This window comes from Ursus maritimus, unplaced genomic scaffold (genome assembly GCF_017311325.1).
Source record: "Ursus maritimus isolate PB19 unplaced genomic scaffold, ASM1731132v1 scaffold_23, whole genome shotgun sequence".
In the NCBI taxonomy this organism is placed as follows: Eukaryota; Metazoa; Chordata; class Mammalia; order Carnivora; family Ursidae; genus Ursus; species Ursus maritimus.
Window position 1 is genome coordinate 32,568,762 of NW_024424786.1, and position 72,089 is coordinate 32,640,850.

Consider the following 72,089-nt stretch of genomic DNA (forward strand, 5'->3'; position numbering starts at 1 on the left):
TTAGTTATAAGCAAAATTCCCATTTTGGGAGAGAAAAATAGTAGAGTTAGACAAAGCATATTTATGTAGGTAGTGAATTTCATTGTGACCACAAATCATGCTCACAGGCCTTACTGCATAGTTTTAAGAAACAGACCAGTGTGTACATGAAAATGTACAATAATAAAGACTTTCCCATCTTTCAAAACACCTGCCATCCTAAAATAGACTAGCTTCACCTGAGCCAACTAAGGTAAGTGTATAGCATCCTACGTTCTGTTACACTAGAGTTTTATATTCTGTTACAGTAAGAGTTTGTTACACTAAAAGTTTGGAATTGTGGTAGAAACTTTTATTTACATATAAGACCTTCAATTCCTTTGTGAACAGCATCATCCAAAATGTACACATAATTTGTATTCAATAATACCGTAGAATAAGGTAATTGTTTGAGTACCTTTTGTAGAGGAAAAAAAAATTGGTCCAGTAATAAGTATTAAGAAACAAGCTAAGATAACCAATTGATAATGACATTGAGTTTCAGCAACGGTTGATGATGGAATTTCCCATGATCATTTTATTAAATCCATGCTATGAATGTTCTTTTTTATTCCCTTCATTTTTCAATTGATCGTGTGTGTGCGTGCATGACAATCTGTGGCCCTAAACTAATCATCCAGAGAGGAAAGACTAAATTCTGAATTTATTTCATGATATCTTAGTTGCGAAAGGAGAAAGAGGAGGCCTAAAGAGATGAAGCCATTTGCTCAAGGATCACACTGGTCAGGTGATTTGAGATGCCTCAGGGTTTCTCCCCATTTCTGTGCTGCGACTATTTCAACCACTTCTCCAGTGGTTGCCTGAAGTTCTTTCTTTACCAACTGTGGCTTCAGTTTTTCCATGGGAGGGTCCTCGGTATCGCTGTATTGTTTGATGAGAGTAAATCTCTTCAGCTACTTTTCCTTTGCCAGTAGAACTGATCATAGGGAAAGTTTCCTCCGAATACAGGCTGGGGTTTTGAGCTACTGGAGATGAAATTCCAACGATCTAGAAAACAAGCAGGAATCCTGATGAGGAATTTGCATTTTTGTAAAACTGAAAGGAAATTATTTTAAATGTTTTAGAATCAACAAATTTTAGAATGCTTTTTTTATAGTAAATATTCCATAGCGCTTCAAGTACATAAACACTCAGAAAGACAGACGGGGTTTCTGTTAATCCATCATCTTGCATTTTCTTTTCTGCTCACGAGAGGATCAAGAGGGTTTTTCCAGATTGTCCTTCATGACCTCCCTCTTACTTCTCTCCCATGAAAGATAGTTCCAGATTGAGGAAGAAACAGGATTTCTGTCTTTTAATATTTACAGTGTATTGCTTTTCAATCCTGAGAAATTACTTAGATTTCTTGATATGCATCTTCTGTTTAGAATCAGAGATTTGTATTGGTCCAGTGATTTCTACATTTCTATTGTTCACATTCTACTTAGAGAAAAGTTGCCTGTAAATCAATTTGTTTTAGCAATTAGGTATATCTGAAAACTTAACACTGTTTCTGTCTCATAAACAAAGATTGGTATCAGTTGCAGTAAGTAGAAGAGAGGTCCATGATCTTCACCCTCTGAAGGCTTTTCAGGACTCCTTAGTAACTGTTAACTGCTGAGCACTCTGTGACATCATTAAACATATTGAAAATTTTAATGTTATGAGGTTAGAATTTTGAATAGGAATTAAAAATTGAATTGGTGTCTTCTGGTATGGACCCTTCTAACATGCCTCAGCTGTCATCTATTTGCCATGTAAAATCTTCTTGAAGACTCTCATTAACATAGATATTAAATTTGTGAGTCTCTACAGATGATGGTTGCTAAACAATAGTGCAAAAAAACTTTTGTATTGTTTTGATAGACATCTGGGGGCCCAGAAATGTCTGTCGCTTGAGATTCAGACTAAGGTAGAAGGTGCTAGCTTTGCAAACCCACTAGAATCAGATACTTCCTCATTAGTTGGTATAATAGCTCTTGGAAGTGCTTTCTCTTATTCTACACCCATTGCGCACTGATTAAATGGTATCTTAAGATATCCATTAGATACAAGATGCAAACTCCTGAATCTTTCATTTATTCATTATTGCAACAAATATCATTGAGTTCTACCTGCCCACAAAGTTTGTTTTCAAGTTACTTTGGTATTATCTCCTTTTATTGGCATTTGATCTTTAGATTGTATCTAAAATATGAAATTTTCAGCCAAAGTCATGCCAAGTGCATAATTCCAATATACTTGGGCAATTGAACAATCTTATCTTTCCTTTATCAAGTGTTATCACAAATTTAAATGGCAGCATTTATTTTTTAAATTTTATTTAACTCATGAAAAATATATATGACAGAAGAATGGGTTTCCTGAATATTTTTCAAGATTCTAGTCATTAATTGATATTCTTTCTTGTGATGTATTATTTTTAACCACTCTTTGATTTTTAATGTAAGAGAAATTCTACTGGTTTGACATGACTCATTGACAATGTTTGGCAATGTAGAAAAATACAGTATGTTCTACACAAATTATACTTCAGTAGTTCAAACAATGTGCATTTCAGGATTCATTCATTAAGGGAATTTTCTCAGATAATTTGAAAAGAAGGAAAGTTGACTTTATGTGTAAGTTATAAGAATTGGGAAATATGGAAAAAAGACTTCCCTTATTTTAGACTAAATAATATACTTAGTAGTCTTTTATCTAAATATATAATTAAGAGTAATAAAATATATTTTCCAAATAATATTTAAATATTTTAAATAATTACCAGTCATATTGATTAAATATGTAATTATTCTCATTATTGACATCATAAAATTATTTCATGATTGATTTATAAAAGGAAGCATTAAAAGAAAAAATAGCTTCATTCAATAATCCAAGAATAATTACTCTGTCAAAATACATTTTAATAAAGTTTGTTATTGTGTTCCTAAATTTAATTTTCACCTAGAGTTATCTTTTCTCTCTTTCAGAAACATAAGTCCTATGGAAACATACACGAAGGCCAATTATATGGAAAGCCAGAGAAATATCTCAGAATTCATACTTTTAGGACTTTCATATAACCAGAGCATACAAGTATTTTGTTTTCTCCTTTTCTTATACTGTTATGTTGCCCTGTTGGCAGGAAATCTGCTGATCCTTGTCTCCATCCGACTCAGTCCTCTTTATCACCAACCCATGTACTACTTCCTCAGCCACTTATCCTCCATGGACATCTGCTACACCTCTGTGGTTACACCCAAGTTAATTGCTGACCTGCTGGTGGAAAGAAAAATCATCTCGTATGAAAATTGCATGTTACAGCTCTTTACAATGCACTTCTTTGGAGGAGTTGAGATCTTCATTCTTACCGCCATGGCTTTTGATCGCTATGCTGCCATCTGCAAACCTCTCCACTATGTGATTATCATGAACAGGACTAGATGCAATCTCTTAGTCCTAGCTGCTTGGGCTGGTGCAGCCATCCATGCCTTTCCTCTATTTTCTGCTGCAATCAGTTTGCCTTTCTGTGGTCCTAATGAAATCGATCACTACTTTTGTGATATATTTCCTTTGCTAAAAGTGGCCTGTACTGATACCTACATCATTGGTGTCCTTCTGATTGCCTTTTCAGGTATGTTTGCTTTAGGAGTTTTTATTGTCTTATTTGTTTCTTATGGGATAATATTGTTCACTTTGAGAAATCTGTCAGCTGAGGGAAGACGCAAAGCCCTCTCCACCTGTTGGTCTCATATCACTGTGGTTGTCTTATTTTTTGGGCCTGCAATTTTTATCTACCTTAGACCACCTACTACTTTTCCTGAGGACAAAATATTTGCTCTATTTTATACCATCATTGCTCCTATGTTCAATCCCCTAATCTATACTTTGAGAAATTCAGAGATGAAAAAAGCCATGAGAAAGGTTTGGTGCCCATCATTATTTTCAAAGAAGCACACAATTAATTTGAAGAAATTTATGGGATAAGCAACTCTGAGAAAGAAAAGGGGGAGATGTGAATGAAAAAGGCAGGGACTATCTCATGGGGTTTGTGGACCATCATTGTCCTGAGAGGAGTGAATGGAAGCAATAGGACTAAGGTGTAAATTAACATTGAGCAAGTACTGATTCTTGGAAACCAAATTAATTGGAAACTAAGTTACTTTTATGGGGTATTAATATGGTATAAGTAGGGGAAACTTCATGAGAAACAATTGAGCCAGAAGAACAACAACAACAATAAAGCAATGTACATTATTTTGTGAATTATAAAGGAAAATATTTTAATGACACCTTTATTAAAATATTGGACTTAGAGTCCTGACCACAGAATGACAGATATCCTTCAGTAGTACAGAAATTGTATTCTAAAATCTAAAAAAAAAAAGAAAGAAAAAGAAAAAAAGAAGCTATATATAAAACTAAAAGAATTAAATTTCTGAGCATTGATATATATCTTGATATATATACCCTGTAGTTCGTACAGAAATCAGTTGTGCAGGGGTGCCTGGGTGGCACAGCGGTTAAGTGTCTGCCTTCGGCTCAGGGCGTGATCCCGGCGTTATGGGATCGAGCCCCACATCAGGCTCCTCCGCTATGAGCCTGCTTCTTCCTCTCCCACTCCCCCTGCTTGTGTTCCCTCTCTTGCTGGCTGTCTCTATCTCTGTCAAATAAATAAATAAAATCTTTAAAAAAAAAAAAAGAAATCAGTGTGCAAACAAATAAATATTTAGAGTAGATTCTCTTTTATTTATTTCTTATTTTGTTAAAGATTTTATTGATTTAGAGAGAGAGAGAGAGAGAGTGTGTGTGTGTGTGTATGAATAAGCCAGAGCAGGAGCCTGGAGTGGTGGCAGGGGGCAGATGGAGAGGGAGAAGCAGACCCCCCACTGAGCAGGGAGCCTGATGCAGGACTTGATCCCAGAACCCTGGCATCACAGCCTGAGCTGAAGGCAGTTGCTTAACTGACTGAGACACCCTGGTGCCCCAAGTAGAATCTGTTTTGAACTGGTTCCTGTGGGTTAACTCTCTAGATGTTCCATGGAAATCAATCATAATAAATAGTGAAGACAGAGTGAGAATCTACAATTCATAAATCTGAAACACACGTCCTGGCATTCCACCTATTGGACAGAGTTTAGTATCATTTCCCATAAAGTTAAAGAACCAGATATTAAAATATATGTGTTGCTCACCCCTTCCTGCCTAATATTAATAAACACATGGTTGGTAATTGGTTCCACAACCAAAGTGTTTTCCTACTGCAATGACAGAGAGGGAAAGAGGGAGAGAGAAAGAGAGAGAAAAAAAACTAACAAAGGAGAAATAAGATGTGATTTCACCACAAAGTAAATGAAAGCACTAATGCATTTTGGTTGCACATGGATATTTATGGCAGCTTTATTCATAATTACCAAGCCTTGGAAGCAACCAAGATCCTCTACAGTAGGTGAATAAATAAGTTAACTATTCACGTCTGGAGAATGGATATTAGTCAGCATTTGGAAGAACTAAGTTATTAAGGTAAGAAAATATATGCAGTAAACTTAGATGCATATTTCAGAGGAAAGAAGCGAATTTGAGGGGGCTCCCTTTTGTAAGATTTCAACCACAGGTCTTCTTTAACTTACAAGGGAGTTATGACCCAATAAAGCCATCATAAGTTGAAAATGTCTTAAGTAAAAAATTCATGAAATACTCCCAACATACCAAACCTCATTGCTTAACCTAGCACCTTAACAGTGCTCAGAACAGTTAAATTAATTAGCGTACAGTTGGGCAAAGTTTCTAGCCAACTCAATAAGACAAACAAACAAACAAAGGTGATAAGCATTGTATCAACAATGAATAGAATACTTTTTCTATACACCTACGGAAAGTATGAGTCATAAGAATATGTTGAACAACTCTATGCTAAATTAAAAAGACTGACAATGCCAATTTTTGGTGACATTGTGGGGAAACGGGAACTCTCATACATTGCCGGTGGGAATGTAACACAGCATCACCACTTTTGAAAACACATTGGCAGTTTCTTAAAATGCTAACACACACGTAACATACAACTCAGCAATTCCACTCTTAGGTATCCATCCAAGAGAAATGATAATCTGTGTCCACACGAAGGCTGGTCCATGAATGTTCACAGCAGCATCATTCACTCTGGCCCTTATATGGACACAATTCAAAGGTCCATCAGCTAGGGAATAAGTATACAAGATGTGGTAGAGCCGTAATGTGCAATACTATTCTTTCTAAAGAGGAACAAACTACCAATAATACAGTGTGATAAACCTCTCAAACACTCTGGTAAAGGAAGAAGATGATATTGTTTTTTAAAAGTATTGTTTTAAAAAGCCTGTTTCTCTCCTGGTTCTGCTATGTGGCTTCACAAATGAATCAAGGGAAAAACGGATGTGTCCTCGAGATTCCCTAGATCTCTGACCAAAGCTCTGCAGATTCCTTTATGTCCCCGCAGTAGCTGTCAGTGTGTGTAAAACTTGGATCCTCAGATCCATCCTGTACCCAGAAATGACAATTCTCACGGTAAATGTAGTTGTTGCTGCTGACCTCGGCTGAGTTTAGCCCCCATTCTTAATCCCATTCCTTCTACTTCTTCTTCCCTTAGTAGCTGTCCAGTCTCTTCAGAGATGATTCTCTGTTTTGCATCTTTGCTACCTTATCATGTGGGAGCACATGTCTTCTATGTCACTCCTTCCCACCCAGAAATCTGGCAGTCACATTTTTCTCCGAACTTAGAGTTTACTTGTAAAATGTGAGTTCTTAGGCCTGAAGAATGAAGGATGCGGCATTCTTTTTTTTTTTTTTTTAAGATTTTATTTATTTATTCGACAGAGATAGAGACAGCCAGCGAGAGAGGGAACACAAGCAGGGGGAGCGGGAGAGGAAGAAGCAGGCTCACAGCGGAGGAGCCTGATGTGGGGCACGATCCCGTTACGCCGGGATCACGCCCTGAGCCGAAGGCAGATGCTTAACTGCTGTGCCACCCAGGCACCCCAGGATACGGCATTCTAACAGATAATTCTGATTCCATTTTCATACCTCAGAAACAGTGGGTAATGGCCCATTGCCCTTGGAATAAAATCTAATTTTATGGAAGAACAGTGTCGTATTTAAATTCAGCATGAGTTGACCGAAGCACACTTTTTTGATCTTAGAGTTCACAATGATGGATGGAACTCAGTATGTTTACGTCAGGTCAAACATACATAGATTCTGAACCTGTCATATTTTAATTGTGAGGTTTGGGCCAATTGGCTTCAAGTCCATGAGCCTTCTTGAATTAATTATTGTACACATTTTGGATAAGCAAATGACTTATCAAAGGTGGTTTTACCACAATATACATATTAAGAAGGCCAAAATATGGGGCACCACCACCAACAAATGCTGGTGAGGATGTGGGGAAAGGAGCTCTTCTTTATTGCTGGTGCAAAAGCAAAATAGTGCAGCGTTTGGGAAGACAGTTTGTCACTTTCTTACAAAACTAAACATAGTCTTACTGTACAATCCAGCAATCTCACTCCTTGGTTTTACCCAAAGGAATCAAAGCTTATGTCCACTTAACACCCTTCACAGGAATGTTAAACAGCAGCTGTATTCATAATGTCCAAACAATTGGAAACAGCCAATATGTCCTCCAGTAGGTTAGGATAGATAAACAGTTGAGTATAAATCAGTGCCGAGGGAAATGAGCTGCAGGCCATGAAAAGATACGGAAGACCCTTTCAATGTGTTCCCCATGGTACCTGACATTCAGCTGTAACACAATTATGAGACTCTTCCTGATCTTCCCTGTCACTAACTTTCCAGTTTCATATCTTAGTAATTAGACTTTTAGGAGCTCAGTGTCCAGCTTATGACCCTACACACAGTAGGGGCTCAATAATTCATGATTGAATGAATACATGAGCCACCAGCCACAACACACTGAAACGATTAGGTTCACTGCATACTTTTTTTCACCCTCTGGCCTTTGTTATATGCATCCTCTACTAGGAATCCTCTCAGCCCAACAAGTGTCTATTCACTCTGATGATTCCCTTTCATCCTTTGTGCTCCATTATGGATGTGTTTTTATCTAGGAAGTCTTCCTGACCCCCAGGGGCTTTGTTGTGTTTCCCTCAAAAATGTTTTCATAACACCCCGTGCTGCCACAACCTTCTCGTTTATAACATGGTCTTATCATATTCTGCTCCCCTCTGGGTGTCTCTCAGTGGATAGGAAACTCTCTGAAGGCAAGACCCAGATTTGTCTCTATTCACCACAGAAGCCCCAGCAGCCATCAATGAACCTGGTATATTTTTGGGGGGCTCTAGAAATTTCTATAGATTAATGAGTGAGGGTTGGATGGCAAATGGACTATATTTATCCTGAGGTTGTTCTTTCTGTATGTAGATGGATCCACATATTTTTTTTTAAACACCTTTTCATAATGAAATGTTACCAAGATGTAAACTAACAGAGAAAAATGGCATGAACAGCTCACATTCATAAAATGATGAAATCTTGCTGAGAGCAGGGAAAATACCAAACTATTTGCAGGGCATGTTGGTGGCTCAGGGGGCCAATAGCTTAGAAAATGGTTTATTTATTTATTTATTTATTTATTTATTTATTTATTTGAGAAGGAGAGAGACAAAGAGAATGGATGGGTGGGGGAGGAACAGAGGGGAAGGGAGAGAAGCAGACTTTGTGCAGAGCAGAGCCTGATGGCGGGGCTTGATCCCAGAACCCTGAGAACATGACATCAGCTGAAACCAAGAGTGGGATGCTCAACTGACCGAACCACCCAGCCACCCCTAGAGAATAGCTTATTATTAGCTTGAATAGATATCATCAACCTGGATTCAAATTTTTGTACAAATGAACACTACTTTTTAGCAATGTATGAATTCCATTCCTCATATTGTTAATTTGTGGGATTTTTCTCTCTTTTCTCTTGATTGGTCTTGATGACATTTTATGAGTTTTATTCATTCTTTTGGAGAACTAACCTTTAGCTTTTTTGCTATTCTTTATTTAAGACTGCTAGTTATGTTAGTGATTTCTTTCCTTAGTTTATTATATCATTATCTTTATTTTGTTTGCATTTTAATTGGTTTTAGTTTCCTGGATCCTGATTCCTGAGATACTTATAAGTCATTGATTACTACTCACAGCTATTTTTAATAATAGAAGTGATATCACTACACATTATGCACATTTTTAAAATACTAAAAGATACAGGGTTCATAGTAAGGCCAATAAATTCAACACCTTAGAATGAAAAAGTTTTCAAATGATATAAATTACCAAAGCTCCTGAAATTTCAAGATACATATTCTCAATGGTTCTTTATTTACTCTTAAAGAAATTTAATGTATTACATTGTCTTCACACCTCCAATCTGGATAACTTTGGTTGTGAATTCTACCCAACATTAGAGAAAAATAATTTCTATTCTGCACAAATGTTCGTAAAAATAAAACAAAAGCAAATACATTTAAACTCATTTCATCTGTCCGACATTTCTCCGATATATCTAAATCATACTAGGTTTTCTACACATTTCTTAGAATTTTCTATACAGACAGTTCTGTCATGGTGACAAACTCTTGTTCAATATGATAGACTTTCTTTTTATAATGTGAGTTTAGCACGGTTGTGCCATATAAGATCAATATATAACATCAATTGCATAGTGTTTACTGGAAACTACCCATGAGAAATTGGATTTTTAAAATTCCATTTCCAATAGCATCAAATATACAATATACCTAAGGAAAAACATGACAAGACAGGAGCAAGACATATACTGCAAACTTTATAAAAACTCTCTTGAGAGTATATGAAGAACTTAATAAATAGAAATATTGTGCTCATGGGCCAGATGATTCAATACTCTTTGGATGTGAATTATCCCCAAATATGTGTTTAGATTCAAGCAATCCCACATAAAATATGAATGGGCACGTGTTCATTATTTTCCAGAGTGATCTAAAATGTATACAGCAATGTAAAGAAACTTAGTTAAGTCACACAACTTTAAAAAAAACAAAGCTGGAGAACTTACATTACTTCAGTTCAAGGTATATCATAAAGCTGCTGTATTCAAAACGGTGTGATATTTTCATGAAGCTAGACAAGCAGATAAATGGGCCAGACTAGAGAGTCCAGAAAGAGACCTGCTCGCATTGGTCAACTAGCTCTCAACAGGGGTCTGTAGACAATTTAGTGGAGAAAACACAGTCTTCATAATGAATGGCAGTAGAAGTGTTAGACATTCATAAGTACCAGCACCGACACCACCACAATAATCCATGCATCAGAGCTTGTACAAATTCAATTCCAAACGGAAGATAGACCAATACATAAAACGGAGATGCATAATACATTTAGAACAAAACATAAGGCAAGATCTTTGTGACCCTGGATTAGAAAAACAATTTTTAACGTGATACCAATGGTGTGGTCCATATTAAAAAAAAAAAAAGATAAAATTCACTTCATCAAAATTAGAACTTTTTCAGCAGAAAACATTTATGATGAGGGGCAAATTCAAGATTTGGCGATGTTAACGGAACACCTGTATGTCTCTAATGGGAGTCCTGGAGTGTGTCTGTCAGGGGAGGATACACAAGATATGACCAGCTATCTTCTCTGTGGATTGATACAGGCTAGGTGGAGTAAAGGTTGGTCAACATAGGGCACAGTGTCGAGATGGACAAGATGGAAAATCATCCAGCTTTGATATCCTCTGTGCTGAAAGGCTGCGTAGGGGAGGAAAGCTTTTGCCTTTTTCCCTTCTCTGTTCTTTGGGTGATCTAACAATGAAATTGACACAAGACAGATTAACAGGAGAAAAATAGACTTTAATTTCATATGTATGGGAACCCCAAAGCAATGAAACTCCCTGACAGTGAGACAACTCAGGTTTATATGCTATCCTGAGCTAGGAGAAGGGGGTAAGGATTCAATGGGCCACAGAAGGGAATTTGAACAAGCAAGCCCTGCAGAGTCCCCCATAGTTTACCATGCCTACCCCACACTCTTTGTAGGTATCTCTGGTGGTACCTCTCTTCCTAGACCAGGCCCCCTGTATAAATTCTTTCAGGCAGTTAGTGGGGAAGAAGAATACTCCTCTTGAATCCTTTGGGCCTGATTGTTTTCAGCTCAGAACAATCCACATGTCAAAGTGGCACACTGGGGCAGCCTTCCCTGAACCCCATCAGTTAGAATCCTTCATTTACTCAGGGTTACTAAACTTTCAAAGCCTGGAAGTAAGCATTACATTTAGAAATATCCATTTTTTTGCTTAATGACTATTTTTTTTATGGAGTCTAATTTAAATTTTATTTATTTATTTAATTTATATGTTCAAGTAGCCAACATATAGTAAATCATCATTTTTTGATGTAATGTTCAAAGATTTACTAGTTGCTTATAACATCCAGTGCTCATCACATCACCTGCCCTCCTTAATACCCATCACCGGGTTACCCCAACCCCTCACCCCCTTTCTTCTGTAATCCCTATTTGAACCAGTTATTGAAATACTAGGAACTTCTGTGATCTTATATCCGTAATAGACATAATAATACTTATGTCAAAATATGCATTGTGGCAAGTGTTAAATAATTTAATGAATTTAATTAAGATTTTATTTATTTATTCAAGAGAGAGAGAAAGAACTATTAGGGCAGAGGGGCAGAGGGAGAGGGAGAAGCAGACTCCCTGCTGATGCAGGGCTGGATCCCAGGACCCCAAGATCATCCCAGGACCCTGAGATCTGACATCGGACCCAAGTCAAAGTGAAATCTTTAACCACCTGAGCCACCTACGTTTCCCTCTTTCTCTGAATTTTTTTCATCTTTTTTACTTCCTTTACTTTCCAAGTTCATGGGGAAAGAAATGTCTATTGTTACATCATTCCTTTTCTTTGTCTCCTGTCCACCAACCACCCATTGCAGCAACGTTCGTCCCAAACACAGATAGGTTTGCTCCTGTTGTCCTATTGCAGGTCGTTGATTGTATTGACCTATCTAGTCTACAAACATAAGATCTTGATAATGGGTCATACTTGGACTATAAATGCTTGTGTGTAGTTCTCTTTGTTTTATCTCATCTCAAATTTTCCTGACAGCTAACCAAATACTATTACAGTCTACACTGGTTTCCCTCTGATTCATCACAATGCTGGATGAATACAGAATAGTCAGAATTTCCTGAATGGCTCTGACTTGGCCTTTTTGGGTCTCCAGAGAAACAGTGTGTGAGGCAAACTAATGCAAAGGTGGAAGGCAACAGCCAGAGCAACCAGGGACATCACTCTGGACAGCGGTTTAGCAACACTTGGCCAGGATCTCTCTGGAAATGCCTTTGGGAATGTAATTACTTACAGCTTTCAAAGAATTATTAAGTTCTCTATTGTCACTTACATTTATATTCGGTTGGTCCCAACCAAATTTTCTTCAGGAATAGGGAGAAAATCGATTATTTCCAGGACCTAAATACTCCTGTTACCTTTTTCAGGAATTAAAAAAATACTTTTATTTTTTCAGTGAGCTGGCATTGAGATCTTAAATCAGCATTTGAAATTCCTAGCAGACTTTCCTGGGGCATAACCACCCCTTTCTTCATCACTGACAAGTTTAGTAGATATTTGAAGTCCACTTCCCTTGTAAACCTGTAGAAGGTGTAAGTCACACTGAGATTTCCAAAATACTTGTGGGGAATTAATCTGGATGTATTTAAATAACTGATTTATAATTTTCTTCATTTTATTCCAGATTTTGACGCTGGGGATGATTTGGCACAGTGAGTATCTGGGGGATGGAATTCTACCTGATGTAGCCTAAAACTAACCTGGCAGCCACTCAGATCTTATGGTTAGTGAGTTGTCATTGTCACCTTGGTTTGGGAAGGGTTCCACCAACCATGAGCTTGATTAATAATATGCTCTTAGTCCATATAATTTCATTCTAAAGACTATAACATCTTTTGCAATGGTAGTTTTAATTGTGTATTATTTATAAGCAAAATTCCAGTAAATAACAATGAAATCAGAGCATTTTCTAGTTGGCAATGAATTTCATTGTGTAATTCTTGCACTTATGTACAACCTTCCACATTGCTATTAAGAAATAGCCCTGTTTATGCTTGAATCTGTACAACAATGAAAAATTTCCTATGTTTCAAAACACTTGCCATCCTAGTTTCACCTGAGTGAACTCAGGTAAGTTTACAGCATGCTATTCTGTTACACTAAGGGAAAATATGAACGTGTGATGGAAGTTTTATTTATTTATTTTTATTTATTTGAGAGAGAGAGAAAGAGAGCACACATGGTGGAGAAGTACAGGGAGGGAGAGAAGCAGAATCCCTGCTGAGCAGATAGCAGGATGCAGGGCTTGATTCCAGGACCCTGAGATCCTACCTGAGACAAGGACAGCCACTTACTGACTGAACCACCCGGTGGCCCATGATGGAAGCTTTAATTTAAACCTAAAAGCCTCTATTCTTATGCAGATAGCTTAACCAAAAGTGCATTCAGAATTTTTATTTAGTATTACCAAAGAAGTAATCATTTAACTATATTTTTATAGCGTAAATAAATTGGGCTAAGGATTAGGGATAAGCAATCCCTAAGAGGACTAATCTGCCATCCAATTTACCACAATGTTTTCCCCAACAGATTGTTTACCTGCTCAGTTATGAAATCCATGTTATGAATGGTCTTTTTCTTTATTTTTCCACTGGCCTTGGTTGTCTGTGGGTGCATGACACTTTCTGTGGTTCTAAACTAATCCATTTTGAACCACACATGTCATGGGCTATTTCATATTATCTCATGTATTCTTCATTAAAATTCTGAATTTTGTAATGCTATCTTAATTGTAAAAGGAGTAAGATGACGTTTGAAGAGATGAAGCAATTTGCTCAAGGATTGCCCTGGTCGGTTTCTTTAAGACGCCTCCATGTTTCTACCTCTTCCTGTGTTGCTACTGGTCTAACCAGTTGTTCACTGGTTGCCTGATGTTCTTTATACATCAACTGTAACTTCAGTTTTTACCTAAGAGGGGTCCATAATATCTCTGCAGTCAAAATGTTTTTACGACAATAATTCTCCTCTCCTTTTCCCTTTACAGCTGCTCTCTGCAGCGCTCATGTATAATGGTCCCTCAGGTTACAGGGTGAGATGGATGGGAAGCACTATTGTGGGTTCAATGCCAACAATGGTCTAGAAACAAGGAAGAATCCTGATTTCAGCAATTTACGTGTTGGTAAAACTGAAGGAAAACTATTTAAAATGTTTTAGAAAGAGAGACTTCCAGATGACATTTATGTTAAATAGCCCATATATCTTTATTTCCATAAATACTGGGAAAGACAAACTGGGTGTCTGTTCACGCATAGTCTTGCATATTCTTTTCGCATTTAGTTATGGACTCAGGATAGTCTTTTCATGCTTTTCTCATGACACCCTTCATCATTCCACACAGCTCTCTTCCATGAAATTTGCCCCACATTGAGGGACAATCAGGACTCCAGTCTCTCGGCATATAACAGAGTGTTATATCCCCATCTAGAGAAATGTTTAGATTCTCTTGATCTGAGTTTCTTCTTTTTAAAATCAGAGATTTGGATTAGTCAAGTGAATTCTGCTTTTAAATTGTTTGCAATCTTCTTGTATAATAATTCTTTTTTAAACCAAATTGTTTTAGGTAAATAACTGTGTTTGGAAAATTAGCATTATTTCCAACTCATTAACAAAGAATCAGTATCACTTGCCATGAGTAGAAAATAGGTCAATGAACTCTACCTCCCTAAAACTTTTCAATACTCTTCAGTTAAGGTTAACTGCTGAATACTCTGTAACTCATCATTTTTTTCCAAAAAAGTAGAAACACACTAAAAATTACTCCTTTATGAAGTTAGAATTCTGAATAATAATTTAAAGCAGAATTGCCATCCTACAGTATGGATCATTTTCTAAATGCCTCTCAGTTAACTCTCTCTCTCTCTCTATATATATATATATACTCCACAGGTATATATATACATATATTTATTTATATATAATAGTCTCTAGGACTTTAAACACATAGATATTAATTTTGAGTAGAGTTGATTGTTTCTATAGAACTTTGCTACAAAAGCATTCTGGTTTTTATTAACAATAAACATCTGGGGGCCTAGATATGACTGTCCCAGTAGATCCAGAGAAATATAGAAATACACTAGCTGTTCAAACCCATTGGGGACAGATAATTCCTCGTCAATGCGGAAAATAATTCCTTGAAGCACATTCTCTCTACTCTTAACTCATTTTGCACTGATTAAATAGTGTCTTAAAATTCCACTTCAGATACAAAAGATGCAAATACACGAGTGTTTCATTTATTTTGTTTCAACAAATATCACTGAGTGCTACCTGACCACTAAGTCTGACTAATGTTACCCTCTGTATCATCCCCTTTTATTGACTTTAGTTCCTTAGATTGTATATAAAACACATGAAAGTTTTGGCAAGAGCCATGTCATATGCAGGATTCAAACATACTTGAGGAATTTAATAATTTTACCTGTCCTTTAATGATTGCCATCACAAACTTCAATGACAGTATTTACATTTAAAAAATTCTCTTTAACACATGAAATGGCAGTAGGAGAAATGAATGAAATTGCTAATTTATTTCCCCAATTTCAGTCATGAATTGATATTGTTTATTTTGCTGAATACTTTTTCACCATTCTTTGCTTTTTTAAATAACAGCGATTCCATTGGTTTAGTATGACCCATTGGCAATGTTTGGTCACATAGCAAAAAAGAGTGTGCTTTACACAACTTAACCATTAGCAGTTCAGGCTGCCACATTTGCATTTCCTGAGGATTCAATCCCAGATAACTCATGGAATTTGATGAGAAAATGTTGAAAATAAGAAACTCGACCTCATGTACTAGTCACACACATTTAAGATATACACAACAAGGCATTTTTTGACTTGGGACAATTTTTTAAAAATCTTTTTCTTATCTAAATCATATAATTAATAATAATGATTAGTTTTTATTTTCAGAACATCAGTTAAATATTTAAAAATCATTACCAGTAAAATTGTGTAACATACATAATCATTCCCATTATTCCCATTATACAATTATTCCACAATACTTCTACAGAATAAAAGACAATAAAAATGGTAAAGAGCATTATTTAAGAAATCAAAAATAATTACCATGATATTCATGTCAATGAATAAAGCTTATATCATTGTGTTCATAAGTTTTCACCAAATTTCTGTTTATTTCCTTCAGATACATACTCATTTGTGTGTAACATACAGCAAGCTCAAGTATATGGAGAGGCAGAGAAACATCTCAGAATTCGTACTTCTAGGACTTTCGTATGACCAGAACGTTCAAATATTTTGTTTTGTGCTCTTCTTATTCTCGTACGTTGCCCTGTTGGCAGGAAACCTTCTGATCCTTGTCTCCATTCGATGCAGCCCTCTTTTTCACCAACCCATGTACTACTTCCTCATCCACTTATCCTCCATGGACATCTGCTACACCTCTACGGTTACGCCCAAGTTAATTGCTGACCTACTAGGGGGGACAAAAACCATTTCCTATGGTGATTGCATGCTACAAGTCTTTGCCATGCACTTCTTTGGCAGCATTGAGGTCTTTATTCTCACAGTCATGGCCTTTGATCGTTATGCGGCCATCTGCAAACCTCTCCACTACATGCTTACCATGAACAGGACAAGGTGCCATCTCCTAGTCTTAGCTGCTTGGGCTGGTGGCGTTCTCCATTCTCTTCCTCAATTAATGATGACAATCCAATTGCCATTTTGTGGTCCTAATGAACTTGATCACTACTTCTGTGATATCTTCCCTTTGCTGAAAGTTGCCTGCACTGATACCTACATCACTGGGGTCCTTGTGGTTGCCAATTCAGGTATGGTCGCCTTAGTTACCTTTGTTGTCTTGTTTGTTTCTTATGTCATTATATTGTTTAGTCTAAGACATCACTCAGCTGAGGGAAGACACAAAGCCCTCTCCACCTGTGGGTCTCATATCACTGTGGTCATCTTATTTTTTGGGCCATCAATCTTTGCCTACCTTCGACCTCCAACCACGTTCCCTGAGGACAAAGTATTTGCTCTATTTTATACCATCATTGCTCCTATGTTCAATCCCTTAATCTATACGCTGAGAAATACAGAGATGAAAAATGCCATGAGAAGAGTTTGGTGCCAAACATTATTTTCAAAGGCAGCACACAGTTAATTTGAGGAAACGTATAGCTAAGCAGCTTTATAAAAAAATATGGGCTTGATGGGACTAAAGGAGCTAAGAAATATTTCATAGACTTTATATTCATCACTATAATGAATGGGATGCATGAAAGAAAGAGCAATTAGAGAGAAATTTAAGGGGATAGCTAAATGAAACCTAATTCCCACATACCAGAATTAATTGAAAACTTAATTTTATGAAGTACTAAGGAGTGTGATAAGGATATCAGCAGAAGAAACTGTCTGGGCCAAATCAAACAAGGCAAAACTATTCAGTCAGTGAATTATAATGGCAAAACAATTTTAATAATAATTCTATTAAAATTCCCTGGGCTTATATGCCAGTCAGTGATATACATTCTGCGCAAGTGACCAAGTTGAAATCTAAAATTAAAATAATGACTTACAGCATCACGAATATCTTTATGATAGAACATTCACTTATACATCATTAGAGGCATTCAGAAATCACTTGTTCAACACAAAATCCGTACAGTAGAACTTGTTTTAAAGTGGCTCCTGGTGATCAATTCTCCTGCCTTGATGTTACGTATAATAGTAATACCAGGTTATCACAGAGTAAGAATTAATAACTCAGGACACTGAAAACATAATTACTTGTTACTACACCTATTGGCCAGAACATAAAACATTTTCCATAAAACCTAAGGGACTGAACAATAACATTGATAAAATAAAAATCGATAAGTGGGAAGTTATTCGATCCAGAACCAAGGACCTTGCTTGCTAAAAAGAGAATAATAAATAAATAAATAAATAAATAAATAAATAAATAAAAGCTTAGGAAAACACATCTTAAAACATGGTCTAACACCACAAAAAAAAAAAAACAAATTATGTTTTCCAAGCACATGTTGGCTGCATATGGATGTTTATACCTGTTTTATTCATACTTGCCAAACCTCAGAAGCAACCAAAATGTCCCTCCATATGTGAATAGATAAATACATTGTGTTTTATATGGACAATGGACTATTACTCAGCACTAAAAAAAATGAGCTATCAAGCCATAAGATGACATGCAGGAAACTTAACTGTATGTTAGTAAGTGAAAGAAGACAATCTGAAAAGTCTACCTGTCATGTGATTGGAACTCTATGAATCCTGGAAAAGGCAAAACAACGGACACACTGACAACATCAACGTTTGCCAAGGGTCAGTGTGAAGGGTAGAATGAATAGGCAGAACACAGAGGATTTTTAGAGCAGGAAGCACTTCTGCATGTTATTACCATTGTGGATACATGTCCTTATACATGTCAAAACCCATAAAATGTACTACATCAAGAGTGAAGTCTAATGAAAAGTATATTCGGGAGATAATGATGTGTGAGCACAGGTTCCTCTGACTGTAACAGATCTATCACTCTGGTGGGGGAGATTGTCTGTGTGTGGGGACAGGAGTATTACAGGGAATCTTTGTGTTTTCTGTTCAGTTTTGCTGTGAACCGAAAGCTGCTTTAAAAAATAAAGTTTATTGATTAAAAATATACATAATATATACATAAAATATATACATAAAAATATACATAAAATATACGGCATGGTAGATATATCAAAACATGCAAGTGGAATGAAGAAGAGACTCTGAAAAAAAATTTCTACAGAAAAATAATTAAAGAAAGATCTTTTTTGCATGCTTGATAGGATTTAAATAAAAGTCACTTAAGAAATAGCAAATATCATTATAAAGAAGATGCTAGATAACAGGATTTTATTAAAAGGAAGATGGTAAAAATACAGAAAGCATTTTAGAACATCTAAGTCAAATGCAAGAGTTACAGTCAGCCTGGAGGCACCATACAAACAGGTATAAAGAGCAGAAAGAATAACGAGGAAGGTGAAATTAACCAGAGCTGTTACAGCAGAGAGGAAGTGGACAGATTGTCTCAGTCCTTAGTCACAAAGAAACAATAGTGTTGCCAGGTTAAAACTTTTCTCCTGGGCATGTTCTATAATGTTTAATTACTTAACTGGAGCAAAGAAATGTGTCTCTAAAAATGAAAGAGAAGTTCAGATAAGTAAACGACATTCATTTTAAAGGCTTCTTTGATATAGTGGATATTATTTGTTTTCCTTACCATGCTTTCTTAATAACGTAAGTTTCTCTTTTAGAAGATGGTCAGTAATCAAAATTATCAAAATTCTTATTTGTAAACAGTATTGACCTAGGGCTAATGACGTTTTCTGCCACAAATGTAGACACATATTTCAAGGTAACGAGACTTTAGCATTCTAGCAAACCAATGACTTTCACAGAAATGACTTCAGACTCATTCTGGAGGCTTTCATGTTGAGTAAGTTGAAAGCGTTGTCTTTTTTTTTCATTGAGATATAAATGAGGTATAAAAAATTATATTATTTTCTTGTATGCAACATAATGTGTTGAGAAATAGTCACTGCAATGAGTCAAGCTAACATCCTTCACCACACATACTTACAAATGTTTACTTGTGACAAGAACTTTTTAGATGCCAAACTTTCTCAATCATTTTTATTAGACAAAATCCTGCCTGAGGATTTGAAGATGTAGATTCTAGAATTACTCCAATCACAATCTAAGACACATGTAGTTATTTTAATAGGAAAACCCAAGCATATTTTGATATTACTTGAGACTTAAACTATTTAAAAAATTATATCCACTTCTGTGTTTATTGATGTGAAAACGTTGACAAAGGTTGCATGTTATCAGAAAGGAAACATAAACGGGAAAGAAAAAGAGAAAAACATATCAACTTGAGTATTAAAGACTATCCTGTGAAATGCAGCTAACACTTTTTGCTGCAAATTCTCCATGACATGTAACAGCATTCAAATTCATGTTTCCACTTTACCTCAATGTTTGAAAAGTTACACACAAAAAATATAATATTTATTTTCATTAATAAGATTAGTATAGCATGCCAGCATAAATCGTAAAGGATTTTAGGTCATCAATATGTGGCTTAAACACATACTTATATAATAAATTTGTATAAAAAGTCAATAAAATATTATAAACACTGTAATGGCAGAATGTAATATTCTCATGGATATGTTTGTAAATAGATTTTATTTTTAAAAAGATTTAGCTTTGCAGAAACATTGCACAGAAAGTACAGTGATTTCCCATATACACTCTGCCCCTCACAATTTCTGTTTTCTAACATCTGCAGTGGGGTCATTTGTTACCACTGGTGAACCAATATTGGTATGGTATTCCTGAAGGCCATAGCTTACCCTAGAATTCACTCCTAGTGTTGTCAAGTTTTATAGATTTTGACATAGGCATTATGTCATGTATCCACCATTACAGTATCATACAGAATAGTTTCCCTTCCTTAAAAATGCCCCATATTCCACCTCTTCACCTCTTCTCCTTTATCCATGAGTCTCTGCCAACCACTGAATTTTTGTATGATCAGTTTTTCCTTATCCAGAAAAGAAATTCATGATTCATATTTGTGACATCAATATTTCTGTTTCAAAACCTAAATAATCTCTTTGGGATTATCTCATTTATTGTTTTAGTAATTAATATTTTAAAACTCAGTGTTACCTACTGCTTACACTCTCTACTTCTGCCACATAAATATATCATCCTTAATTTGGGTCATCTCTTCTATATTTATGACAACTAATATTACAGACAAATCATTGAAAAGACAGTCTCTTCAATAAATGGTGCTGGGAAAACTGGACAGCTAAATGCAAAAGAACGAAACTTGACCACTCCCTCACACCAGAGACAAAGATAAACTCCAAATGGATGAAAGACCTCGATGTGAGACAGGAATCCATCAAAATCCTAGAGAAGAGCATAGGCAGCAACCTCTACAACATCGGCCACAGCAACATTTTTCATGACACATTCCAAATGCAAGAGAAACAAAAGAAAAAATGAACCTGTGGGACTTCATCAAGATAAAAAGCTTCTGCACAGCCAAGTAAACAGTCAAAAAAATTAAGAGGCAGCCCACAGAATGGGAGAATATATTTGCAAATGACACTACAGATAAAAGACTGGTATCCAAGATCTACAAAGAGCTTCTCAAACTCAATACATGAGAAACAAATAATCAAACCAAGAAATGGGCAGAAGATATGAACAGACACTTTTCCAATGAAGACATACAAATGGCTAACAGACACATGAAAAATGTTCAACATCATTAGCCATCAGGGAAATTCAAATCAAAACCACACTAAGATACCACCTTATACCAGTTAGAATGGCAAAAATTGACAAGGCAAGAAACAACAAATGTTGGAGGGGATGTGGAGAAAGGAGATCCCTCTTACAGTGTTGGTGGGAATGCAAGCTGGTACAGCCACTTTGGAAAACAGTGTGGAGGTCCCTTAAAAAGTTAAAAATAGAGCTACCCTAAGATCCAGCCATTGCACTACTGAGTGTTTACCCCAAGGATAAAGACGTAGTGAAGAGAAGGGCCATATGCACCCCAATGTTCATAGCAGCATTGTCCACAATAGCTAAATTGTGGAAGGAGCCAAGATACCCTTCCACAGACGAATGGATTAAGAAGATGTGGTCCATATATACAATGGAATATTACTCAGCTATCAAAAAGAATGATTACCCAACATTTGCAGCAACATGGACGGGACTGGAGGAGATTATGCTAAGTGAAATAAGTCAAGCAGAGAAAGACAATTATCATATGGTTTTACTCATTTATGGAACATAAGAAATAGCAGGAAGATCAGTAGGAGAAGGAAGGGAAGAATGAAGGGGGGTAAACAGAAGGGGGAATGAACCATGAGAGACTATAGACTCTGAGAAACAAACTGAGGGCTTCAGAGGGGAGGGGAGTGGGCGACTGGGATAGGCTAGTGATGGGTATTAAGGAGGGCACATATTGCATGGGCACTGGATGTTATATACAACTAATGAATCATGGAATACTACATCGAACACTAAGGATACACTGTATGGTGACTAACATAACATAATAAATAATTATTATAAAAAATCATTATAATTGGTATGATTCAAGAGAAACCTAACTCCCCCGAAATTAGAAAGAATCAATATAAGAGCATAAAGTAGATTTTACCAAAGAATTCTAACAGGCACATAAACCCAACCACTAAAATCTTCGTAATATCAAAGAACTACCTCAGAAACATGAATTTTCTCACCATGTAGCATTTCTGATCTAGAAGGATGTAGGTAAACATATCAAAAATTTCAGAATATAGAGGTGCCTGGATGTCTCAGTCAGTTGAGTGACACTTGATTTCAGGTCAGGTCATGATCTCAGGGACTTGGAGTCCGCACCTTGGGCTCCATGATCAGTGGGAATCGGCTTGAGGGCTTGAGATTTTCCCTTTTCCCACCTCCCCCGCTCCACTCATGTGATCTCTATCAGTCTGCCAGTTTGTCTGTCTCTCTTTCACTTTCTTTGTCTCTCTAAAATAAATAAATAAGTCTTAAAAGAATGGATTTCAGAATATGACCCCAATAATTGGAAGGGAGATTATTAGATGGCATAGCGTCCTTTACAACATGAAGCTCCTATAATAATTTGAATCTGATACCTTCTACCAAGTCAGAAAGAACAACTAAATTGAAGGTTCATGGTCAGCAATGATGACAGGGAAGTGCCTAATAAAGGAAACTGGAGGAGGGAAAGCCTCCAGTCTGTGGATGCAAACACACAGGTGGGACAGAGCAGCGGAGCAGCAGAGGGCACCAGGAGTCCACATGAAGAGGGACAGGGCAAGCACTAGATCAAAGCCACAAGTGACTGGGCAGGCAAGACAGGCAGAGACAGAATGGTGAAGGACATCTAAGGCTATAGACCTTATGTGCCTGTTTGTACCTTTTGCTGTCGATTCCTCTACATAAAACCGACTTAAGACCAACCAGTGTGTGTGTTCCTATGGCTTATTTTCCTGAGGGAAGTAGTGCTCATGTCCAAAGACAGGATTGTATTAGCTCCACATTAAGAAGATGATATTCCTTATGGACTTCTAGGTAAATCCAATCTATGAAGAAAAATTTGAAACGTCCTTTCGTCTTTGATCATCTGAAATCCACTTCTTGCTGCATAATTTCCTATGGTACTTTCACTTCTGCATTCCTCAGAGTGTCATCAGAGGGTTGAGCAAAGGCGTTTCAAGTGTATAAAACACAGCTATCATCTTATCCACATGGCAGGTGGTTGCGGTTGCAGGGTGTGTGTATATAAATATGCAAGGACCAAGGAACAGGATGAGCACAATGATGTGGGGGAGGGCTTTTCTCCTCCCTTCAGCACCGTGGTGTTCAGAGAATGAAGATGATAACATAGGAGCACATCAGCAGGACAAAACTCAGTGTGCGAATAGCCCCACTTTTGGACACCAGGAGTAGGTTGATCACAGAGGTGTCTGCACAGGCAAGTTTCAGCAAGGGCTGCAAGTCACAAAAATAGTGATCGCTCACATTGGGACCACAGAAAGGTAAACTCAAGGCCAGAAACATCTGAGCTAACGAGTGCACACAGGACCCCACCCAGGCCACAGCCACCAGCACATCACAGATCTGTGGACTCATGATGGTTGTGTAGTGCAGGGGCTTACAGATGGCCACTTAGCTGTCAGTGGTCTTTAGGATAAAAGAGATAGTGATCTTCTTCAAAAGGGCATCCACAATCTTTCTAGGGGCTATGGAAGTGCAGACGCAGGTGTTAGATCAGGATAGGTGGAAAAGGAAGTAGTACATTGGACTCCCGAGTGCCTGGCTGGTCGTGACAGTAGTAATAATCAGAAAGTAACTGAACAACATCCCCAAATAGAAGTGCAAGAAAGTGACAAACACTATTTCTTCGTAACAGAATCCTGGATCAACCCAAGCAGAAGCATTTTCAACATAGGGGACTTTGGATGGCGAGTTGGGTTAAGCATCAGACTGTTGGTTTGGGTTTAGGGAGTGATCTAAGGGTCTTAAGATCGATCTCCCTTGCAGCGCTCAGCACTCAGTAAGGAGTCTGTTTGAGACTTTCTCTCCCTCTCTTTCTGCCCCTAAATCATGCTCTCCATCCCTTTCTCTCTTTCCCCTCTAAAATAAATAAATAAATCTAAATATAATTGTCCATAAAAATGATGAGTTGCACTTCACCAAAATTAAAACTATGCAGCAGAACTAGTATATAAAGAGGGATGAATTAAGCAGTTGAGGATGTGAATGCAACTTGTATCCTTCCCTAAGGGTTGTCCAAGTGTGTGCACAGGGAGAAGGGAAAGACATGACCCGCTGTCTCCTGCTGCAGATTGGTACAGGCCAGCTCTTGGGCACAGCTTGCTCAACACTGGGCATAACGGTCAAGTAGACAAGCTCCATATCACTGGGTTATAATGACCTTTAAGGTGAAGGGCTAGAATCCTTCAATTCCTCAGGGTAAGTAAGCATTTAAGGTTCTGAAGGAAGCACTACACTAGAATAAAGCATTTTCTCGCTTCAATTGCTTACTGGGTATTTGAGCTAGTTATTTAAACTCTAGAACCTTCTGTGTTTTTATCTACATTCTAAAGCTAATAACATTTGTGTCAAAATGCATTATTATGAGCATTGAATAATAGGATGGACGTAATCCACACATCAATCTCTCAGTAAAGTTTTGTTAATCTTTGGCTAAGTAGATTTTCTGAAACAGATTAAATATTATAAAATTTGATTTCTGGACTCTTCTTGCATGAGAAAACTTTACATGCATGGATTGGCACATGGTGGAGAGAGACTGCCTGGCTTCAGTGCCTGCAGATGAGACTGAGTCTAAATCACCTGTGACTAGTCAGTGAGCAGAGATAGAACCGGATACGAACACATTAAGGGGGCTCATGATGTGATGAGCACTTGGTGTTGCATGCAACTAATGAATCATGAACATTATATCAAGAACTAATGATGTACTATACCCTGGTTGAATTTCAAGTAAAAAAAAAGTCCTTAAATTACTGTGTGAGGGTAAACCACTGTAAACGACAATATATCATTCATTATATTGTCATTTATATTATGGAGACAAAAATGAAAGCAGAATATTTATCAACCTCTCTGAAAAACACTAAATGTTGAGCATAGGCTTCTGTATGATATATATAAACGATTGTTTTTAAGTAACCAAATACACTGATTACATTCTTCAAGTTCTTGAATAAATTGCACTTTTTAAACTTAAAAAAATCATAAAAATTATAAAATAAAGGCTTTGCAGTACTTTGCTTCCTTCCTCTGATTTTTCCATATCATTTTTGGTTTTCCTCCCTCCCAAGTTATGGGGGAGAGTCTTTATTCCATTCTTTTCTCATCTCCCATTTTCCAACAGCTCATCCTTCAATGATAATGTCATTCTAATTATGGCATCACAAGTCATTGATTTTATTTATCTACCTACCCTGAACACCAAAGACCTTGATAATTTCCAAAAACGGACCCTAGGTTGCTGTCTTTTGTTCTCCTTGTCCCACCTCATCTCAGATTTCCTGAAAGCTAACCTGATACTATTAGAGACTATGATTTCCCTCCTATTCTTCAGAAAGTTACAAGAGCACAGGGCAGTCAGACCATAGCCTTTTTGGGACTTCAGGGAAAAAGGGCCAATTTATTTTCCAGTTTGGCTAATGTCGAAAGCTTATACCCAAGAGCACCAAGAACATTACTGTGGTTGGTGGCTTTGCAACATGTGGGCCAAGACCTATCTAGAAATGCCTTTAGGAATACAGTTACGTAAAATTTCAAAGACCTATTGATTCCTGTTATTACCACTTAAGTTTTATTCTGTTCCTAGGAACCAAATTGTGTCAGTCAAGGCATAAAATAAATGGATGTTTCCTAGGACCTAAATACTTGTGTTAGCTTCTGCAGGAATATAAAAACCCATTTTGCTTATTTTTCTTCTGAGCTTTTATTAAGAAGCTAAATCAGCTTTCAAAATGTCCAGGCTGCTTTCCTGATGGATGAAGACCCGCTTCTTGCATCACTGAGTCTTAGTGAATATGCAAGGGCACTTGTGTTGTAAACTGTAGTAAGTTTAAGATGTGTTGAAATTTTCAGAATATTTGCAGAGAATTCATCAGGATGTGTTTCATTCTGGGTTTGTAACTCTCTGCATCTGATTCCAGGTTTTGCTACTAGAGACAAACTGGCAGAGTGAGTATCTGAGGAGGGAATCCTTCCTGATGTAGCCCCGAAACTAAGCAGACGGCCACTCAGATCTTATGGTTAGTGAGTTACCCTTGTCACCTTGGTTTGGGAAGCGTCCCAGCACACCTGCTGGGCTAAGTGTGTGTTCTGTATATCTATTCTGTGTAGTTTCATTCTAAAGCATATAACTTCTCTTGCAGCATATGACAATTTGATTGGTATAAAAAATGTCTTAGCATACTTAGGTTTTAATGTCATCTAATTTATAAGCAAAATTCTATTTTGGGGGAGAAAAACAGTAGAGTTAGATAAAACATATTTATATTGGCAGTGAATTTATTGTTTCCCCAACTCTTGAATACAGGCATTCCTCCATATTCCTATTAAGAAACAGATCGGTTTATGCATGAATATGTGCAATAACAAAAACTTTCTTATATTTCAAAACATCTGCCATCCTAAAATAGACTAGTTTCATCTCAGCCAACAGAGGTAAGTGTATAGCATCCTACGTTCTGTTACACTGAGTTTTTACTTTCTGTTACACTAAGAGTTTGTTACACTAAAAGTTTGAAATTGTGATAGAAACTTTTATTTACATGTAAGAGCTTCTTTCCTTTATGAACAGCATCATCCAAAATGTACACATAATTTGTATTCAATAATACCATAGAATAAGGTAATTGTTTGAGTACCTTTTGTAGAGGAAAAGAAAAAAATTCGTCCAGTAATAAGTATTAAGAAACAAGCTAAGATAACCAATTGATAATGACATTAATAGAGTTTCAGTAACAGTTGGTTGATGATGGAGCTTCCCGTGATCATACTTGCTAAATCCATGTTATGAATGTTCTTTTTTTATTTCCTTTATTTTTCCATTGATTGTGTGTGTGTGCACATGACAATCTGTGGTCCTAAACTAATCACTCAGAGAGGAAAGACTGTAAAAGAAAGATGACAGTTTTGAACCACACATGTCACTGGCTATTTCATGTTTCCTTGTGTATTCCTCATTAAAAGTCTGAATTTTGTAATGATATCTTAGTTGTGAAAGGAGAAAGAGGGGCCTAAAGAGATGAAGCCGTTTGCTCAAGGATCACACTGGTCAGGTGATTTGAGATGCCTCAGGTTTCTCCCCCTTTCTGTGTCGCTACTGTTTCAACCACTTGTCCACTGGTTGCCTGAAGTTCTTTATTTCCCAGTTGTGACTTCAGTTTTTCCATGGGAGGGGTCCTCGGTATCACTGTATTTTTTGATGAGAGTAAATCTCCTCAACTGACTTTTCCCTCTTCCCTTTTACCAACAGCTCTGATCATAGAGAAAGTTTCCTCCGAATACAGGCTGGAGTTTTGGGCTACTGGAGATGAAATTCCAAGGATCATGTAGAAAGCAAGCAGGAATCCTGATGAGGAATTTGCATTTTTGCAAAACTAAAGGCTAATTATTTCAAATGTCTTAGGAATCAGCTAATTACAGAATACTTTTATATTAAATATTCCGTACCTCTTCAACTACATAAACACTCAGAAAAACAGACAGGGTATCTGTTAACCCATCGTCTTGCACTTTCTTTTCCGCTCAGAGAAGGAATCAAAACAGTTTTCTCATACTGTCTTTCATGACATCCCTCTCAGATCTCTCCTGTGAAAGATAGCTCTAGATTGAGGAAGAAACAATTTTTGTCTTAACATTAACAATGTGTTGCTTTTTAATCTTGAGAAATTAAATAGATTCTCTTAATATATCTCTTCTGCTTAGAATCAGAGATTTGCGTTGGTCACGTGATTTCCACATTTCATGATAGATTTATAAAAGACAGAACAAAAAGAAAAGCAGCTTAATTAAATAAATCAAGAATAATTATTCTTAACTCTTTATTTCAATATGTATTATTATTCTGTTCATACAGTTAATTTTCACCTAGAATTATGTTTTCTTTCTTTCAGAAACATAAGTCCTTTGGAAGTTTATACCAACACCAAATACATGAAAAGCCAGAGAAATATCTCAGAATTCGTACTTCTAGGACTTTCGTATGACCAGAACATACAAATATTTTGCTTTGTGCTCTTCTCATTCTGTTACGTTGCCCTGTTGGCAGGAAACCTTCTGATCCTTGTCTCCACTCGATGCAGCCCTCTTTTTCACCAACCCATGTACTACTTCCTCAGCCACTTATCCTTAATAGACATCTGTTACACCTCTACGGTTACACCCAAGTTAATTGCTGACCTGCTAGTAGAAAGAAAAACCATCTCCTACAGTAACTGCATGTTACAGGTGTTTACAATGCACTTCTTTGGAGGCACTGAGATCTTCATTCTTACCGCCATGGCCTTTGATCGCTATGGTGCCATCTGCAAACCTCTCCACTATGTGATTATCATGAACAGGACAAGGTGCCATCTCCTAGTCCTAGCTGCTTGGGCTGGTGGGGCCGTCCATGCCTTTCCTCTATTTTCTACCGCAATTGGTTTTCCCTTCTGTGGTCCTAATGAAATCGATCACTACTATTGTGATGTTTTTCCTTTGCTAAAGGTGGCCTGTACTGATACCTACATCACTGGTATCCTTGTGATTGCCTTTTCAGGTATGTTTGGCTTAGGAGTTTTTATTGTCTTATTTGTTTCTTATGGGATAATATTGTTCAGTTTAAGAAATCTCTCAGCTGAGGGAAGACGCAAAGCCCTCTCCACCTGTTGGTCTCATATCACTGTGGTCATCTTATGTTTTGGGCCTGCAATTTTTATCTACCTTAGACCACCTACTACTTTTCCTCAGGACAAAATATTTGCTCTGTTTTATACCATCATTGCTCCTATGTTCAATCCCCTAATCTATACTTTGAGAAATTCAGAGATGAAAAAAGCCATAAGAAGGGTGTGGTGCCCCTTACTATTTTCAAAGAAGCACAGAGTTAATTTGAAGAAGTTTATGGGATAAGGGACTCTGAGAAAGAAAAGAAAGGAGATGTGAATGAAAAAGGCAGGGACTATCTCTTGGGGTTTGTGGACCATCACTGTCCTTGAGGCTCGGAGTGTTGGAAGCAATAGGACTACAAGTTTAAGTAACATTGAGCACATACTGATTCTTGCAAACCAAATTAATTCGAAACTAAGTTAATTCTGTGGGGTATTAGGATGGAATAGGTAGGGGAAACTTCATGAAAAACAATTGAACCAGAACATCAACAACAATAACAAAAAACCAATGTACATTATTTCGTGAATTATAAAGGAAAATATTTTAATGACACTGTTATGAAAATATTGGACATAGAGGCCAGACCACACAATGACAGACATCCTTTGATAGTTCAGAAGTTGTAATCTAAAAAAAAGCTATAATATAAAACTAAAAGATTTAATTTAAATTTCTTAGAAACATTTATATATATCCTCTAGTTCATATAGAAATCAGTTGTGCAAATAAATATTTAATGTGGATTCTGTTTTTTCAATATTTTAATTTTTTTAGAGATTTTATTTATTGATTTGAGAGAGAGATAGTGTGCCAGTGAGCATGAGCACAAGTCAGGGGTGGTGTTTGGGGCAGAGGGAGAGGGAGATGCAGACTCCTTGCTGAGCAGGGAGCCTGATGCAGACTCTATCCCAGGCCCCTGGTATCATGATCTGAGCCAAAGGCAGTCTGTTACCTGGGCCACCCTGGTGTGCCATGTAGAATCTGTTTTAAAGTGGTATCTGGGGGTCAACTCTCCTGGTGTCCCATTGAAATCAATAATAATAAATAGTGAAGGCAGAGTGAGTATCTACAATTCAGAAAGCTGAAACTCACTTCATGGCATCCCACCTATTGGCCAGAGTTTAGTATCATTTCCCATAAAGTTAAAGAACCAGATATTAAAATGTATGTGTTGCTCATCCCTACCTGCCTAAAACTGATCACCAAATGATTAGTCCTAGGATTCACAACCAAAGACTTTTTGTACTGCAAAGACGGGGGGGAGGGGGGAGAGAACGCTAGCAAAGGATAAATAAGATGTGATTTAACCACAAAATAAATGAAAAAATAATGCATTTCGGTTGCACATGGATGCTTATAGCAGATGTATTCAGATCAGCAATTCTTGGAAGCAACTACGATGTCCCCCAGTAGGGGAATAAATAAACTATTGTACATCTGGAGAATGGACTATTACTCAGCACTAAAAAGAACTGAGCTAGTAAGGTAAGAAACTACATGTAGCAAACTTAAATGCATATTTCAGAGAGGAAAAAAAAACAATGTGAAGGGGCTCCCTTTTCTATGATTTCAAATACAGGTCTTCTTTGACTTACCAGGGAGTTATGTCCCAATCAACCCATCATAAGTTGAAAATATCTTAGGTCATAATGCATGAAATACTCCCAACCTACCAAACCTCGTAGCTTAGCCTAGCCTACCTTAACTGTGCTCAGAACACTTACATTATTTAGCCTGGAGTTGGGCATAGTCATCGAATACAAGGCCTATTTGGTAAGAAAGCACTGAATATCTCATTAACTTATTAAATACTCTACTTCACGTGAAAAACAGAATTGCTATATGGGTACAGAATGGTTCTAAGTGTATTGATTGTTGATCCTTGTGATTGCTTGGCTGACTGGGAGCTGCACCTCTCTGCGCCTGCCCAGCATCACAAGAGGATTGTGCTGTGTATCAGTAGCCCAGGAAAGACTCGAATTCAAAATTCAAAGTATAGTTTCTACGGTACAAGTATCACTTTTATACCACTGTAAAGTTGGAAAAGTACAAGTCAAACCATTGTTAAGTTGGGGGTCATTTATACATAGGACATTCTAGAAAAGGCAAAACTATGAAAACAGCAAAAGATCAGTCCTTGGATGCCAAGGATTAGGGAGGGGAGGGAGGAAGAGGTGGAGCACAGAGGATTTTAGGGTCGGGAATCTGTTCTGTCTGTCCCTGGATTTTGGAGAGTGTTATCATACATGTCAGAACCCACAGAAGGTACAACACCAAGGGTGAGCCCTGATGTAAACTGAGTTTTAGGTGACCGTGATGTGTCCCTGTAGGCTCATTTGATTGTGACACAGGGAGCACTCTGGAGGGAGAGGTTGTCCCAGCGAGGGGGACAGGGGGTTTATGGGATCTCTGTAGCTTCTGCTCTATTTTATGGAGAAAGTAAAACTGCTCTAAAAAATAAAGTCTATTTATTTATTTTTAAAGGTTTCATTTATTTATTTGACAGAGAGAGAGAGAGACAGCAAGAGGGTGAACACAAGCGGGGGAGTGGGAGAGGGAGAAGTAAGCTTTCCTCTGAGCAGGGAGCCTGATGCGGGTCTTGATTCCAGGACCCGGGGATCATGACCTGAGCTGAAGGCAGACACTTAACAACTGAGCCACCCAGGCACCCCTAAAAAATAAAGTTTATTAATCACAAAATACACTGCAGCACAATACCTAAAGAAAGTCATCTTGTAACTAAAGGAAGAGTCTTCTGAAAAAGATTTTCTAGTGAAAACAGATAATACCTTAGAACCTTACAACTTTAATGGAGGTTCTTTTGCTCATACTTCATCGCACGTAAAATAAGAATTCTTAAGAATCACAGCAATTATGACAGAGAAGGGCCTGGATGGTGGAATGTTATGAAAAGGAAGATAGTTCTACATGAGGTAAATGCGATGCAGGAGGTGTAATCATTCCGGAGGCACTGTGCAAAGAAGCAGGGAGTGCAGGAAAAAATGGTGAGGAAGAAAAAATTAAGTAGAGTTTTTATAACCAAGAGAGATTGGACAAACCAACTTCTCAGCAGCTACTAATAAAGAAACAAAACTATTGCAAGAATTGATTTTACCTTTTGAAAGAACATCACAAAACATTTGTCAGTCTAAAGATTGAAATGGAATGTGCTTAGAATGACCAACTTCGTTACTAGAAGAAAGATCATCTTCATGTGTAGAATGGGAAGATCAATAAAAGGAGCAGCATCATGTGAGTTGGCAGGGACGAAATACAAAAAAGATATGGAATAATCAGAGGAAGGAAGCAAAGTACAGCCAAGTCTTTAATGTGTTTCCCATCCGGTTCTGTCTCTGCTCACTGACTAGTCACAGGTCGTTTAGACTCAGTCTCACCTGCATGGACTGAAGCCAGGCAGTCTCTCTCTACCATACGCCAATCCATGCATGTAAAGTTTTCTCATGAAATCAAATTTTATAATATTTAATCTCTTTCAGATTAATCACCTTAGCCATAGATTAACAAAAATGTACAGAGATTGTTGGATAGACTAAGTCCATCCTATTATTCAATGCTCATAATGCATCTTGACACAAATATTATTAGCTTTACTAGGTAGATAAAAACACAGAAGGTTCTAGAGTTTAAATTACTAGCTCAAGCACCCAGTAAGCAACTGAAGCAAGAAAATGCGTTATTCTAGTTTAGTGCTTCCTTTGGAACCTTAAATGCTTAATAACCCTGAGGAATTGAAGGATTCTAGCCCTTCACCTTAAAAGCCATTATAACCCAGGGATTTAGAGCTCGTCTACATGACCGTTATGCCCAGTGTTGACCAAGCTGTGCTCACGAGTTAGCCTGTACCAATCTACAGCAGGAGACAGCAGGTCATATCTCTCACCTTCTCCCTGTGCACACACTTGGACAACCCTTAGAGAAGGACACAAGGTGCATTCACATCCTCAGCTGTTTAATTCATCCCTCTTTATATACTAGTTCTCCTGCATAGTTATAATTTTGGTGTAGTGTAAATCATCATTTTTTATGGAGAATTTTGTTTAGATTGATTTATTTATTTTAGAGGGAGAGAGAAGGAGAGAACAATCACATGGATGAGGGCACAGAGTGAGAGAATGTCTCAAACAGAGTGCACTCAGTGCTGAGCCCTGCAAGGGCTTGACCTCAGGACCTTGAGATCACCACTGGAGCCAAAACAAAGAGTCCCATGCTGAACCAACTTCACCACCCAACACCTCTATTTGGACATTTTCATTCCACATATTTAGAAAATTTTTCCTATAATCCAAGGTCATGAAGATCTTCTTTTATATTTTACTCCAAATGTTTTTGCTGTTGTTGTTGTTGTTGGTTTTTTTTAGTTTGACATTTCACATATAGCTCTAAGATCCTTCTTAAATAAATCTGTACCAGTGTGATATATAGATAAAAGGTTTTTGCCTTTTTTGTTTGTTTGTTTGTGTGGTAGATAAAGATGCACAATATTTCCACTATCATTTGTCACAAAGACTATTTTTTCACCACTGAATTGTCTGCAGACGTTTGCTGAGATTAGTTGACCGTGTATGTGCAGGTCTACTACTGGGCTCTCTAGGCTGCTTTGTTGGTCGTCTGGGATAGCTTTATGAAAATACCACATCATTTTGAACACAGCAGTTTTGTAACATGGCTGGAAATCAGATTGTGTAAATTCTCCAACTTTGTCCTTTTTTAAAGTTGTAGGACCTAATTTAGGGGTCTCGTATTTCCATAGGAGTTCTAAATCCGTTTGGAATAGTTCTGAATATGTTCCTGTAATTTTGTTTGAGAAGGCTTGAATCTGGAGATTCCTTTGGCGAGAATTCACCTCTTAATACTACTGAGTCATGTGTCCATGAACACAGGATTTTTTTTTCTACTTATTAAGGTGTTTATATTCTCTTAAATATTTTACTTTCAGAGTACATGTTTTCCTTATATCTTGTTGCATTTTTCTTAATTACTTTATAGGTTTAAGACATTATAAATGGGATTTTTAAAATCCAATTTCTATTTCTTAGTTACAAGTACAAACTAAGCAATTGAATTATATATATTGATGTTATATCTTGAAATTATGCTAAACTCACATTACAGAGTAGGAGAACTAAAATTGTCTGTACTCACAGTGAAATGGTTGCCTATGTAAAAGTTCTGTGTGTGTGTGTGTGTGTGTGTGTGTGTGCTAATGTGATAGTGTTATATACACTTGCCTCCAAAGTAGTTAACAAAGCAATTATAATTATTATGATCATATCAAAAAGAGATCACTAGTTCAGTGTTGTTAAGTAGAGCAATATAGCGCATGGGTAAGAAATTGGAGGGAATCACGAACTAGTAGAATCTGAACTAATCTTGGTTCTGCCCTTAATTAGCATCTGGATCTTGGCAGGATCTTTAACTTCTCTATGTTTCTATTAAAAAATCATTAAAATAAGTATAAAAACAGTAGCGGGAATTATCTTACAGGTCTGTGGTGGGGATTAAATCAGCAATCATGTGCAGAAATAGAGCCACTAAACACTCAATTTTAGTAAATATTGTTGTTGTTATTATTACCATCAACCTAAGTCTCTGAGACACTTTCTTCATCTCAAAATGGATGGAATAACACCAAGCACATAGGAGGGTATCAGTATTCAATGGGGTCCTATGTACAGAGCCCTTGCCACTATTCCGTGAATATAGCAATAAGTTATATAAATATATATATACACACACACACATATCTATACCAATTAAAACATTATTGTATTTAGACAATAAACATTATGAATCAATTTTATAGTCTCTTGTGTATACTTTCTTTACATACCCACCATCAATGCCTTGTTACTCCTTTGTCAAGTATTATAAAGAAACTCCTAGCTGGGGTTTCTTTCTCTGGCTTCCATTCCCTTCCTGAACCTCACCCCACTTCATGCAAGACACATGTAGAACTGCATTCGTATTATATCTTCTTCATATTCCTCTTCACTTTTCCATCTATATTCTCAAATTCTGCCATTGTTCCCCGTTCCTAAGGATAGAGAGAAAATTCCTTAACCTCGCATTCATAGCCTTTACATCATAAACTACCGCCCTTTTCATACTTAGCGGCCACTATGTGTACGACTCACTAGTTCGTGTTAGGCTTGGTCACCTCAGACGATCTCTGTCTGTGTGTTCATCAAGTTCCCCACAGCGATACTCAACAGAAACTTCACCCGGGAGGTAACTGAAGTAATCTTCAAGAACTTATTTTCTACCTCAAAAAACTTCATGAGAATCCACAACTCATAGAATCTAGGTATTTATTATTTACTAGATGAAGAAGCAAAATAAATTCAAGGTCACATTATACAAAATGGATTTTTTTTTCAGGTAATGCAATTAAGCATAAGATGAACTAATGGAGAATAGGAACAATGTGACAGACTTTGTTCTACTGGGGCTCACAGAGAATCCAACGATGCAGGAAATCATATCTCTTCTGTTTTTGGTGATTTACATTGTGACTGTGGTAGGAAATGTGCTCACCATGCTCACTATCACTGCCAGCCCATTATTGGGGTTCCCCACGTACTTTTTCCCGACCTATCTCCTTCATTGATACCAACACTCTAGGGCCTTTTGTTGCTGCCAACAGAGGTTTCATCTCTCCGTTAAACTTCCTCCCCTTGGTCATCTCCTCTGTGGTCATTCTGCGTTCCCTAAGGAATCATAGCTTGGAGGCGAGACGCAAAGCCCTCTCCACCTGTGTCTCCCACATCACAGTGTTTGTCCTGTACTTTTTCCCCTGCATATTTGTGTACATGAGACTTGCGAATACCTTATCTATTGATAAAGCAGTTGCAGTGTTCTACACTATGATAACGCCATGTTAAACCCCTTGATCTATACCTTGAGAAATGACCAGATGAATTTCTGTTAGGAATTTGTGTAGTAGAAAAGTTATTTCAGATGAGAAATATGCCTGAAGGTCAACGTTGATGCAATGGAAACAAAGGTCAAAGGACATTTTAGATGATTTCAGCAAGGAATACTTAACAAATAAAATAGTTAACTGCTATGAATGACAGATCCTAGACTGAGTGGAGTAGAAATGTGAGGAGGAAAGAAAAAATCTAACCACACACTATGCTACAAGCTATATATATATCTATATATAGATATATAGATATATCTGCTCATTTTTATACACCAGGGTTGATAATAATATGTTGGCTATAAAATTATGGTATAAAGCTATTATAGGATTATAAAAGCAAAGAACCATTTAACCTCTGAGTGGTGACAAAGATTACCCCAAGTTTCCAAATTTCCTTGTAGACTTCAGGATCATTTTGTGTTGCTCATGGCACCCAGTAGGCTTCTAAACCATCAGAAAGAATGATGTCTCAAATAAATGAACATCTTATTATTTGAGAGGCATTTCTGTTTCTTAAATAAAGTCACACTTGGCTTTATTTAAGTACTTGACTACTTGTGAAAAATAGTTTCTGCAAGGCAGCTTAATGTTTGGGGCACAATAAATATTGAATGAGTGATAATGGTAAAGGAAGACAAGTAAAGTCAAAAAATAATGTAGACCAAAGAAAGTACTGGAAACACGGGACTTTTTCCCCTGCTTTTATCTGATTCAGGCTGTGGGAATTCTAGCTAGATCTCTTTGAGAAACCACAATTTGTTTTAACTCCTGCTTAAACTGTGTACTGAGAACGAAAAAGAAACTGGGATGTTCAGTGAAGTAGCAAACAACTTCCCTGGATATTCTTCCTCCTATCAGCAAGATTTCATCATTATATGAATGTGAGCTCTTCAAGCCATTTTCCCCTGTTAATTAGTTTACTTCTCGGTAACATTTCATTATGTAATCTGTTTTGACAAACACGTGGCTCAATCTACACAAAAAAACAATTTCGGGATAAATATATTTCATTTATTTATATTTGATAGTACATCTCTCATTCATTAATCAATTAAAATTTCTTCACCCATAAAATGAACTAGACAATATTGATTCTCTTGACATTGATTTTTACTCCATTGTCTGATGTTGCAACTTATCTAACCTAACCTACTGAAGGACATCTTGGCTGCTTCCAATTGTTTGGACTATTATGAATACAGCTGCTGTTAAATAACCATGTGCAGGTTTTTAAGTGGACATAAGCTTTCGATTCCAAAAGCCAAGGAGTGAGATTGCTGGATTGTATAGTAAGAATATGTTTAGTTTTGTAAGAAAGTGACAAACAGTCATCCCAAATGGCTTCACCATTTGGCTTTCCCACCAGCAATAGATGAGAGCCCCTCTTTTCCACATCCTCACCAATTGATGGTGTCCCATAGTTTGGCCATTCTAATGGATATATTGTGGTAAAACCTCCTTTGAGACATTGCTTAACCAAAATGTGCAGATTAATTAAATTCAAGAAGGCTCATGGACTTGAAGCCAATTGGTCCAAACCTCACAATTAAAATATGATAGGTTCAGAATCTATGCCATGTTTGACCTGACAAAGATGTTGAGTCTCATCCATCATTGTGAACTCTAAGATCAAAAGAGTGTGCTTTGGTCAACTCAGGTTGGATTCTACTGTTTTACCTAAAGTTAGATTTTTTTCCAAGGGCAATGGGCCATTACCCACTGTTTCTGAGGAGTGAACAATGAAATTAGAATTGTCTGTTAGAATGCTGTTTCCTGCATTCTTCAGGCCTAAGGACTCACATTTTACAAGGAGACCTTTAAGTTCAGAGAAAAATGTGACTGCCAGATTTCTGGGTGGGAAGGAGTGACATAGCAGACACGTGCTCCCACACGATAAGTTAGCAAAGATGCAAAACAGAGAATCATCTCTGAAGAGACTGGACAGCTACTAAGGGAAGAAGTAGAAGGAATGGGATTAAGAATGGGGGGTAAACTCAGCCGAGGTGAGCGGCAACAACTACATTTACCATGAGAATTGCCATTTCTGGGTTTGGGATGGATCTGAGGATCCAGTTTTACACACACTGACAGCTACTGCGGGGACATAAAGGAATCCGCAGAGCTTTGGTCAGAGATCTAGGGAATCTCGAGGACACATCTGTTTTTCCCTTGATTCATTTGTGAAACCACATAACATAACCAGGAGAGAAACAGACTTTTTAAAAACAATACTTTTCAAAGACAATATTATCTTCTTCCTTTACCAGACTGTTTGAGAGGTTTATCACATTGTATTATTGGTAGTTTGTTCCTCTTTAGTAAGAATAGTATTGCACAGTACGACTCTACCACATCTTGTATGCTTATTCCCTAGCTGATGGACATTTGAATTGTGTCCATGTAAGGGCCAGAGTGAATGATGCTACTGTGAACATTCACGGACCAGCCTTCGTGTGGACACAGATTATCATTTCTCTTGGGTGGATACCTAAGAGTGTTTGCTGAGTTATATGTTAAGTGTATGGTAGCATTTTAAGAAACTGCCAGTGTGTTTTCAAAAGTGGTGATGCTGTGTTACATTCCCACCAGCAATGATTGAGAGTTTCCCCACAATGTCACCAAAAATTGGCATTGTCAGTCTTTTTAAATTTATCATAGAGTTCAAAGTATGCATTTATGACTCATACATTCTGTAGGGTCCTCAGAAATAGTATTCTATTCATTTTTGATCAGTCCTTATTACTTTCCTCTTTGGTTTGTTTGCCCTATGAATTGGTTAGTACCTTCAGTATAATATTGAATAATGTTAATATGAACTGGTGATACTTAGTGTCAATTCCTCTTCCTGATTCTGAAGGAAAACATTTTAGTATTTTACAATTCAATATGTTGTTTGTTCTAAAATATTTACAGGTAATAATTTGAGGATTACAATTAGGGTTTTTTTCAAGTTTTTATTTAAATTCCAGTTACTTAGCACACAGTGTAATTAGCTTCAGGTGTAGAATTTATTTTTTTCTGTTTATTTATTAATTTTTGTTTGTTTGTTTCAATTTTTTTATTTAAATTCCAGTTAGTTAACATTCAGGGTAATGTTAGTTTCAGGTGTAGAGTTTCATGAACCAACACTGACATTCAACACCCAGTACTTGCCTAACATCAAGTAGTCACGATTAGGTGGTAACAAATCACCTGTTGATGTAATCATGTATTTTGTGTATTTACACATGCTGGAGATTTACCTCTAAGCATTGTTATACTTTTTTGATGAACAGCATTTTATTAATTTTATTTGTAATTATTCTATTATTGCTATTACAATTTATTTGCACTACTTTTTATTTAAAAACATTTCTAAATTACCATATATTTGAGATTGAAAGTTACCCTTTTATTATTGTTTCCTACTTCAAATGAATTATCATAAATAAGTTACTCTGATTGGTTCAGATAATTTAACACTTTTTGAGAATATATTTATGCCATCAGATAGGATGAATTATTTTAAATAACTCATATTCACTCAACAGCTGTGAAGTGTAGTGTTTTTTATAATCCATAGTGTGCTGCTTATTATTTTGTAATAAATCACTGTATCTTTCTATATGCATACACATTCAGATTTGTAAATGTTTCAGTGTTGTTAATTCTATCAATATTTAATGATTTTAAGAATTGATAATCATTGTTGCATTAAAACCTATTTTATATGTAATATATATGTAATTCTATGTGTATATATGATATATAATTATATGTATATATAATATATATGTAATTTTATGTATATATATTATATATATAGCTTTTTCAAATATGATATATTTATATCATATATATGATATAAATTTGTAGTATTTGTAGATATCATTTGTATATATCATATATATTATATATATATAATATATATATATAATATATATATATATAGCTTCTTCAAATACTACTGCATTTTGACCACCCTATATTTTTTATGCTTTTAGTTTCAATTTTTTTGTGCCCTAAGGAGCTAGGTGTATCTTTTATAAAAAGAACGCAACAATAGATGATATATATTCACCAAAAGACATGTTTCAAATGTTTGAAGCAGATCTACCCATAATATCCTTAAAAAGGAAATGGCTGCAAGTCTATCAACAAGAGAATGGATGGATTGTCACCTATCCATTCAGTGAGATCCTACAGATCAATGAAAATAATCAGAAAATAGAAAAATATGAAGAATGAATCTCACAAACATAATAACAGGGAAACAGACACTGAAGAGTATAATTTCCATACTGTTTTTCTGCAAAACCAAACACTATGTAAATTTAATCAGTTTTATAGATGAAGATAGTGATTCTTTTCCAAAGGTAGTAATTTTAAGGATGTATGAAGAGAACTCCGGGAGTGCTGGTAACTTGTGACTTTTAATCTGGTTGCTGATTACATGATACTGCTCCATTTATTGATCTTCCCATTCTACACATGAAGATGATCTTTCTTCTAGTAACGAAGTTGGTCATTCTAAGCACATTCCATTTCAATCTTTAGACTGACAAATGTTTTGTGATGTTCTTTCAAAAGGTAAGATCAATTCTTGCAATAGTTTTGTTTCTTTATTAGTAGCTGCTGAGAAGTCAGTTTGTCCAATCTCTCTTGGTTATAAAAACTCTACTTAATTTTTTCTTCCTCACCATTTTTTCCTGCACTCCCTGCTTCTTTGCACAGTGCCTCCGGAATGATTACACCTCCTGCATCGCATTTACCTCATGTAGAACTATCTTCCTTTTCATAACATTCCACCATCCAGGCCCTCCTCTGTCATAATTGCTGTGATTCTTAAGAATTCTTATTTTACGTGCTATGAAGTATGAGCAAAAGAACCTCCATTAAAGTTGTAAGGTTCTAAGGTATTATCTGTTTTCACTAGAAAATCTTTTTCAGAAGACTCTTCCTTTAGCTACAAGATGACTTTCTTTAGGTATTGTGCTGCAATGTATTTTGTGATTAATAACCTTGTTTTTTAGAGCAATATTACTTTCTCCACAAAATAGAGCAGACGCTACAGAGATCCCATAAACCCCCTGTTCCCCTCGCTGGGACAACCTCTCCCTCCAGAGTGCTCCCTGTGTCACAATCAAATGAGCCTACAGGGACACATCATGATCACCTAAAACTCAGTTTACATCAGGGCTCACCCTTGGTGTTGTACCTTCTTTGGGTTCTGACATGTATGATAACACTCTCCAACATCCAGGGACAGACAGAACAGATTCCCGACCCTAAAATCCTCTGTGCTCCACCTCTTCCTCCCTCCCCTCCCTAATCCTCGGCATCCAAGGACTGATCTTTTGCTGTTTTCATAGTTTTGCCTTTTCTAGAAAGCCCTATGTATAAATGGCCACCATCTTAACAATGGTTTGACTTGTACTTTTCCAACTTTACAGTGGTATAAAAGTGATACGTGTGCCATAGAAACTATACTTTGAATTTTTGAATTCGGGTCTTTCCTGGGCTACTGATACGCAGTACAATCCTCTCTTGTGATGCTGGGCAGGGGCAGAGAGGTGCAGCTCCCAGTCAGCCAAGCAATCACAAGGGTCAATGATCAATACACTTAGAACCGTTCTGTACCCATATAGCAATTTTGTTTTTCACGTGAAGTAGAGTATTTAATAAGTTAATGAGATATTCAGTGCTTTCTTACCAAATAGGCCTTGTATTCGATGACTTTGCCCAACTCCAGGCTAAATAATGTGTTTTGAGCACAGTTAAGGTAGGCTAAGCTAAGCTATGAAGTTTGGTAAGTTGGGAGTATTTCATGCATTATGACTTAAGATGTTTTCAACTTTTGATGGGTTTATTGGGACATAACTCCCTGATAAGTCAAGGAAGACCTATAGATGAAATCATACAAAAGGGAGCCCCTTCGCATTGGTTTTTTCCTCTCTGAAATATGCATTTTAGAGTGCTGAATATAGTTTCTTACTTTACTAGCTCAGTTCTTTTTTTTTTTTTTAAGATTTTATTTATTTATTCGACAGAGATAGAGACAGCCAGCGAGAGAGGGAACACAAGCAGGAGGAGTGGGAGAGGAAGAAGCAGGCTCATAGCGGAGGAGCCTGACGTGGGGCTCGATCCCATAACGCCGGGATCATGCCCCGAGCCGAAGGCAGATGCTTAACCGCTGTGCCACCCAGGCACCTCAACTAGCTCAGTTCTTTTTAGTGCTAAATAATATTCCATTCTCCAGATGTACAATAGTTTATTTATTCCCCTACTGGGGGACATCGTAGTTGCTTCCAAGAATTGTTGATCTGAATACATCTGCCATAAGCATCCATGTGCAACCAAAGTGCATTATTTTTTTTCACTTACTTTGTGGTTCAATCACACCTTATTTCTCTTTTGCTAGTTCCCTCTCTTTCTCTTCTCTCTCTCTGTCATTGCAGTAGGAAAAGTCTTTGGTTGTGGATCCTACGACTCACCATGGGTTATCAATTTTAGGCAGGTAGAGATGAGCAACACATACATTTTGATATATAGCTCCTTATGGAAATGATACTAAACTCCAGCCAATAGATGGGATGCCATGAAGTGTGTTTCAGCTTTTGAATTGTCGATGCTCATTCTGCCTTCACTATGTATTATTATTGACTTCAGTGGACATCAGGATAGTTGACCGCCAGGAACCACTTGAAAACTGATTCTACTTGGGGCACCGGGGTGACTCATTTGGTTAAGAGACAGCCTTTGGTTCAGGTTGTGATGCCAGGGTCCTGAGATGGAGCCCACACCCAGCTCCCTGCTCAGCGAGGAGTCTGCTTCTCCCTCTCCATGTATACCCCAGCACCCCTGCCCCCTTCTCCTGCTCACTCATGTGCTCTCTCTTTCTCAAAAAAATAAATAAAATCTTTTAAAAATTAAAAATAAATTACGGATTCTATTTTAAATACTTATTTGTTTGCACAACTGATGTCTGTATAAACTAGAGGATATATATATATGAATGTTTTATCAGAAAGTTAAATTGATTCAGTTTTAGATTACATCTTTTTTTTTTAAAGATTTTATTTATTTATTTGACAGACATAGAGACAGCCAGCAAGAGACGGAACACAAGCAGGGGGAATGGGAGAGGAAGAAGCAGTCTCCCAGCAGAGGAGCCTGATGTGGGGCTCGATCCCATAACGCCGGGATCATGCCCTGAGCCGAAGGCAGACGCTTAACCGCTGTGCCACCCAGGCACCCCTAGATTACATCTTTTTAAAAAATTTTTCATTACAACTTCTGAACTACCAAAAATATTCTGTCACTGTGTGGTCTGGTCTCTATGCCCAATGTTTTAATAAAAGTGCCATTAATATATTTCTCTTAAAAGTCACTAATGAGTATAACATTGCATTACTTGCTTAGGTTCAGTTGTTTTTCATGAAGGTTCCCCTACCTATACCCTCTTTATACCCCACAATATTAACTTTGTTTGCAATTAATTTTGGTTTGCAAGAATCAGTACTTGTTCAATGTTACTTTAAACCTGTAGTCCTATTGCTTTCATTTACTCCGCTCAGACAGTGATGGTCCACAAACCCCATGAGATAGTTCCTGCCTTTTTCATTCACATCTCCCTCTTTTCTTTCTCAGAGTTGCTTAACTAATAAACTTCTTCAAATTAACTGTGCGCTTCCTTTGGAAATAGTGATGGGCACCAAACCTTTTTCATGGCTTTTTTCATCTCTGAATTTCTCAGAGTATAGATTAGGGGATTGAACATAGGAGCAATGATGGTGTAAAATAGAGCAAATATTTTGTCCTCAGGAAAAGTAGTAGGTGGTCTAAGGTAGATGAAGATTACAGGCCCAAAAAATAAGACAACCACAGTGATATGAGACCAACAGGTGGAGAGGGCTTTGCGTCTTCCCTCAGCTGACAGATTTCTCAAAGTGAACAATATTATCCCATAAGAAACAAATAAGACAATAAAGGTTACTAAAGCAACCATACCTGAAAAGGCAATCACAAGGACACCAGTGATGTAGGTATCAGTACAGGCCACTTTTAGCAAAGGAAAAATATCACAAAAGTAGTGATCGATTTCATTAGGACCACAGAAGGGCAAACCAATTGCAGTAGAAAAAAGAGGAAAGGCATGGACGGCCCCACCAGCCCAAGCAGCTAGGACTAAGAGATTGCATCTAGTCCTGTTCATGATAATCACATAGTGGAGAGGTTTGCAGATGGCAGCATAGCGATCAAAGGCCATGGCGGTAAGAATGAAGATCTCAGTGCCTCCAAAGAAGTGCATTGTAAAGAGCTGTAACATGCAGTTACTGTAGGAGATGGTTTTTCTTTCCACCAGCAGGTCAGCAATTAACTTGGGCGTAACCGTAGAGGTGTAGCAGATGTCTATTAAGGATAAGTGGATGAGGAAGTAGTACATGGGTTGGTGATAAAGAGGGCTGCACCGAATGGAGACAAGGATCAGCAGGTTTCCTGCCAACAGTGCAATATAACAGAATAAGAAGAGCACAAAGCAAAATATTTGTATGTTCTGGTCATATGAAAGTCCTAGAAGTATGAATTCTGAGATGTTTCTCTGGCTTTTCATATATTTGGCTTTGCTGTCAATTTCCATAAGGAATTATGTTTCTGAAAGAAAGAAGACATAAGCCTAGGTGAAGATTAACTGTAGGAACACAATAACAAAATTTATTAAAATGAATATTGGCATAGAGTTAATTATTCTTGATTTATTGAATTAAGCTGCTTTTCTTTTTATTCTGTCTTTTATAAAACTATCATGAAATAATTTTATAATTATGTATTTACTCAACAATACTACTAATTATTTAAAATATTTAAATAATATCTTGAAAATATATACAATTTATATATTTAGATAAAGGACTGCTAATTAAGGAAGGATTTTTTTCCATCTTTCCTAATTCTTATGCATGAAATCAACTTTCCTTCCTTTAAAATGATTTGAGAAAATTCCCTGAATTTTCTGGGAATGAATATGAAGAAATGCACATTTGTTTAAACATCCAGTATGAACTACGGAACTTTAATTTGTGTAGAGCGTACTATACTTCCCAAGTGGTCAAACATTGTCAATGGGTCGGTCATGTTAAACCAACGGAATTGCTCTTACATTAAAAAGCAAAGAGCAGTTGAAAACAATACAGCAAAAGAGAGAATATTATTGAATCTTGAATAATATTCGGGAAACCCATTCATCTGTCGTAATAATATATCTCACGAGTTAAATACAATTTAAAAATATGTGCTGTCATTGATGTTTGTGATTGCAATTGATAAAGGAAAGGTAAGATTGTTGAATTACCCAAGTATATTGAAATTATGCGTATGTCATGGCTTATACTGAAAATTTCATATTTTAGATACAATCTAAAAATTGAATGCCAATAAGGGTCTTTTCTGAGAGTTAAGTCAGTTCTAAGTTGGCCTTCCCCATGCTGTATCTTGCCATAAGGGGCCCCTTCATACTCCACTGGATGTCTAGAATTGCTGTTTTCTGTCTTGAACTAAAAGCAGTGAAAGAGAAATAGGACATAATACTGTAAAGTAACTTGAAGACAAACTTTATGGTGAGTAAGCACTCAATGATAACTTGTGCATAAATGAGTAAATGAAATATTCAGGGATCTGCATCTTTGTATCTAATATATACTTTTTTAAAGATTTTATGTTTTTATTTGTCAGAGAGAGAGAGAGCACAAGCAAAGAAAGTGGCAGACAGAGGGAGAAGCAGGCTCACCACTGAGCAGGGAGCCTGATGCAGGACTGGATCCCAGGACCCTGGGATCAGGACCTGAGCTGATGGCAGACGCTTCACTAACTGAGCCACCCAGGTGTCCCTCTGATGTATATATGGAGATGTCATTTAAACAGTGCAAGATGAGTGAAGGATAAAGAGAAAGCAATTCTAAGAGCTATTTTACCCACTAATGAGGAAATATCTGATTCTAGTGGGTTTGCAAAAACTAGCACACCCTTTACCTTCGTCAAGTGACAGACATATCTGGGCCCCCAGATGTCATTTATATAATAAAAAATGCTTTTGTTACAATATGATTCAGCAATCATCATCTGTAGAGACTCACAAATTTAATATCTATGTTATTGACAGTCTTCAACAAGATTTTACATGGCACATAGTTGACAGCTGAGGCATTTTTAGAATGGCCTGTACCATGAGACATAACTTCTATTTTAAAATACTATTCAAAATTCTAACTTAATAAAACTAAAATTTTCAATGTTTACTTTGGTTTCTGTATCGCTAACAAGGCTCCCTATCCTCCTCACATAACAAAATAATATAATGATGTCCCAGAGTGCTCAGCAGTGAACAGTTACTAAGGGGTCCTGAAAAGCCGTAGGACTGAGGATCATTGACCTCTCTCATACTTACTGCAACTGACACTAATCTTTGTTTACGAGACAGAAACAATGTTAATTTTTCAGATATACATAATTACTAAAACAAATTGATTTACAGGCAACTTTTATCTAAGTAGAATGAGAACTACAGAAATGTGGAAATCACTGCACCAATTCAAATCTCTGATTCTGAATAGAAGAGACATATCAAGAAATCTAAGTAATTTCTCAGGATTGAAAAGCAACACACTGTAAATGTTACAAGACAGAAATCCTGTTTCTTCCTCAATCTGGGGCTGTCTTTCAGGGGAGAGACCTGAGAGGGATGTCATGAAGGACAGTCTGCGAAAACTGTTTTGATTCCTCCTGTGAGCAAAAAAGAAAATGCAAGACATTGGATTAACAGATATCCCGTCTGTCTTTCTGAGTGTTTATGTAGGTGAAGGGCTATGGAATATTTACTATTAAAAAATATTCTAAAATTTGCTGATGCTAAACATTTGAAATAATTAGCTCTCAATTTTACATAAATGCAAATTCCTTATCAGGATTCCTGCTTGCTTTCTACATCATCCTTGGAATTTCATCTCCAATAGCCCAAAACCCCAGCCTGTATTCGGAGCAAACTTTCTCTATGATCAGAGCTGTTGGTAAAAGGGAAGAGGGAAAAGTCAGTTGAGGGGATTTACTCTCATCAAACAATACAGCAATACCGAGGACCCTCCCATGGAAAAACTGAAGTCACAGTTGGGAAATAAAGAACCTCAGGCAACCAGTGGACAAGTGGTTGAAACAGTAGCAACATAGAAAGGGGGAGAAACACTGAGGCATCTCAAATCACCTGACCAGTGTGATTCTTGAGCAAATGGCTTCATCCCTTTAGGCCTCCTCTTTCTCATTTCACAACCAAGATATCATTACAAAATTCAGACTTTTAAAGAGCTGTACATGAGGTCACATGAAAAAGCCAGTGACATGTGTGGTTCAAAACTGTCACCTTTCTATTACAGTCTTTCCTCTCTGAGTGATTCGTGTAGGACCACAGATTGTCATGTGCACACACACACAATCAATTGGAAAATAAAGGAAATAAAAAAGAACATTCATAGCATGGATTTAATAAAATGATCACGGGAAACTCCATCATCAACATTCTGTTACTGAAACTCTATTAATCTCATAATCAATTGGTTATCTTAGTGTCTTTCTTACCACTTATCAGAGGACTAATTTTTTTTCCTCTACAAAAGGTAAACAATGAATTATTCTTTCATATTATTGAATACAAATTATGTGTACCTTTGGATTATGCTGTTCATAAAGGAATAGAAGCTCTTATGTGTAAATAGTAGTTTCTACCACAATTTCAAACTTTTAGTGTAACAAACTCTTAGTGTATCAGAAAGTAAAAACTCAGTGTAACAGAACGTAGGATGCTATACACTTACCTCAGCTGGATCAGAGTAAACTAGTCTATTTTAGGATGGCAGATGTTTTGAAATATAAGAAAGTCTTTGTTATTGTACATATTTATTCATAAACTGGTCTGTTTCTTAATAAGACTATGGAGTAAGGCCTGTGAGCATGATTTGTGGTCACAATGAAATTCACTACCTACATAAATATGCTTTGTCTAACTCTACTATTTTTCTCTCCCCAAATGGGAATTTTGCTTATAATTAATGTGCTGTTAAGTCTAAATATGCTGTAACATTTATGCAGTAATCAAATTGTCCTAGGCTACAAAAGAAATTATATCAATTCAAATGAAATCACGTAGAATAGATATAAAGAACACACACTTAGCCCAGCACATGGGTGGTGGGACCCTTCCCAAACCAAGGCGACAAGGGTAACTCACTAACCATAAGATCTGAGTGGCTGTCTGCTTAGTTTCGGGGCTGCATCAGGAAGGATTCCCTCCTCAGATACTCACTCTGCCAGTTTGTCTCTAGTAGCAAAACTTGGAATCAGATGCAGAAAATTACATTCCTGGAATTCAAACACATCCAGATGAATTCTCTGCAAATTATTGACAATTTCAACACATCTTAAACTTTCTACAGTTTACAACACAAGTGCCCTTGCAATATTCAGTAAGACTCAGTGATGCAAAAAGTGGATCTTCATCCCTCAGGAAAGCAGCCTGGACATTTTGAAAGCTCATTTAGCTTCTTAATAAAAGCTCATAAGTAAAATAAGCAAAATGGGTTTTTACATTCGTGCAGAAGCTAACACAAGTATTTAGGTCCTAGGAAACATCCATTTATTTTATGCCTATGCCTGAAGACAATTTGGTTCAGAGGAACAGAAGGTAAATTTAAGTGGCAATGCGAGAATTAATAGGTCTTTGAAATCTTTATGTAATTATATTCCCAAAGGTATTTCTAGACAGGTTTTGGCCCAAGTGTTGCAAAGCCACCATCCACAGTAATGTGCTTGGTGCTCTTGGGTATAAACTTTCCACATTAGCCTACCTGGAGAAAAAAATTGGCCCTTTTTCCCTGAAGCCCCCAAAAAGCTATAGTGCGACTGCCCTGTGCTCCTCCAGCTTTCTGAAAAATAGGGGGGAAATTGTAGCCTAAAATAGTATCAGGTTAGCTTCCAAGAAAATCTGAGATGAAGAAGGACAAAGAGAACCAAAGACAGCACTTATAGTCTTTTTTTTTTTTTTTTTTTTTTGGAAGTTATCAAGATCTTTGGCATGCAGCGTAGGTAGAAAAATAAAATCAATAACTTGTGATATTATAATTTGTATGAAATTACCATTGATGGATGAGCTGTTGGAAAACAGGTGACAAAGAAAAGATAAAGGTAAACACGCCTTCTCCTTAAATTGGCAGGGAGGAAAAGGAAAAAAGATATGGAAAAATCAGAGGAAGGAAGCAAAGTACAGCCAAGCCTTTAACGTGTTTCCCATCTGGTTCTGTCTCTGCTCACTGACTAGTCACAGGTCGTTTAGACTCAGTCTCATCTGCATGCACTGAAGCCAGGCAGTCTCTCTCTACCATATGCCAATCCATGCATGTAAAGTTTTCTCATGCAAGAACTGTCCAGAAATCAAATTTTGTAATATTTAATCTCCTTCAGATCACTCTACTTAGCCACAGAATAACAAAAATTTACTGAGAGATTGTTGGATAGAAAGGCTATCCTATTATTCAATGCTCATAATAATGCATTTTGACACAGATACATTACCTTTAGTATGTAGATAAAAACCAGAAGGTTTTAGAGTTTAAATAACGAGGTCAAATACCCAGTAAGCAATTGAAGCAAGAAAATGCATTATTCTAGTTTAGATCTTCTTTATGAACTTTAAATGCTTACTAAGCCCGACGATTTGAAGGATTCTAGCCCTTCACCTTAAAGGCCATTATAACCCAGGGATTTAGAGCTTGTCTACGTGACTGTTATGCCCGGTGTTGAGCAAGCTGTGCCCAAGAGCTGGCCTGTACCAATCTACAGCAGGAGACAGCGGGTCATGTCTCTCAGCTTCTCCCTGTGCACACACTTGGACAACCCTTAGAAAAGGATACAAGTTGCATTCACATCCTCAACTGTTTATTTCATTCCTCTTTATATACTAGTTCTGCTGCATAGTTTTAATTTTGGTGAAGTGCAAATCATCATTTTTTTATGGAGAATTATATTTAGGTTTATTTATTTATTATAGGGGGAGAGAGAGAGAGAAAGAGAGAGAGATGGAGAGCATGATTTAGGGGCAGAAAGAGAGGGAGAGAAAGTCTCAAACACGTTGAGTGCTGAGCCCTGCAAGGGAGCCCGATCTTAAGACTCTTAGATCACTCCCTAAGCCAAAACCAAGAGTCCGATGCTTAACCGAACTTGCCACCCAAAGTCCCCTATGTTGAAAATATTTCTGCTTGGGTTGATTCAGGGTCCTGTTAAGAAGAAAATAGTGTTTGTCACTTTCTTGCCCTTCTATTTGGGGATGTTGTTGAGTCACTTTCTGATTATTACCACTATCACGACCAGCTGGGCACCTCGGAGTCCAAAGTACTTCTTCCTTTTCCACCTATCCTTACCTGACACCTGCTTCTGCACTTCCATAGCCCCTAGAATGATTATGGATGCCCTTTTGAAGAAGACCACTATCTCTTTCAGTGAGTGCATGAGACAAGGATTTTCATTCCATTTCTTTGGCTTCCTGGGCTTCTTCATCCTTATCCTCATGACCACTGACAGCTATGTGGCCATCTGTAAACCCCTGCACTACACAATCATCATGAGACCACGGATCTGTGCTGTTCTGGTGATTGTGGCCTGGGTGGGGTCCTGTGTGCACTCTTTAGCTCAGATGTTTCTGGCCTTGAGTTTACCCTTCTGTGGTCCCAATGTGAGTGATCACTATTTTTGTGACTTGCAGCCCTTGCTGAAACTTATGCCTGTGCAGACACCTCTGTGATCAACCTACTCCTGGTGTCCAAAAGTGGGGCTATTCACACACTGAGTTTGTCCTGCTGATGTGCTCCTATGTTATCATCTTCATTCTCTGAACACCACGGTGCTGAAGGGAGGAGAAAACCCCTCCCCCACATCATTGTGCTCATCCTGTTCCTTGGTCCTTGCATATTTATATACACACATCCTGCAACCACCTTCCCCATGGATAAGACGATAGCTGTGTTTTATACACTTGAAACACCTTTGCTCAACCCTCTGATGACACTCCGAGGAATGCAGAAGTGAAAGTACCATAGGAAATTATGCACCAAGATGTGCATTTCAGATGATCAAAGATGAAAGGACGTTTCAAATTTTTCTTCAGAGCTTGGATTTACCTACAAGTCCATAAGGAATATCATCTTCTCAATGTGGAGCTAATACAATCCTGTCTTTGGACATGAGCACTACTTCCTTCAGGAAAATAAGCCATAGGAACACACACATTGGTTGGTCTTAAGTCAATTTTATGTAGAGGAATAGACAGCAAAAGGTACAAACAGGCACATAAGGTCTATAGCCTTAGATGTCCTTCACCATTCTGTCTCTGCCTGTCTTGCCTGCCCAGTCACTTGTGGCTTTGATCTAGTGCTTGCCCTGTCCCTCTTCATGTGTACTCCTGGTGTCCTCTGCTGCTCCGCTGCTCTGTCCCACCCTGTATGTTTGCATCCACAGACTGGAGGCATTCCCTCTTCCCGTTTCCTTTATTAGGCACCTCCCTGTCATCATCGCTGACCATGAACCTTCAATTTAGTTGTTCTTCCTGACTTGGTAGAAGGTATCAGATTCAAATAATTATAGGAGCTTCATGTTGTAAAGGACACTATGTAATCTAATAATCTCCCTTCTAATTATTTGGGCTATATTCTGAAATCCCTTCTTTTAAGATTTATTTATTTTAGAGAGGTAGAGAAAAAGAGAGAGACAGACAGACAGAAATCACATGGTGGGGGAGGGGTAGAGGGAGAATCTCATGCTGACTCCCACTGGTCATGGAGCCCAAGGTGGGGATCCCAAAACCCTGAAATCATGACCTGAGCTGAAATCAAGTGTCAGATATTCAACTGACTGAGACATCCAGGCACTCCTATGTTCTGAAATCTTATGATATGTTTACCTGCATCCTTCTAGAACAGTAATGCAACTTGGTGAGAAAATTCATGTGTCTGAGGTAGTTCTTTGATATAAGAAGGTTTTAGTAGTTGGGTTTATGTGCCTATTAGAATTCTTTGGTAAAATCTACTTTATGCTGTTATATTGATTCCTTCTAAATTCGGGGGTGTTAGGTTTCTCTTGAATCATACCAATTAGAGTGATATGTTTATAATATTTCTTATTATAATTATACCATAGATGACCCATATAAGGATGATATATTTATGTGGCAGAAGTAGAGAGTGTAAGCAGATCACACTGAATTTTAAAATATTAATTACTAAAACAATAAATAATCCAAAAGTGGATATTTATGCTTATAAACAGAAATATTTACATCACAGGTATGAATTAGGAATTCCTTTTCTGAATAAGGAAATACTGATCATAAAACAAAACTCACTGGTTGGCAGAGACTCAAGGATAAAGGAGAAGGGGTGAAGAGGTGGAACACGGGGCATTTTTAGGGAAGGGAAACTATCCCGTATTATACTGTAATGGTGGGTACATGACACAATGCCTATGTCAAAATCCATAAAACTTGACAACACCAAGAGTAAAGCCTAGGGTAAGCATGGCCCTTAGAAATACTGTACCAATATTGGTTCACCAGTGGTAACAAATGACCCCACTGCAAGATGCCAGAAAACAGAAATTGTGAGGGGCAGAGTGTGTATATGGGAAATCACTGTACTTTTTGTATAATGTTTCTGCAAACCTAAATCTTCCTTAAAAATAAAATTTATTTAAAAACATACTCATGAGAGTTTGCCATTATGCCATTGCAGTGTTTATAATATTTTATTTGAATTTTTATACAATTTTATTATATAAGTACGTCTTTAAGCCACATATTGATGGCATAAATTCCTTTACGGTTTATGCTGGTATGCTATACTAATCTCATTAATGAATATAAAATATTACATTTCCTGTGTGTAACTTTTCAAACACTGAGGTATTCTAAAGCGGAAGTGTGAAGTTGAACACTGTTATGCCTCGTGGAGAATTTGCAGCAAAAAGCATTAGCTACATTTCACAGGATAGCCTTTAATACTTTTAAATTGATATGTTTTTCTCTTTTTCTATCCCGTTTATGTTTTCTTTCTGATAACATGCAACCTTTGTCAAAGTTTTCACATCAATAAACACAGAAGTGGACAGAATTTTTAAAATAGTTTAAGTCTCAAGTAATATCAAAATATGCTTGGGTTTTCCTATTAAAATAACTACATGTGTCTTAGATTGTGATTGGAGTAATTCTAGAATCTACATCTTCAAATCCTCAGGCAGGATTTTGTCTAAAAAATACGAGAAAGCTTAGCGTTTAAAAAGTTCTTGTCACAAGAAAAAATTTGTATGTGTCGTGATGATGTTAGCTAGACTCATTGCAGTGACCATTTCTCAATACATTACGTTGCATACAAGAAAATAATATAATTTGGTTATACAGCATTTATATCTCAATTAAAAAAAAGACACTACTCTCAACTTACTAAACATGAAAACCACTGTAATCAGTCCGAAGTCATTTCTGTGAAAGTCGTTGGTTTGCTAGAATGCTAAAGTCCCGTTATTTTGGAATTTGTGTCTACATTTTTAGCAGAAAACGTCATTAGCCCTAGGTCAATATTGTTTGCAAATAATTTTGATAATTTTGATCACTGACAATGTTCTAAAAGAGAAACTTACATTATTAAGAAAGCATGATAATGAAAACAAATAATATCCACTATATAAAAGAGGCCTTTAAAATGAATCTGTTGTTTACTTATCTGAACTTCTCTTTCATTTTTAGAGACACATTTCTTTGCTCCAGTTAAGTAATTAAACATTATAGAACATGCCCAGGAGAAAAGTTTTAACCTGGCAACACTGTTGTTTCTTTGTGAATAACCACTGAGACAATCTGTCCACTTCCTCTCTGCTGTAACAGCTCTGGTTAATTTCACCTTCCTCATTATTCTTTCTGCTCTTTATACCTGTTTGTATGGTGCCTCCAGGCTGATAGGAACTCTTGCAATTGACTTGCATGTTCTAAAATGCTTTCTGTATTTTTACCATCTTCCTTTTAATAAAATCCTGTTATCTAGCATCTTCTCTATAATATTTGCTATTTCTTAAGTGACTTTTATTTAAAACCTATCAAGCATACAAAAAAGGTCTTTAATTATTTTTCTGCAGAAATTCTTTTTCAGTCTCTTCTTCATTCCACTTACAAGTTTTGATATATCTATCGTGCCATAGTGTACGCTTTAAATTAATAAACTTTATTTTTTAAAGCAGCTTTAGGTTCACAGCAAAACTGATCAGAAAACACAAAGATTCCCTGTAATACTCCTGTCCCCACACACAGACAACCTCCCCCACCAGAGTGATACATCTGTTACATCAAAGGAACCTGTGCTCACACATCATTATCTCCCAAATAGACTTTTCATTAGGCTTCAATCTTGATGTACATTTTACGGGTTTGACATGGATAAGGACATGTATCCACAATGGTAATAACATGCAGAAGTGCTTCCTGCTCTAAAAATCCTCGGTGCTCTGCCTATTCATTCTACCCTCCACACTGACCCTTGGCAAACACCGATGTTGTCGATGCCTCCATTGTTTTGCCTTTTCCAGGAATCATAGAGTTCCAATCATGTGACAGGTAGCTTTTTCAGATTGTCTTCTTTCACTTAGTAATATACAGTTAAATTTCCTGCATGTCATCTTGTAGCTTGATAGCTCATTTCTTTTTAGTGCTGAGTAATTGTCTATAGTCCATATAAATCACAATTTATTTATCTATTTATCTATGGAGGGACATTTTGGTTACTTTTGAGGTTTTGCAATTATGAATAAAACAGGTATAAACATCCATACGCAGCCATCATGTGCTTGGAAAATATAATTTGGTTTGTTTTTGGTATTAGACCGTGTCTTAAAATGTCTTTTCCTAGGCTTTCATGTATTTATTTATTTTTCTCTTTTTAGCAAACAAGGTCCTTGGTTCTGGATCCAATAACTTCCAACTTACCGATTTTTACTTTTTCAATTATTGTTCAGTCCCTTAGGTTTTATGGAAAATGTTTTATGTTCTGGCCAATAGGTGCAGTAACAAGTAATTGTGTTTTCAGCGTCCTGAGATATTGATTCTTACTCTGTGTTAACCTGGTATTACTATTATACGAAACATCAATGGAGGAGAATTGATCACCAGAAGCCACTTTAAAACAGGTTCCACTATACGGATTTTGTGTTGAACAGGTGATTTCTAAATGCCTCTAAGGATGTATAAATGAATGTTCTATCATAAAAATATTCGTGATGCTGTAGAGTGTTATTTTATTTTTAGATGCAACATTGTCATTAGTGCAGAATGTGTATCACTATGAGGATTGACATATAAGTTCAGGATTTTTAATAGAACTATTATTAAAATTGTTTTGCCATTATAATTCATTGACTGAATAATGTTGCCTTGTTTGCTTTGGCCCAGACAGTATCTTCTGCAGATATGCCTATCACATCTCCTTAGTATTCCATTAAATTAAATTTTCAATTAATTCTTGTATTTGGGAATTAGGATTCATTTAGCTATCCCCTTAAATTTCTCTCTAATTCCTCTTTCTTTCATGCATTCCATTCATGATAGTGATGGAATATAAAGTCTATGAAATATTTCTTAGCTCCTTTAGTCCTTACAAGCCCATTTTTTATAGAATGCTGTTTAGCTATACATTTCCTCAAATTAACTGTGTGCTTCCTTTGAAAATAATGTTTGGCACCAAACTCTTCTCATGGCATTTTTCATCTCTGTATTTCTCAGCGTATAGATTAAGGGATTGAACATAGGAGCAATGATGGTATAAAATAGAGCAAATACTTTGTCTTCAGGGAATGTGGCTGGCGGTCGAAGGTAAGCAACGATCGAAGGCCCAAAAAATAAGACGACCACGGTGATATGAGACCCACAGGTGGAGAGGGCTTTGTGTCTTCCCTCAGCTGAGTGATGTCTTAGACTAAACAATATAACGACATAAGAAACAAGCAAGACAACAAAGGTAACTAAGGCGACCATACCTGAATCTGCAACAACAAGGACCCCAGTGATGTAGGTATCAGTGCAGGCAATGTTCAGCAAAGGGAAGATATCACAAAAGTAGTGATCAAGTTCATTAGGACCACAAAATGGCAATTGGATTGTCATCAATAATTGAGGAAAAGAATGGAGAGTGCCACCAGCCCAAGCAGCTAAGACTAGGAGATGGCACCTTGTCCTGTTCATGATAAGCATGTAGTGGAGAGGTTTGCAGATGGCAGCGTAGCGATCAAAGGCCATGACTGTGAGAATAAAGACCTCAATGCTCCCAAAGAAGTGCATGGCAAAGACTTGTAACATGCAATTATCATAGGAGATGGTTTTTGTCCCCCTAGTAGGTCAGCAATTAACTTGGGCGTAACCGTAGAGGTGTAGCAGATGTCCATGGAGGATAAGTGGATGAGGAAGTAGTACATGGGTTGGTGAAAAAGAGGGCTGCATCGAATGGAGACAAGGATCAGAAGGTTTCCTGCCAACAGGGCAACATAACTGAATAAGAAGAGCACAAAACAAAATATTTGAACGTTCTGGTCATATGAAAGTCCTAGAAGTACGAATTCTGAGATATTTCTCTGCCTCTCCATATACTTGAGTTTCCTGTATGTTACACACAAATGAGTATGTATCTGAAGGAAATAAACAGAAATTTGGTGAAAACTTACCAGTATGAACACAACAATATGAGCTTTATTCATTGACATGAATATCATGGTAATTATTTTTGATTTCTTAAATTATGCTGTTTATCCTTTTTATTGTCTTTTATTCTGTAGAAGTATTGTGGCATAATGGGAATAGTGGGAATGATTATGTATGTTACTCAATTTTACTGATAATGATTTTTAAATATTTAACTGATGTTTTGAAAACAAAAACTACTCATTATTATTAATTATATTATTTAGATAAGAAAGAAGATTTTGAAAAAAATTCTCCCATGTCAAAAAATGCACTGTTGTGCATATCTTAAATGTGTGTGACTAATACATTTGGTCTAGTTTCCTATTTTCAATATTTTCTGATCAAATTCCATGAATTATCTGGGATTGAATCCTCAGGAAATGCAAATGTGCCAGCCTGAACTGCTAATGGTTAAGTTGTGTAAAGCACACTCTTTTTTGCTATGTGACCCCACATTGCCAATGGGTCATACTCAACCAATGGAACCGCTGTTATTTAAAAAAGCCAAGAATGGTGAAAATGTATACAGCAAAATAAAGAATATCAATTCATGACTGAAACTGTGGAAATAAATTAGCAATGTCATTCATTTCTCCTACTGCCATTTCATGTGTTAAAGAGAATTTTTAAAATGTAAATACTGTCATTGAAAATTATGATGAGGATCCTTAAAGGAGAGATAAAATCCTTAAATTCCTCAAGTATGTTTGAATCGTGCATATGTCATGGCTCTTGCCAAAACTTTAATGTGTTTTATGTACAATCTAAGGAACTAAAGTCAATAAAAGGGGATGATACAGAGGGTAACATTAGTCAGACTTAGTGGTCAGGTAGCACTCAGTGATATTTGTTGAAACAAAATAAATGAAACATTCATGTATGTGCATCTTTTGTATCTGAAGTGTAATTTTAAGACACTATTTAATCAGTACAAATGAGTTAAGGATAGAGAGAATTCACTTCATGGAATTATTTTCCGCATTGACGAGGAATTATCTGTCCCCAGTGGGTTTGAACAGGTAGTGTATTTCTATATTTCTCTGGATCTGATGGGACAATCAAATCTAGGCCCCCAGATGTTTATTGTTAATAAAAAACAGAATGCTTTTATACCAAGTTATATAGAAACAACCAACTCTACTCAAAATTAATATCTATGTGTTTAAAGTCCTAGAGACTATTATATATAAATACATACAGATATACATATACATGTAGTATATATTTTTCTTTATTATAGATATAGATATAGATATAGATATAGATATAGATATAGATATAGATATAGATATATATGCCTGTGTGTGTGTGTATATATAATCTCTCTCTCTCTCTCTCTCTCTCTCTCTATATATATATATATACATATATATACAGAGAGAGTTAACTGAGAGGCATTTAGAAAATGGTCCATACTGTAGGACAACAATTCTGCTTTAAATTATTATTCAGAATTCTAACTTCACAAAGGAGTAATTTTTAGTGTGTTCCTACTTTTTCTGAAAATGATGAGTTACAGAGTATTCAGGAATTCACCTTAACTAAAGGGTATTGAAAAGTTTTAGGGACGTAGAGTTCATTGACCTATTTTCTACTCACAGCAAGTGATGCTGATTCTTTGTTAATGAGTTGGAAATAATGTTAATTACTCAGACACAGTTATATACCTAAAACAATTTGGTTTAAAAAGAATTATTATACAAGAAGCCTGCAAACAATTTAAAAGCAGAATTCACTTGACTAATCCAAATCTCCAATTTTAAAAAGAAGAAACTCAGATCAAGAGAACCTAATCATTTCTGTGGATGGAGAAGTAATACACTGTGAATGCCTGGAGACAGAAATCCTGATTCTCCCTCAATTTGGGACGAACTTCATGGAAGAGAGCTGAATGGGATGATGATGGGTGTCAAGAGGAAACCATGAAAAGACTATCCTGAGTCCATAACTGAATGCACAAGAATATGCAGAATGATGGGTGAAAAGACACCCAGTCTGTCATTCTGAGTATTTCTGGAAATAAAGGTATATGGACTATTTAACATAAATGGAATTCTCTCATTCTAGAACATTTTTAATAAATTTCCTTCAGTTTTCTGAACACGTAATTTGCTTAAATCAGGATTCTTCCTTGTTTCTAGACCGTCATCGGCATTGAACCCACAATAGTGCTTCCCATCTATCTCACCCTGTAACCTGAGGGACCATTACACATGATCGCTGCAGAGAGTAGCTATAAAGGGAAAAAGAGAGGCAAATTATTGACATAAAAACATTTTGATGGCAGAGGTATTATGGACCCCTCTTAGGTAAAAACTGAAGTTACAGTTGATGCATAAAGAACATCAGGCAACCAGTGAACAAATGGTTACAGTAGCAACCAGTAGCAACACAGGACGAAGTAGAAACATGGAGACGTCCTAAAGAAACCAAGCACAGCAATCCTTGAGCAAATTGCTTCATCTCTTTAAATTTCATCTTACTCCTTTTACATTAAGATGTCATTACAAAATTCAGAATTTTAATGAGGAATACATGAGATAATGGAATAGCCTATGACACGTGTGGTTCAAAAAGGATTAGTTTAGAACCACAGAAAGTGTCATGACCCCACAGACAACCAAGACCAGTGGAGAAATAAAGAAAAAAAACAACAATATTCATAACATGGATTTCATAACTGATCAGGTAAACGTCAATTTCAACAATCTTTTGGGATAATAATTAGGTTAGTTCGATGGCATATTGGACCTCTTACGGAATGCTTAACCGTAATTCTTAGACTGATTTTTTTGCACTATAAAAATAAAATGATTACTTTACTTCTTTGGTAATACTAAATAAAAATTCTGAGTGCACTTTTGGTTAAACTATTAGTATAAGAATAGAGGCTCTCATGCTTAAATTAAAGCTTCCATCATGGCTGCCCAGCTGGCTCAGTCAGTTTCGTGGCTGTCCTCTTCTCAGATCATGATCTCAGGGTCCTGGGATCAAGCCCTGTATCTGCTATCTGCTCAGCAGGGAGTTTGTTTCTCCCTCTCTTTGTGCCTCTCCCCCCATTAGTGTTTTCTTTCTCTCTCTCTGTCAAAAAAAAATATATATATATATATATATATATATATATATATATACACTATATATATATATGGATAGGAGACATATATATATGTGGGATAGGAGACAAAGAAAGGAATGATAATATATATATAATATATATTTAATATATTTATAATATATATATTATATATATATATATATATATATAAAGCTTCCATCACATGTTCAATTTTCCATTAGTGTAACAGAATAGCATGCTATAAACTTAATGTAGTTGACTCAGATGACATTAGTGTATTCTAGCATGGCAAGGTATATAGGAAATATATTTGAAATAGAGGAAATTCTGCACTTTGTAAACAGTCAAGCATAAACAGGGCTATTTCTTAACAGAAATATGGAGCATTGTACATAAGTACAATAACTGGACACAATCAAATTCACTGCCAACTAGAAAATGCTTTCATGTCATTGTTATTAAGTGGAATTTTGCTTACAAATAATACACAATTAAAACTAACATATTGTAAAGCATTTTTATAGTAATCAAATTACCAAATATTGCAAAAGATGTTATAGTCTTTAGAATGAAATTATAGGGACTAAGAGCATGTTATTAGTCAAGCTCGAAGTTGGTGTGACCCTTCCCAAACCAAGGTGACAACGACAACTCACTAACCATAAGATCTGAGTGGCTGCCAGGTTAGTTTTAGGCTACATCAGGTAGAATTCCATCCCCCAGATACTCACTGTGCCAAATCATCCCCAGCGTCAAAATCTGGAATAAAGTGAAGAAAATTATAAATCAGTAATTTAAATACATTCAGGTTAGTTCTCCACAAGTATTTTGGAAATCTCAGTGTGACTTAAACCTTCTACAGGTTTACAAGGGAAGTGGACTTCAAATATCTACTAAACCTATCAGTGATGAAGAAAAGTGTGGCTATGCCCCAGGAAAGTCCACTAGGAATTTCAAACGCTGATTTAAGATCTGAATGCCAGCTCCTTAAAAAAGTAAAAGTATATTTTAATTCCTGCAAAACCTACCAAGAGTATTTAGGTCCTGGAAATCATCGACTTTCTGCTTATTCCTGAAGAAAATTTGGTTGGGATCAACAGAATATAAGGTCAAGTGACAACACAGAAATTAATAATTATTTGAAAGCTGTAAGTAATTACATTCCCAAAGGCATTTCTAGAGAGATCCTGGCCAAATGTTGCTAAACCACTGTCCAGAGTGATGTCCCTGGTTGCCCTGGGTGTTGCTTTCCATCTTTGCATTAGCTTGCCTTAGGCACAAGGCCATAGTCAGAGCAGTTCGGGAAATTTTGACTATTCTTATTCATCCAGCTTTCTGACAAATGAGAGGGAAACCACTGTAGCCTGAAGTAGTATTTGGTTACCTACCAGGAAAGTTTGGGATGAGACAGAGCAAGGATAACCACATACAAACATGTATAGTCCAAGTGTGACCCGTTACCAAGATCTTCAGTGTGTAGGCCAGATAGATCAAGACAATCAATGACCCGCGTATGAGAACAGGTGCAAAACTCTCCATGGTTCAAGACTAACATCGCAGGAATCAGTAGTTGTGGGATAGGAGACAAAGAAAAGGAATGATAAAACGATAAACATTTCTTTCCCCATGGTCTGCTCTGCACAGTCTGCTTCTCTCCCTTTCCCTCTGCTCCTCCTCCACCCATCCATTCTCTCTCTCTCCCTCCCTCTACCTCTCCCTCTCAAATATATAAATAAATAATAAATAAAATATTTTATAAGTTATTGTTTAGCAATTCTACCTCTAGATATTTATTTGCAATACCATAAAACTGCGTGAATAACACCACGTCATCATGAATTAGATGGAGACAGAGCATCATTAGCTATGGCTTCATACCTGGTCTTGGGAAACAATACATTCCATGAGCACATGGCTCACATGTAAAGCACACGACCTTGCTTGTAATAAATTCCAAAGAGCCAATGACCAAAGTAAGTTCAAGGAGGGAAAAATAATCATAGGTGCACTTAAAGTGAGATTATAGAGCTATTTTAGAGTCAAAAACCAAGAACTCTGAGGCCAAACTTCTCATAACATGGACACATGGGGGAGGCATCTCAGCAAATTGGACAGATCAAGCATTCTGGAACTCTCAAGTGACAGAAGCTTGTTTTTCGTGGGCCTGTTGGTTATGGTGTGAAACCTCTCTGGTTGGATTCCGAGCTGAATTCAATTATACTTTGCTTATTTGGGTGCATTGAAGGAAGAGCCTGAGGAAAGCATATTTGCATGAGGAATAAGAAGCAGCTGACAATTATAAGCGAAGAAGGGGATCTGAAGAAAGTCTCCAAACAGTAAGGAACCTTTTTCAGTTGGAAGAAAAGAAACATGTTTCATTAAAATATGTGATGTGTAAAAGCTACAATGAAAGCATTATACCTATGTTATCTCACAAATTCATCATAGAATTTGTAAGATGGGAGGACAGAACTAAATAATGTAACTGAAAGCAAAACATTGAAGATAAAGAATTTGAGGAGCATAATATGCGAACAGTGCTTGAGAATCCAGTCAGAAAACCTTGCAGAGGCAGAAGGAGACCAATGGCTGACCTTGAGGATGTTTACTAAATGGAGGCAGGCCATTCAAAGCTTCCAAGGTTTTTCCTCCCTTCTAAGGAAAAGTGAAGTCAGGGCACACCCTTGCTCCTCAGGAAACAAGTTCTAGTCAAGCTAGTACTTACCTTCACAGAGAAAATCACCAGCATCGCCACCTCCCTTCTCATCAATGGGTAGCCCCACCTGGAAGGAGAACCAGGAAGCATCAGTGCTTCTTTTACTAACTTAATGAGTAAGAATAAAGCTTTTGCAGCTGTTAATAGACAGGTCAGGGACACATTTTTCAACAACTGGAGACTTCAAGCTCAGAAAGCCTGGATACAAGTTCTTTCTAGCCATACTATTGAGCACCTCTAAACAAAGTCTTTAAATTCTAAAACCCTAAAACAAAAGCAACCATTCCAATCACTTATAGGATATTCACCATACACCATGAATTCAACTAGGTATGTCATGTCAACTCTGTTCAAAATCACACCACAACCTGGTCCTAACCAGGTCTTCCTAACTGAGACCTTAATTTCCTGGCCACCATAATGCACCTGGTACGCCATACCCCTCAGAATCACCTATATGTGAGAACTTATTCTAACTATCAAGGCTCCGATATAGGAACTAGACAGAAATGTGGAGGCCCAAAGTTGAAGACAGGCCTTCCGTCCTCCTCCGACATAGTCCATTGTGAGGGCTGATTTTGCCTCTTCCAGTATTCTCGTCAACACCACTGACCCCCATGAATATGGTGTCTCATAAAATAGATATTTCAAAGAAATCAATTCCAAATACTTCATCCTTCACTCTGAACCTAAATCATCAACTTTTCAAGAGCATTTTGATTTTTCTTAGTGAATGATTTAGTTACAGTTAACTAAATCAACCCTCACAATGGAAGCCCTAAGCCAAATATAGGGTTGAGCAAAGGGTGAAGGGTCAGGTGAGGGTGCTGAGGCAGGAATTCACATAAAACTCTTTCAGCCACAGCTAGTTTGGGTCTCCAATTTTCCCCTTAGGCTCCTGGCAAGATATCTGAGCTACTTCCAGCCTGGTGTTTTCTGATAACACTGGGATGCAAAGAAAGAAACTGTATAAAAGATTTCATGGTGGATTAGAGATATTCCTCTAATTAAAAATGAGTTTTTAAGTTAGCAGTAAATTCCTATATAGATTGGGATGCCTGGATAGCCTAGTTGGTTAAGCATCTGCCATCAGCTCAGGTCCTGATCCCAGGGTTCTGGGATTGAGTCCAGCATAAGGCTCCTTGCTCCGCGGGTAGCCTGCTTCTGCCTGCTGCTCCCCCCTACTTGTGCTCTCCCTTTCCTTCTCAATCTCTCTCTCTGACAAGTAAATAAATAAAATCTTTAAAAATAATAAATCCCGATATAGGTGGATAGAATATACCTGACAAATTACTAAGTAAATGTAGTTTGCTATATTTAATTTCTCAGCTTTTTAAATAATGGCATCTAATTTTGCCAATAAAATCTTGTGGACCTTTGGGAAAAGAGAAGAGAATATAAGAGTAAAAGTTGTTTTCTTTTTGTTTATTTTCTTGTTTGTTTGTTTGTTTTGTTTTTTTAATCTTGTTGCAGGCATTCATTCCAATGGGTTGAGAATTTCCCTGACCTGTCCTGAAGAATTCCAAGAGTCCCCAGAGTCCCAGGCAATTCATGCACAGACACAAAGTACACACACAAGGGTACATGGCATTTATGTACTTTAAAAAAAGTCCAAAACACTTTGGAAAGAGTCTACATTAAGCCATCAAACAGAACTATGAATAACTTGTCAGAACTACTTCCTGTGGAGCAGACAAAATGTTTTCCCATCATATTCTGGAGACTTGCAAGGCTCTCAAAGGAAAAAGAAAATATTAATTTTATATGTGAAAATTTGTGAGAATTGAAACATCAAGCAAGTGGTGTCAGGTACTAGGACAATCACTACTACCTCCATGACTTACCTTTCATTTTGCCTTGGCTCTGGGGCCGAAGTAACTGAATCAAGCAAAGTTTGTGTGGAAGCAATGTGCTCATTCTGCTGAGAAAAGACAAGTTCCTGGGCAGAGAGAAATGTCCAGATAAATATAATTGTAAACACAGAGCTGAGAGTCAATGGACAAAAAGAGAACCAATGATTGAGAGAGCAGTGCCTCCTTAATGCAGAAAATAAAAATGTAAACATACTCTATGTATATATTATGTTCTCTATGGAGAACATATGTTAAATCCTTAGACTTTCTGACAGTACTTATTTTATTATTAATGCATGATTGTTCATGACACAAGGACAAGTTCTAGATATGTAAGAACGATGCATACAGTCAAAAAAAAAATAAGAAGGTATTATCCTAGAATTTAATTCAGTCACTATTTCTCTACATCTTAATTAATGCCAAGTTTATTGTTAGAAAAAAAAGAAAGAGATATACTCTTCCTGCTAATTCAAACAAGAAAAAAACACAGTTCACAAGAAGAAACACTTAGAGAGGACATAGGATTATTTGAAAGGGAGAAGACACACTGCTGAATAGCAACAAAAGAACAGGGCAGGAATCAGAAGGACTTCTGGTCTGTTGTATCTGCCAAGACTTCCTGAATAGGTCTACATGAGCTGTGTGAATTAGAGATACAACATGGGCCCTGGAGCATGGGGTGCGGGATCCTAAGCAGAGGAGATAGCTGAAATAGAGCCATAAAGCTGATAGATTCTAGAGTGCGTTTGGAGAATGTAGATGGACCTTGTAGCTGGTTGAAAGCATCCAGGCAATGGGACAAACAGAAGAAAATACAGGGAATGAGGGAAGTACATAACTTGACATTTCAATATGTATTTTCTGTGTTAAAACTTCACATGTGTTAGTCCAAGTGATATTATATCTTCATGAAGTGTAATATTACCCCATTTCATAGACACTCAAATAATTAAATTGCCAAGACCCAGAGATAAAAACTTTCAGAGTCATTATGTCCCCCAATCTCCCCTACCTCAAAGCCTGTCATTGTAACACCATACTTTCTTCTGATGTGATGACCTCTAATATTAGCAAGTTAGATCTGACCAATTTGGGGAGATTTATGATGAACAAGTGAGAAGGTTGGATTTTGTTCCAAGGAAAATAGGGTTCCATATACATTTTTTTGGCGAGAGCAATGATTTGATCAGAGGTCTGCTGTGGAAGGGTATTTTTGAGTTCCTCAAGTCCAAGTGCTCACACCGGGAACTAATTGGATCCTTCAAAGTGCAGATTGCAATCTGAGTTACCATGACTGCCTTCTTTGGCTCATAATAACTTCAGAGGTTATTCAGTCCAGCTCCCCAAAGAGAGTTTATATGTTTTCTATAATATCATCACAAATGATCAGTGCTCTGGGGACACAGAATTGAAAGCACAGTGAAAATCAGCCTATTGACTTGAATTCAGGATGTGCTGTTTTAGACCACACCTTCCCCATGGCGATTTTCATCTCCATGTTTCTCAGGGTATAGATGAGAGGATACAGCATGGGGGCAATCACAGTGTAAAACACTGAGATTTCCTTTTCCTTGTTCTCATTCCCTGCAGGTAGAACATAAGTATAGATACAGGGCACAAAGAATAAGACGACGAACATCATGTGAGAGCTGCAGTTGGAGTGAGCTTTGCGTCGCCCTGCAGAGGATCGTGACCTAAGATTATAAAATATGAGAATGTAAGAAGAAAACAGGACAAGAAAACGACAACTACCACCATTCCTGAATTTGCAATCACTAAGATATTAACAACATGAATGTCTTTGCCCACCAGTTTCAAAAGAGGCTTCACATCACATACGTAGTGATCTATCTGATTAGGACCACAGAAAGGTAAACTGAGTACCACCAGCAGTAGAGAAACAGAGTGCCAAAAACCCACACCCCAGGCCACGAAGATCAACATGTTACACCTCCGTCAGTTCATGATGACCGTGTAGTGCAGGGGCTTGACAATGGCAACATAGCTGTCTAAAGCCATGGACACCAAGATGAATATCTCCACGCCCGCCAGCAAGTGTTCAGTGAAGAGCTGCGTCATACAGTTGTTATAGGAAATGTTTTTTCTTGCTGCGCCTAAGTCCCTGATTAGCCTGGGGACCACAGTGGACGTGTAGCAGAGGTCCATGAGGGAAAGGTGACAGAGAAAGTAGTACATTGGTTGTTCGATTAGATGGCTGCAGGTGATCGTGAGTAAGATGATGAAGTTTCCCATTAAGACAGCCAGGTAGCAGAGCAGAAACAGGACAAGGAACAGTAGCTCTAGCTGCCTATTTCCCCACAGTCCCATGAAAACAAATTCTGTGACATTGTTTTGATTTTGCATGAGGTTGAGGGGAGTCCAGAGACACAATAGAAACTGTATTCATCTGTATGATACAGACAATACAACATTTTTAATAGTATTTTTTAAAAATTTTGGAGTACTTTTATACGAAAAAATATGTAGTTTACAGAGGAATTTTTGCACTTAATGTCTCAAATCTTTCTGGTTTAAGACCAATATCATTATTCAAATGATGTTTAATGAGAGCATACTAAATGGTGGGGATTTTTATGAACACTTTTCATGCATTTAACTCATAATAACCCAATAGTGACTCTTCTGATACTCATTCATATATGGAGGATCAAAAATTTGTGGGTTCAGATAATCATACCAGTTCATTCAGATATTAAGCAGTAAGCTAAGATGTGAGCCTGTATCTGATGCCAGATTCTATCCTCTTGAGAGCTATGCACATTATCCACTGACCGCATGGACTTCTGTTATCCACCTCCTTCAAAGATATGTTTTTTTCTATCTCTTCCATTAACACCAAAATAAGTGCAAGCAATTCTCTCCCTTTCCATTTCCTACTACTAATAATTAATAGAGTCCCAATCTAGCACTGCATTCTATGCCTTCAGGAGAACTAAATATTTATTCTTGACATAAAAACAAAATCAAGATTCTTAATCATAGCAGATAAATAACCTGAATTAGTTGATAACCAATCCAGTCACTCTCCTTCTTGGCAGTTTGGCCAAGATTCAGTTTGGTCAATACTCAGGAGAGGCAGGAAATGAGAACCGGAAGCACATCTGGGCAACTGGATAAAGGAACATGGTGTTATTATTATATAAAACTTTCCCTTTTCCCAAATCATTCTAAAGACACATTTTAGAGGTTGCTGTTTAAAATGTTAGAAAGACTGTGGAGAGGTAGTGTTTTCTGTTGACACATGAGGAACCCAAGGTGATTAAAGAACGTCCTGAATGTTGAACCACACAGTTAAGTAGTGCAGCCACTTAGAGACAGTAGATCTAGGAGAAGCTGATAAATATGCTGAACCATCGCCTTTTACCCATAACAAGTGTCTGCCCCAGCACAATCATGATTTGCCTAGAAAACTGTTAATGTCAATGAATTATTTTAATGGTCCAGTGGGGGAACAGTACGTGGAGGTGGACAGATCTCTCATCCAATGATCATGCAGGTGAGCATCCAGGCTCCTATGTCTTGTTACCTTTTTCTTGTTAGCCCTGAGCAATTCATTCTCTCTCATCCTCCTTCTCCAGCTGTAAGTGAAACTAAAAATACTGGATCCATTTGCCTTGTTCCAAGAGCAAGATGGAGTTCATCTGAGAATATGCAATGAAAGGTCTTAGGGCTCTAACTTGTCAAGTCCACAGAACAGAACTCCCAAAAATGTGTGGAGAGAAACAAACAGTTGTATAAGAAAATAGATGACAGGATGTTCTTCATCAGTTAATTGGTTTTACCTGTGGATTTTGTATTCTGCCACAATGGGATGGGTTGAAGATTTTATATTAGACATACCTTCAGGATAAAGAAAAAACATTGGCACTGGTGTAAGTTTGTTGTGGTTTCAACAGACCTTGACAAAGTCCTTCTTTATGTATCACTTGAGAATATCCAAGCCTAAACTTTCTTTATATGGATGAATAGGATCAATTAAAGGACATATATAAATCCCAAGGTAGATTTTCATTAAAATCGTAGAACAAAAACTAGAGAATCAAAACTGTAGGAAATGCAACCCTCGGTTTAGAGAGTGTCCTGAACATTGTGCATGACTGAACATCTCTTAACACAAAGTCCAGTGCTGCTCAACCTACCACATTTGAAATGAAAATATAGATCAATATAGAAAAAGATCCTATAGAGCAGCTCCCATAAACTTTCTGCTGGTAATCCCCTGGGGGGGGAAATCATCCATAGAACCCCCTCGTGCCTCTTTCTTTTCTTTCCCCTCCTTTATTCTTTCTCTCTCCCCTTCTCTTTCAAAGTGTCATACTGTACTCATCCTTATTGTACTCACCCATCTTTTTGTGACGATTTGAGATGTTAAGATGCCTGTAGGATGAGATGAACTGAAGTGAATGAGGTGGGCATTGTGAAGCAGTGTTAGGCTACTATCGACCTCAGAGCACATCAAATGAGGAACATCTGCTTCTGCACCATGGTTCATGGCAGGTAACTGAATCCAGGGAACTTGAACCATGGATAAAGGCGCTACTGTATCATTGTCCTTGTTTTGCAAATATGGAAACTTGATTCCAAGGTTGCACAAGTACTAAGAGGGACGTCTACATCTAAATCATTGGTTTAAACCATATAATTTCGAAGCTCATACTTTTTAAAATTATGCTTAGAAGTCTTTTCCCAAATACAAATAATCTTCCATTCAAAGAACATTTCAGGAAAACATTGTCGGGAATACCATGAATTAACTTATGAGTGGGCCCTGAGGGGAAAACTCCCACAGAGATTTATATCAGCCAATGTGTGTGTGATTACAATTTGAAAATAAAGCCCATATTATTATACTGGTCAAATAGATGGTCTTGAAGCTTTCTTGATTTATATCTTTTTTAAAAAAAAGCTTTATTTATTTATATTTTTTACTTATTTGAGAGAGAGAGTGAACAGAGAGAAGTTCAGCAGGAGAGAGTGAATCCTGAAGCAAACTGCATGCTGAGCCCTGAGCCCAACTCCAGCTGGATCCCAGGACCCAGATATCAGGACCTAAGCTGAAATCCAAAATTGGGTGCTTAAATGACTAAGCTACCCAGGCATCCCTTAATCTATCTCTTCATGGTTATTACTCAAATGACTCAATACTTTTGTGTGTAATGTGAATATCTATTTTTGTCTCTCTCCTCTCCTAGAATAATTTCTTCAAAGACTGGAGATATATATTATACGTACATATATATTTTTAATTGTTCACATCATCTAATGAGTTAAATATGCAAAGAAAGTATAGAAGAGTATTAATAATTTACTCATCTACATACAGTCAATGCCATTAGCATGAAGATGTTGAAATAATTCTCAATGGGTAATTACATCCAATGGAAACTTAGAGGTCATATACATTGTTTTCTGTTACTAGGTTTCATCTAATATTAGGGTCTCAGTTAGAATTTGGAAAATGCCACAATGCATAATTAGTTATTTTCCTTACTTTAGTGTGCTTTTGTCTTACATTGAGTAAATCAGGTTGACTAAATTGTAGCCCTTGATTCATAGCAGCAATTCTCATGGGTCACTCTAGGTCCATCTAAGTCTAATTTTATTTTATATTTTTTTCTGCATTGCACATTTCCACTTCTGGTTGCCGCTACTGTGCACCCACTGTACACGGTTGTCTTCAACTCCACTAGCCCCAGGATATTACACATTCCTTGTGATTTTCCTACAATTGTCCATATCTTGACTATAACCTCTTACAATACTATCCATAAAGTACGGCATTGGACTCTGTCTTCTTGCTGCATGACCCTGCCTCATGCATACACTTAGTAATCAAGCCTCCAAATGCATAAGGCAGGTTTAGATAAATCCACATGTAGAAAAATATGAGTCCACCTTCACAGTGGAGGATTTCAATGTTCCGTTCTCAATTATTATTGAGTAAAGTAGGCAGTAAGTCCAGAGGGCAGAAAAGATCAGACCAACAGAACTTAAATGCATATGGAGGTGTATAAAAATTATACATCTAACAAGGAGTATATGTTTTAGTATGCATAGAAATAATATACATAAAATTGATATTTAGGTCATTTTAAAAAGCCACACCATATTTTAAGGAAGTAACATTATACAAAACTCTGAGCACAATAAAAGGTCTAATTAGTAGATGTAGAACTAGATATATATAGATATGAATACAAATAAACACACAAATACAATATTGGAAATTAAAATTATACTCTGCAAAATAGCTAATTTGTTAAGAAATAAATCACACCGGAAATTTAAAAATCTACTTATACTTGAAATATAAGGAACATATTACCTGTCAAAGTTTATAGGATACAGGAAGAGTGGTACTTTTAAAGAAAATCCTTAATATTTTCATTAGAAAAAAAGAAAATCTGAAAAAAATCTATCTTTAGAAGACAGGAGCACAACAAAAAATAATATGAAAAACATAAGGCAAATCAAAGTGAAAATTAAAAAGAAACAAAAAAATACCAAAAAAAGAGCAACAAATTTTCATACTGTATCTTTGAGAAAACCTTTCAAAATAGGTAACGTTTTAGCAATATGGATCATTATAAAAGAAAAAAGATAAACATATAATATTAATGATGGATAATATACCTACTGATACAAAGGGAAAGAAAAAATATAAAATATTATCAACAGCTACATGCCAATAATTTTGAAAGCATAAACAGAAAAAGATGTATCTACAAAATATTATATCAAAACTGACTCCAGAAGAATTACAAAAGACAGCTAGTGTATAACTAGCAAAATTAAAATTAATTTAAAATATTCCTGTAAAAGAAACACTAGTCTCAAATGGGTTTATAAATTTTTTTAAGGATTTTATTCATTTATTAGAGAGGGAGACTGAACAAAAAAGCACAAGCTGGGGGAGGGGTGGGAGGAGAGGAGGAAGCAGATTCCCTGCTGAGCAAGGAGCCAGATGTGGGGTTTGATCCCAGGACCCTGAGATCATGACCTAAGCTGAAGGCAGACACTTAACCAACTGAGCCACCCAGGCACCTGAGGATTTATAACATTTTACCATAGTTTTCAAAAATAGACTTTCCCACTCTTTTACAGTTTTTCATAGATGGCTAAAAATCAAACTAGCATTAATTCATTTTGCAAGGCTATTGTTAGAAGGAAATATAGTTAATCACTGATCCTTTTCCCTCTGAAATTGACTGTAGAAAGTCTTAACAAAATATTAAATTATTTTAACTTTGTATAAAAATTAACATTCCATTACCAAGTTTTATCCAAGATATTCTTTAATAGTTTATTAGAAACTTGATAAATATATCCACCAAACTGGAAACTAAAAGCAGAGAAAACAGATCATTATTTCAATAAATGCAGAAAAAGTATGTGATAAACTAATATGTTCATTACATAAATGTTTACCAATACCCAAACTCAAAAGGATATTAAAATAAAAAGAAACTGGCTTACTACTAAAAATATATTTCTTAAAACCCCTACTAAAAACATTTTCCTAATGG

General features: G+C 36.8%; 5 protein-coding genes and 2 pseudogenes across 5 annotated transcripts; 4 read left to right on the forward strand and 3 right to left on the reverse strand.

The window, feature by feature from the left end:
- The first annotated feature begins 3,033 nt into the window (after positions 1-3,033).
- LOC103666030 (olfactory receptor 4P4-like) lies at positions 3,034-3,993 on the forward strand. The gene has a single exon (XM_008694062.2). The coding sequence runs from the start codon at positions 3,034-3,036 to the stop codon at positions 3,988-3,990; it is 957 nt and encodes a 318-aa protein (XP_008692284.2). The 3' UTR covers positions 3,991-3,993.
- A 12,373-nt stretch (positions 3,994-16,366) lies between these two features.
- On the forward strand, positions 16,367-17,302 carry LOC103666177 (olfactory receptor 4P4-like). The gene has a single exon (XM_008694203.1). It carries the CDS (start codon positions 16,367-16,369, stop codon positions 17,300-17,302), a length of 936 nt encoding a protein of 311 aa, XP_008692425.1.
- An 11,144-nt stretch (positions 17,303-28,446) lies between these two features.
- LOC103666179 (olfactory receptor 4P4-like) lies at positions 28,447-29,403 on the forward strand. The gene has a single exon (XM_008694204.1). The coding sequence runs from the start codon at positions 28,447-28,449 to the stop codon at positions 29,401-29,403; it is 957 nt and encodes a 318-aa protein (XP_008692426.1).
- Positions 29,404-43,766: 14,363 nt separating this feature from the next.
- Positions 43,767-44,702, reverse strand: LOC103666180 (olfactory receptor 4P4-like). The gene has a single exon (XM_008694205.2). The coding sequence runs from the start codon at positions 44,700-44,702 to the stop codon at positions 43,767-43,769; it is 936 nt and encodes a 311-aa protein (XP_008692427.1).
- Positions 44,703-50,201: 5,499 nt separating this feature from the next.
- On the forward strand, positions 50,202-51,211 carry LOC103666181 (annotated as a pseudogene).
- A 4,651-nt stretch (positions 51,212-55,862) lies between these two features.
- Positions 55,863-56,797, reverse strand: LOC103666182 (olfactory receptor 4P4-like). Its single transcript, XM_008694206.2, is given in 2 exon segments — positions 55,863-56,539; positions 56,542-56,797. Coding segments are annotated over 2 exon segments (933 nt in total).
- Positions 56,798-65,968: 9,171 nt separating this feature from the next.
- Positions 65,969-66,906, reverse strand: LOC103666183 (annotated as a pseudogene).
- Between the last annotated feature and the right edge of the window lie 5,183 nt (positions 66,907-72,089).

What these genes read in the sequence shown, in the direction of transcription:
- LOC103666030 (XM_008694062.2), top strand. Translation starts at nt 3,034, where the DNA reads ATGGAAAGCCAGAGAAATATCTCAGAATTCATACTTTTAGGACTTTCA.
- LOC103666177 (XM_008694203.1), top strand. Translation starts at nt 16,367, where the DNA reads ATGGAGAGGCAGAGAAACATCTCAGAATTCGTACTTCTAGGACTTTCG.
- LOC103666179 (XM_008694204.1), top strand. Translation starts at nt 28,447, where the DNA reads ATGAAAAGCCAGAGAAATATCTCAGAATTCGTACTTCTAGGACTTTCG.
- LOC103666180 (XM_008694205.2), bottom strand. Translation starts at nt 44,702, where the DNA reads ATGAAAAGCCAGAGAAACATCTCAGAATTCATACTTCTAGGACTTTCA.